At 38.8% G+C, this 72,089-nt stretch overlaps 1 protein-coding gene across 1 annotated transcript; it reads right to left on the bottom strand.

Annotated features, from left to right (window-relative positions):
- Nucleotides 1-28,556: 28,556 nt before the first annotated feature.
- CLDN1 (claudin 1) lies at nt 28,557-44,899 on the bottom strand. The gene is made up of 4 exons (XM_007083550.3): nt 44,458-44,899; nt 35,499-35,663; nt 32,920-33,004; nt 28,557-31,198 (listed from the first exon to the last, which is right to left on the bottom strand). The coding sequence occupies exons 1-4, from the start codon at nt 44,678-44,680 to the stop codon at nt 31,036-31,038; spliced, it is 636 nt and encodes a 211-aa protein (XP_007083612.1). The 5' UTR covers nt 44,681-44,899; the 3' UTR covers nt 28,557-31,035.
- Between the last annotated feature and the right edge of the window lie 27,190 nt (nt 44,900-72,089).

Here is a 72,089-nt window from a genome sequence, read left to right as displayed (position 1 = left end):
ATTCTTTGATACTTCCAACATCGGTGTTATGTCGGAGTCTGGTTCTAATACTTGTTTTGCCTCTTTAGCCTGTATCTTTTCTTGCCTTTTGGCATATCATATAATTTTTTACTTAAAGCTGGATATCATGAATCACATAACAGGAAGTGAGGTAAATAGCACTTTAGTATAAGGATTTATGTTAATCTGCCTAGGAAAGGACTCTTTAATGCTTGTTGCAGTTTTAAGTGCCAGAGGCTTCTGATTCCAGTCCAGTCTTTGTTTTATCCCCCGTCTTGACTTTGAGCTTCCCTAAGTACTCTTCCTCAGAGAAAGTATATGTCTTGTAGCTCTTTTAGCTGTAATCCATTGTTATTATGCTGGAGCTTATTGGTGGTAAAATATGGGGGAGGGAAATCATTCCATAATCCTGTGATTAGATCTCAGTCTTTTAATGGGTCTTTGTTTCTGGCCATGACCTTCAGGAGAGTTTCTTCAGTGATTTAGCTTCCTCTCCCTACCCCCTCAGGTGGTACAGGAAGGCTAGAGGGGACTGAAGTGGGAGGACTGTTCTCCCTCAAGTAGAATAAAGTTTTAGTAGTCCTTTTTTCTTGAGAGTAGGCCTTTGTTACTAGAGAATGCTTGTATATTTCACAATGATTATACTTCCCCTCCCCTGCCAGAAACAGAGCATCTTTCTTGGATCTTTGATTTAAGAACCCAATGGGGTATCTGGAAGTAAAACCTACAAAAATGTGGGAATTTACTGAAGACTGCAGCCCCTAGGAATTTCTCATTCTCATGATAGTCTACACTCAGACTCTAGCATTTCATTAAAATCATCATTTAAGTGTTCCTATTAGCTTCGTACCTTCCAAATCAGATAGGTGGGTCAACTGTGTCTCTCTGAATTTATGTGTTTTTCCAGGGTGGTAGTTTTCCCTGTGATCTCACTTTTCTGATGAGTCCAAGAAAAAAATAATTGATTTTTAATTTGTTCAGCTTGTTGTTGTTGTTGTAAGGACAGGAGTGATGACTTCTAAGATCTTTCCATTGTCAGAGCACAAGCCAGAATTTGTTGGATGTAAAAGGAATGTCTTCAGGAAAAAGACATGTATGTGCTATATGTTATTGAACGTTGCATTTAGCTTTATTCTCAGAGTAGAGTGGAATTCTGTTGAGTGGAAACTCAACAGATTGTAAAGTATTAGTGTTGAGTCAACAGAAAGGGACAAACTTTCCCACATGTTAAGAAACTGGTATAATTAAGTTAATCACCAGAATCAGTGAATATTTCTAACCATTATAATTGCATAAGTCATAGAAGTCACTTGCACAATGCAAAAGCATAATAATATTTTGTGGTGTTAGATGTACATTTTTGAATAAAATTACAACATTAATACCAAGTACATTATTATTCATGCTGCTTATAAGTCTGAAACTCAAAAGGGCAACCTATAAATTTTCACCAAACAATAGCACCCACATACTTCATTCACATGTCTGTTCATTCCCAAGCACCATATTTTACATAGCTGCCTGGAATTTTGGCAGAGAACTTCCCAGATGCTGCCAAGATCATGAGAGAGGAAATGGGTCTTAACCTAGCTGATTCCAAGTTTCAGGAAGCAAGAGATCATGCATTTCTGAGTATTCAGCAAATGTAGACTTGGGGATGAGAAAAATGGGTGAGCAGGAGAGAATCTCTTCATTACTGAGACAGAATTCCTAATAAGGCATGAAGTACTCATTAGAATATAGCTTTATGTTACAGTCCTGTGTTCAATAATAAAGGAAACAAATATTTGTATATGGGTTTCTTTGGGTAGCTCAGCTTTATATCCCTATGTATATCAGCCTCAGCTCTTCCCTTCCCTTCCCCATCTACTGGAAACGCTTTTCACGGTATGACTCTCCTCTTGCCACTTAATCCATGCAAAACCTGCGCAAGTCTTCAGCAGAGCTAAGGCTTTGGGACCTTTATGTTTTTGTTTTTATTAAAGAAAGAGTTCCTCTACCATCAAAACCTTACCATTTTAGATTAGAATGAATCTTATGGTGTTGAAATAGGATCAGAGATACCAGTATGGACTCTTGATGTTCATACACACACACACACACACACACACACACACACACACACGTACGTAAATATAGAGGCGTACATATGCTTAGTCAGTATATATACATATATTTCTAAGATGTTAACATTAGGAGATGCTTGGTGGGGATATGTGGGAAATCTTCACACTAGTTTTGCAACTTTCCTACAAGTCTAGAATGATTTCAAGATAAAAAGGAAAAAGGAAAGGAGGGGTGCTTGGGTGGCTCAGTCCGTTAAGCATCTGACTTCAGCTCAGGTCATGATCTCGCGGTTTGTGAGTTTGAGCCCCGTGACGGGCTCTGTGCTGACAGCTCTGCTTTGGATTCTGTGTCTCCCTCTCTCTCTCTGCCCCTTCCCCCTCTCTCATTCTGTCTGTCTCTCTCTTTTCTCTCTCTTTCTCAAAAATAAATAAACGTTAAAAAAAATTTTAAGGGAAAAGAAAAAGGTTAAAAAAGGTCATATGACATGTTAAAATGTTTAAACAAATGAAAGAACTTTCAACCTTGGCCAACACCCCACCAGGTGTCATCTGTCCTTCCCCCCATCAACCGTTATGGTGGAAATTATATAACAAAGTTTTGGAATTCTATTACATAATTTCAGAGATATTTTTCTAATCCCTAATGGGATGAGTTAAGAAGAAGCCTAGATAAGAAGGAGAAACCTGGTTACAGTCTAAAAAGTGACCCCTCACCCCTTCCCTGTCGCATACATGGGCTAGATTTCCATCAGGAATTCAGTTGAGTCCCAGAACAAGTTTGTTAAGTGGTCATTCTTTCCCAGCAGCTGTGGAGCAGAGAAGTCTGACTGTGGGAAACGCACAGATCTGGCTTGAGACAGGAATTTAGGAGTAGATTTTAAAAGGAGCTTGTGCTCCCAAAAAAGAATTTTTTTCTCAGAATAAAACAAAAATGGATCTCCTAGAAGTTGGAATGTCCCATACCTTTTGCACCCAAACTACAAGTTCAATAAATAATTGTGAATTTTATATTGGGAAGGAAATATATTCTAGCCAACAAGTCTGGATTGAAAATCAAGAATGTCTAATGAAATCCAGCCAGGTCAATAAATTCCAGATGCTGGTGTGCTGCAATCCCCCATATGTCCCTATCTAATAACCACAAGTACCTTTTTCCTGAAAGAAAGAGTTATCAGTGTTGCTCTCTATAGGTGTAGTGTCTTCATTTTTCATTATTGTAAGGTTTTCCAGTGTCTTTTATTTGTCTTTTACTGATGGACATTTGCCTATCATAACTACATCACAATGCATCTTGTACTTATAGCCTATTTGTACACATGCAATAATTTCTTAAATCCTACCTTTTATTAACTTTTGTGCAAATAAATACAGACTAAACAAGAAAAGCAAAACCTATTTACTGATAGTTTGCTATAGCAAGGGAGTCAGCCACTGTCACTTGCGTTCTGATAGAGACTCAAAGGCAGGCAGGGTGGGACAGCTTTGTAGTGGAGAAAATGGAAGGCTTCAGGTGTGCTAAGATTGTAGACTATTAACCTGCCGAAGCTGTAGGTGGGCCAACCAGAAGCGAGGTGGCTAATCATATGTGATTGGTGAGGGGTGCATATTTGACTTTCCCTGGTTGGTTGTAAGTTGGAAGTGGGGAAAATTAAGGAAACTATCAATTAATAATGAAGCCCTGGTCATTTGGAGTCAATTATTAGAGGAGTTATTGTTTAGCTTCCTGAATTATGACTAGAGATGGAAATCAGTCTTCCTACAAGTCTCCATTGTAATAGCAAGCTGGCTTTCTGGGCTGTTTATTATAGAGAGTAAATTGATTTCCTGGGCAAGTTGCTGCAGGTTGTGTATCAGTGCTCTATTTTTCTACATGGCCTGGCTATTGTCCATTTGTATATTCAGTCTCTAGCTTTTATGATTTAGGTTTGGTCATCTAATTTTCTTGAGCCTAAAGGCATAAAAATACAAATAAAAATAAAAATGTCATCATTTTTGTGAAAGTTGAATAATATAATACGTTGAATAACTATCTTACTCTGTGACACATAAATATTCTCTTCTTTATACGTCTTTCAATTTGGTAGATGCTTGGCCTATCAATGATCTTCAAGCAGTGTCGCGTCAAGTATAGATGTTATTTAAACGTATTCCGGCATCAAATATTGAAAGGTATCTTGTTGTTCCTTCCAATCCTGAGAGTCCATGGCCGTGTTCTCACTTGCAGCATCTTTGTGTTCCTTGCAAGTATAAAGGTCCTTGGGTAAATTAATACATTTACCCAAGGTCATAAAGCTAGTTAGGATAACTAAACTTAAATCTAGGGATATCTGATCCCAAAGTGTGTATGTGTGAATGTGGGTGTGGGTGTGTACTTTTTTTCTTTCTTTCCTGTATATAAACACCTCCCAACATTTTAGGTACATTCTTCCAACTTTCCAGACCACAGAAATACTTTTAATGTTATAATGTACTGATAGAAACCCAATAGAGAACCATGAGCTATAATACTTTGAATACAGTCAACACTAAAAATGATTTCACAACTGAATTGCTGCAATAACTGATTAAAAAAATTGTTTTCAAATGTGTTCCTTCCAAGCTTATAACAGATGAAAATGGAGAATTCAAATTATTTCATATTTTGTGAGTACTACTGAATATGAAAATCATATTTTATATATATCCATTAAAGTAAAGAGGAAAAAAATGAAGTGCTTAACAATAAGCTGATAGATTTGAATTAAGCTTTTTCAAACATCATCAGTACATACATCTTGGAAAGATTATCACTATTCTCACCATCTTTTTTTTTCCCCCAACATGATTTAAAATTTTTTTAACTTTATTTTTTGAGAGAGAGAGAGAGAGAGAGAAAGAGCACAAGTTGGGGAGGGGCACAGAGTGACAAGGAGACACAGAATCCAAAGCAGGCTCTAGGCTTTGAGCTGTCAGCACAGAGCCTGACACAGGGCTTGAATCCATGAGCTCTGAGACCATATCCTGAGCCCAAGTCAGATGCTTCACTGACTGAGCCACTCAGGCGCCTCTCCAACATGATTTAAAAAAAAAGTCTCTAGTTGTTTAATTTCAATTTGAGTAAATCTGATTTTTGCTTATTCCATTTAGTCACACGTTGAGAGACTCAAGATTTTTTTTTAATGTATTATCCTTTTAGCCACAGAATCTATATTTGTGTAACCTAGGTATTCAAGATAAACATAAAAGACATTGCATTTTTGGGGCGCCTGGGTGGCTCAGTCGGTTAAGTGTCTGACTTCGGCTCAGGTCATGATCTCCTGGTCCGTGGGTTGGAGCCCAGTGTCAGGCTCTGAGCTGACAGCTCAGAGCCTGGAGCCTGCTTCAGATTCTGTGTCTCCCCCTCTCTCTTACCCTCCCCCTCATGCTCTGTCTCTCTCTGTTTCAAAAATAAATAAACTTTAAAAAAATTTTTAAAAAAGACATTGCATTTTTTCAATAATAAAAGAATACAAAGTACCTTTGTTTTTTAATGTGGTATTAAACATAAATTATAAAAGGAAAATACTTCTCTCATCTTCGTTTTGTAAGAACACTTATTAGCATTTCCTCAAGAAGGATCTTTGAGAAAATACTATTAGAATAGAGCTACAGGCACCAAGCACTCAGCATTAACAACAATTAGGATGCATTGGAATTTTCCAACCCTGTCAACTCTTTTATAGCTAAGATTTCTCTCTCCCTGTATCTGACCAGTTGTCCCAGAGAACTTGAGTTTTTAAAATAGCACTAAACTAAAAAGGAAGAGGCTTTCAGCATATTGAAATATTCCAACTAAAACATCTGCTTGTTTACATGTTTAACATACAGAAGCACTAAAGTTAGCTGAAACTCATAGCACTGAGACATTTCTCTATCTCATCATTTTAGAAGAGGATTTTATGCATGTCTCACCCATAAAAATTATACCAAATGGAATTATGAAATCCTTTCCAAGGCTTAGTAAAGCTTGCCACCTTGTTACTGTCCTTTCAAAAAGCCCAGGCCAGCTCTCGTCCAAACCCTATGGAATAAGCTGGCTGATGCCAGTCACCTCCCTAAAAACCTGAGGAAGCCTGCAGCTCAGAAAGGTCTCTCTTTAAAAAAAAAATAATGTTTTATTTATTTTTAAGTCAGAGAGAGACAGAGCATGAGTGGCGATGGGGCAGAGAGAGAGGGAGACACAGAATCTGAAGCAGGCTGCAGGCTCTGAGCTGTCAGCACAGAGCCCGACGCGGGGCTTGAATTCACGAACTGTGAGAAGTTCGTGAGCCGAAGATACATACTGATATTTGCAACACAGATAATATACATTCTTTTTGAATAATCATACAACATTTATAAAACTTAATCATTTATAAAACTATTAAAGTAAAATACTGCAAAATTGAAATTGAACATCTGTGATATTTATTCATAATGTCCTAACGTGAAATATTAGTTTCTAAAGTTTAACTAGAAAAAAATTCAACCACTTAAAATTTGAAAGCAGAGATAGGGGTGCCTGGGTGTTTCAGTCGATTAAGGATCCCAGTCTTGATTTCAGCTCAGGTCTTGATCTCAGGGTCATAAATCAAGCCCCATGTTGGGCTCCATGATGGACATGAAGCCCATTTAGTAAAAAAAAAAGACAAAAAAAACAGAAATAAATATATTCAGTTATTTTAGAAAAAAAAAAAACAATATACAAACCTAATAAAAAAGCAGCCAGGAAAAGATAATCTCCACAGAAATTAACAGATAACTTTTTAATAGCAAGTATGAGATAACATATCCAGTTTTCTATATAAAAATATCTACCAATCTAGAATTCTATACTATTACTCATGAATATGATAAAAATAAGGACATCATAACAAAAAGAAAAATAGAGCCAGTAGATCTGTAGCTGGGGAAATATGAAAGGATGATCTTCTATGGAAAACAAAGTTATCCCAAATTGGAGGCTGTAGATACAGGTGGTAAGTCACAAATAAATTTGAAAAGGATGGGGGTCAATATAAATGAGTATTGTCCAATTAGTAGTAGTATTTTCTGAGTTTACAGCATAGACGGGATTGAAGTATATTACAACAGTGGTGTCTAAGTCAAAAGGATCTAATTGGAGTTAAAAATTTCTTTGCTACTTGTAGAACACAGATTAAAAAGCAAATGGGTATTAGACTTAATAAATTAAGGAATCATACTTGAATCTTTGAAAGAGTAATCTAGCATCCTTTTTTAAAATGTTTATTTATTTTTAGAAGAGACAGAGAGAGAGAGAGAGAGAGAAAACACATAAGGGGGAAGAGGGAGAGGGAGAATCCCAAGCAGGCTTTGGGCTGTCATTGCAGAGCCTAACAAGGGACTCAAACTCACAAACCATGAGATCATGACCTGAGCAGAAGTCAAGAGTCAGATGCTGAACAAACTGAGCCATCCAGGTGCCCCAGAATATCTAGTATCTTAAAGAAGAGTTAGAAAATACATAACTTTCCTGCTACTATAAACAGGAAAATGGAGTAAAACCTAAAAAAAAATTCAAAAGAAGGGGACAAAAATACAATAAAAAGATTGGGATGAATTAGAAGATATAGATTTAAACCAATTATACTAGTGACACAATTAAAACATAAGGATATAGAAAGAATGAAAGTGCAAGGATGGAAAATACATACCATGCAAATATTAACCAAAAGAAAGTCAGTGTAGCTATTGTGATATCAGACAAGTAGATTTTTAAGGCAAAAGAACAGTCACTTGATATGATATAAAAAGTCACTTGAAAATGATTGAAGATTTAATTCACAAAGAAGTTATAATAATTTTAAATGTGTATGCAAATAACATTTACTAAAAGTACAGACTCAAACTATATACGATACAATAAAAGCTGTTTAACAAAACACTAAAAATTCTCTATGAATATTTGAAAATGTAAAAACTTGACCTAATTAACGTGCATGAAATACTATACTCCAAACTTCAAAAGGTGCATTTTTTAATCCCTGAAAAAACACTTATAATAATTGATTATATTCTATATCATAGAGTAAATCTCAGTGAATTTCAATAGACTGACATCACAGTGTGTATCCTTTGGCCAAAAATGAAATTAACATAAAAATTAATAATTAGAAAAAGAGGTAGCTACAATAAAAATTGTCACAGTTTTTAAAATTTAAAAATGAACTTCATGGTGCAGCCATTATGGAAAACAGTACTTGAAAACATTAAAAATGGAAATACCTACCATATGATCCAGCAATTCTACTTTTGAATTTTTATTCAAAAAAATTAAGCAGGGGTCGCCTGGGTGGCTCAGTAAGTTCAGTGTCTGACTTTGGTTTAGGTCATAATCTTGCTGTTCCCGAGTTCAAGCTCCGCATCGGGCTCTGTGCTGACAGCTCAGAGCCTGGAGCCTGTTTCAGATTCTGTGTCTTCCTCTCTCTGTCTGTTCCCATCTCCCACTTGTGCTCTGTCTCTCTCTCTCTCTCTCTACCTCTCTCTCTCTCTCTCTAAAATAAACATTAAAAAATTAAAAAAAAAAAAGAATCAGGATCTCAAAGAGATACCTCAGTCCTGCAACAGCACTATTCATAATATCTAAGATATGGAAACAACCCGAGTGTCCACTGATGGATGAATGGATAAAGCAAATGTGGTATACACAGATGAGGAAATATTATTCCATCTAAAAAAGGAAGGAAATCTTGCTACTTGTGACAACGTGGATAGACCTGGAGGACATTGTGCTAAATAAGCCAGCCACGGAAAACCAATACTGTATGATCTCACTTATGTGTGGAATCTAAAAAGCCAACTCATAAAAAAGTGGGGTGCTGCTTACCAGGGACAGCACGAGGGAAGGGGGTGGAATGGGAGACACTGATCAAGGGCACAAAGTTTCTGTTATATAAGATGACTACCTTCTAGAGATCTCACACACAGCATGGTGACTATAGGTTACAATAGTGTACCATACACTTTTTTTTCTCAATTAAACTGTTTTAATGGGTTTCAAAAAAACAAGAGAGAGAGAGCTTCAAATTAACCCATTGAGCAATGAAATAAAAATGGAAGTTAGAACATATATTTAACTGAATGATAACAAAACTTCCATGTTTCAAAACCTAGATGATGCAGAGAAAGCTGTGCTTAGAGGAAAATTTTTATCTTTAAATTTATGTATTAAGAAGGAAGAGAGAAAATCAATGAACCCTAGCTCATTTATCTCAGGAGTTTTTTTTTTTCCCCTTAAAGAATAACAAGTTAGGGGCACCTGGGTGGCTTGGTCGGTTAAGCATACGATTTCGGCTCAGGTCATGATCTCACAGTTCGTGAGTTCCAGCTCCACATTGGGCTTTTTGCTGACAGCTGAGAGCCTGAAGCCTGCTTCGGATTCTGTGTCTCCCTCTCTCTCTGTCCCTCCCCCACTTGCACTCTGTTTCTATCTCAAAAATAAATAAACATTAAAATAATAATAATAATAAAATAAAGAGTAACAAGTTAAATCCAAATAAAGCAGAACAAAAGATATAGAGAATATAGATATCAATTAAATTTTAAAAAATTATACTGCAGAGAGTATCTGAAAAATCAAATGTTGGTTGTTGGAAAAGACTAATAAAATTGCTAATCCTTGGTGAGATTATCAAGGGAAAAGAAAGACAAGAAGGAAAGTGGATTTGTTTCACTTTAATGATTGGAAAGAAAGAGCCAAGTTAGAATGAAGGGAAGAATGCTATCATGGGCAGTGTCTTTTCAAATGAGGGTGGGTAAATGTTTTATATGTTTTTGCAAAGCAGTTTTTTTTTATAAATGATCCACTTTTTCCACAGAGATTTACTATAGCAACTAGATTTGACACTCCCCTTACAATTTTCAATTGCTGATTAAAAAAATAGCATTTATCCTCCCAGAACATTCTAACACATAATACAGAACATAATCTTCTCTTCTTCCTTGAAGTTCCATAAAAAGACAAGAATTCCCCAATTCTCTATCAAGTGAATTGAACTAAAACAGTTGAATTTCTCTTTATGCTCACAACAGGCAGGAGAATGTGACTTGAGTAACTCTGACATGTCTTATGGCTTGTAATGAAACTAAGCAAATTTGCAAACATATAGGTATGGATATATTTCCTTTTGTGCCCAAAGAATTTAAAGTATAAAAAACGCTGGTTGCTTAAATCTTTAAGCAATAATCCAGATGTTGATATTTTAAGCAGAAGCACTGGCTAGATCTTATTCTTGGATTTTGAGTGTTGTTATATTTCATGTCTAAGTATTCTAGAATTTGAACCTGACATCAAAGTAAATGGCAAGATATAAAAATATAATAATAAACACTGCTATCTTGCCTTAAAAATTTCTTTATTGGCTATCAGATCAGAGGCACATTGCCCATTCTAATGTTCTAAATTTTCACAAAATGGTCCCAGCCATTTTCTCATGTTTAGCTATTTACTACTTCTGGTCAGGAGAATCCGAAGGCAATAGACTATTCTGTGCCCCCCACAAATATCTCTGACAATCTTGGGATATCTTTGTTCCTGCTGTTCTTATATTTCCATGATGAAATCTTAATTGTCTTTCAAGGCTTCTCCATGAAGTCTTTTCTAAATTTTGTAACAAATGTGATCTCTTCCAATTATTTGCAACCACTTAACACATTTCTTTTATTTCTTGTGTAACTTAAAAAAATAATTCAGCTTCGTCATTTGTGAAATTTTCTAATTTTGAACTTCTTAAGGATTGGACTGTGTCTTCCAAATATTAATATCCTCATTTGTCTAAAAAACTTGGCTTGAACTAGGTTGCTGTATAGTCAGAGCCCCGATTAAAGGAGACCATGATGTTTTGCAATCATAATTATCAAATTGTAAACATTATGTTGCCCCTGATTGAATATAGTATCAGGCCTTTTTCCTTCTTTCCAATGTAGCTGCAATAAATTTATAAGAAATTAAGTCTGTGAGGAATGAGACTTAGCCAGGTTCAAAGTATGATTTCCATGGGCTATAAATACTAAAGGCTGTATATTTTAAAATTACGCAGTGGTCCAAAGAGTTTGAACAGTACAGGGTTTTTTGACCACCAGCGTTGCTGAGAAATTGCATGACTGCAGAAAGGGAATTGTATGCACTGCAGAGAAGTCTGGCAATTAAAGATGAAGCTCATACTGGTACTCTTTGCTCAGTGATTGTACAAACAACAGAACAAAGAAGACCCTGCTCACTAGAGACTTTTATCTCAACACCATTTGTATATTGCTGCAGCTGCACCTACACTCATGTAGTCTGTCTAGCCAGAGGCAGGTGCCCCCACCCATCATCATATTCAAAAAGAAAGACCTAAATGCCAGAGAGAATCCACATTATAAACAATCATTAGTGGTCTATGTTGGGGAGTACACAGTTCAAAGTCAGCTTTTGGTGTCTTTGTGTTTGTGTGTGTGTGTGTGTGTGTGTGTGTGTGTGTGTGTTGTTGATTATTTTTCCTTCTAAATGGTGTCTTTATTTGGTTTCAGTGGTGGGTTGGAGTCTTAGTTCTTGCAAAGAACATTCATCAACTAATCCATGATAATAGCTTTGTTATTTTGTGCCAGTGGAGATAGTCTTTGTCTTAAGAAGTAGGACAACAGTGTTAGACCTTAAATTCCTTGGTTATAGTAGTCCATTTCTCTCCCTGACAGTTTTACAGTCTGTAAAGAGTCTGCTGATAGTTGACAGTTGATGAAGTGAATTAAAAGTCAACCGGTAACCCAGGTCCCTTGTTACCAACAAGGTAACCCAGAGTTAGCAACAGCTGGAAGTCTCTAACATGCCATGGCTGGAGGGACCAAGGAAGGAGGTAGCAAACTGGGTGTCTAGGGTCCAGGGTCTCCTGGAAGAAGCTGGAACCATGGGAAATGGGAACTAGATCACAGAAAAGAGACAGAGTCAGAGAGGCTGACTATGGCTGGGAAGGAAGAGGGAAATAGCTGGGTTCTCCCTACATTCTCCAATCTCCTATCTCCCATTAGCAGAAACAGTAGGAAGCCAGCTGACATATAGCCTGGTTATCACGATCTGCAAAATTTAGCCTCCTACAATATCAAGCAGTACATGGGAAGAGGGAGGGACTGATCTAAGGGGATTGGCAAAGGAGGTAGGAATGGATGGGTGAGGGGTCGCATATTTGGAAGTATTTAAATAGTTCAGTGGCTTAGACTAAGGTAGCAGCAGAGAAATGGAAAAAAAATAGATGATTTGAGGCATATTTACAAGAAAAAAAGAGCATGACTTAGTGACAGATTAGATTGAAAAGTATGGGAAAAAATATATTGTGAACAATTTTAACCATTTTCACTGAAGGGGTTTATTTTGTATTTTCCGCAGAACTATAAAGCTGCCACTCAAAATAATCCCTGAGTGTTTAACCAAATTATTCCCCCAATTATTGACAAGCAAGAAAAAGTGGTCAGCGGTTGGTTGGACCTTAGAGAAAGAAGGAGATTGGTTGCTTCTGGGGTTACCACAGTTACTGTCATTGGTTATTGTTATCAGGAACCACAGGAGAAAGCAGCAAGTTATATAACCAAGGAACAGAGGATTTACAGAGTAATATATTTCCTGGATATCTCTTCAGGCTGAAGAGCAGTATTGTTTTACTGGTTACAGAGACCATCTCCCTAAAAAAATGAGAAGGATACCATAACAAGCAGTTTCGGTAATAATTGCCAGGAGTGTGTGTGTGTGTGTGTGTGTGTGTGTGTGTGTCTGTGTATTAAGAACTTTGAGAAGTTCTATAAAGAGCCAACTAGGCAGTCCAAAAATAAGCTTCTAAATTCAAGGTATCAGAAGAAAGGTGGAGTCTAAGGTGTGGCTAAAGTATTCACAGGTCAAAACACAAATGGCTCCAGACTTGTTTCATTCACTTGCCACTGCATCTAAGTGGAGTGGGGGAAGTGGAGTGAACAAGAGAGGTCAGGAGTCCCTAGACTCACCATCAGCAGCTATTGCCAGCTAAGTTCTTAGCAGAAAGCTGGAAACATGACATGAGATCCTTCCATTATTATTATTTTATAAATTTTTAACTTTAGTAACAGTGTGAGCAAAAGATAATTGAAGCAATTTTATTAATAATAATCCAAGTGTGTAATGACAAAGCATCTCTGTGGCCCAATAAGGAGACATTATTTAAGGGCTTACCACATCCAGGGCTTTTTACGCCAGCTCCTGAAAGGACGACAAAGAAATATAGGGCAAATTTCAGCACAGTTACAACAAAAGTCTTTCATTTTTAATTTTAGCAACATAATTTATTAGCTCTAGTAGCACTGAAGTCCAAGAAAATTCACCTTTCTCGTACATATTGATATCTCACATATACTGAAGCTTCCATGTACATTCATGGAAAAAATCTATGAATGTATGAATTTTTGAATCATAAAAACTTAATATGTATGTATAAAAGTTGTAGAACTTGAATAGATAATTGTAATGTGGATATTATCAAACTAGAATGAATGAGAAGTCTAAGATAGACAAAAGAGATATTAAACAGTCTTCTCAGAAAATCCCCCAAATGCTATTCTAACCTGCACAGGATCTCTGAAGACCAACAAGATAATTATAGGAGATACATTTTTGTACCAAGAATAAGGAAATAATTGGATTATCTACAAAGGAAAACAATTGAAAAACAGTTAGGAAATCAGGTGACTTCCTGAGTTGGGGGCCTGAAGAGCAGGGTGTAAGTGTCTGGATAAAAAATATATGAAAGGTAAATTGAGATTGAGGTCTTTGATTCTGTGGAGGATATTAACATCTAACTTGCATTCTATGTATACAAAAACAATTGAACTACATTGGAAGATAATGAAAAGATTTACAGGTACAACCAGGATTTTGTATAAGATACTTGATACTTACTATCAAGAGTCCAATGAGGAACTTTGACATTCTAAACAAGCAAGAAGCAGGTCCTCAAATTAAAAAGAATTTTTTGGACAGTCATTCAGGAAAGGAAATGAGGAAAGGGTGGGGTCCTCAGTAGATTCAGAATAATGTTCAATTCTCCTTCTCTGGAAAGTTCCCTGACTTTTGCCTTGGGTTTTCAGCTTTATTCAACTCCATAAAAGGCTAAGGGAAGTCATTTGTTCTGGAGCTTTGACAAACTAGTCAATGGGAGGAGGAAGATAACAGAAGGAAAGGTGTAGAATATATTTATGAGGTCAGGAGGAGACTTAAAATGTCCACACTCTTTAAAAACCATTTTCCAATTTGGAGCCCTCCACCTTGTGATATTTACGCCGAAGTCTGGCATTTGTGCATCATCCTGTAGATAGCAGTTTGGCAATGCATATGAAGGACTATAAAAGTATTCAGTAATCCCATTTATGTAAACGCAGCAAAGAAAATTTAAAAGTAGGGAAAGGGCCATATGCAAGAAGATGATTACCAAAGTGAAAATGAGAAACAATTGAAATGTACAGCTGTAAGAGAATACTAAAGTAATATGTCCCATTTTTAATGGACAGATATTAGGTGATAAAACAGTAACTATGGAGACTAAGCAGAAGCGTGTAAAGTATTAATACAATAAAATGTTGAATGAAATGAGAACACTAAATTAAAGGAATATTCTGGTTATAGCAATGAAAAAAATCATATGCCATGGACAGATACTGGACGATGGTAAGCATCTTTCTCTCTGTTTGCTTGCTTTTCTGCAGCAGCTCATAAAAGAACATCCATCATCTTGGAATCTGGGGGGCAGGGGGAAATCTGCCTTCTATTTCCTTCACCAATCCTTGCCTATGAGAGATGGGTGATTTATCTGATTGGTGATTTGGGGAAAAGAGGTCATCGCACATGTATAATCTAGCATTTTCTCTTTTTTGGGTCCTGGCCAAGGCTCAGCCTTCAGACATTCTTTCTTCCAGCATCCTCCAGTGGGTAAGGATCTTGGGACAGGCCCTGCCCCTGCAGAGAATTCTTGACATTTTCTAACTCCACTGCCTATGACTAGGTGCATAAATCAATTCTATGGGGTAGAAATAGGATGTTCTTTTGGGCCCAAGATGTTCTTGATTAAGTATTTTCTACTCAAGCTTTACAGAAAAAAGCTGATATTTTTATTTATATGAGAAGCATGGGATATTACTTTATTTTCTGATCTAGGTAGAATGAGGATATTATTATCACCTTCAAGAAAACCAGAAAAGACATAGATGCAAAAATAATAAAACACTAGCAAACTCAATTCAACAGAACATTAAAATGGTCATATGCTATGGGCAACTAAGATTTCTCTGTGGGATGCAAGGATAATTTAACATATACAAATCAATAAATGTGACCATCACATTAACAAAATGAAGGCTAAAAATGATATGATAATCTCAATAGACGCAGAAAAAGCATTTGACAAAATTCAATATCCTTTCACGATAAAAAATTCTCAACAAATTATGTATATAAGGAATGTACCTCAACATAGTAAAAACCATAAATGACAAGCCCAGAGTAGACATCATACTCAATAGTGAAACGTTGAAAACCTTTTCTCTAAAATCAGGAACAAGTCATGGATATCCATTCTTGCCACTTATATTTAACATATTACTGGAAGTCCTAGTACAAGCAATTAGGCAAGAAACATGGACAAGAGGGAAACTTTTTTGTTGGGAATGTTGGCGGGAATGTAAATTGGCATAGCCAACATGGAAAATACTATGGTTATGTTGATAACTAAGATCGCTAAGTTATGTAGATCTTCCAAAGGGATGGCTCATTTCATTCTACAACATTGACAAATTATCTTTGTTAATACTACCAATCTCATCAGGAAAGTCTAAGTATTGGTGAGCTGTCAAGCTCATGGTGGCAGATACATATTTTACAAATTGCGAATGGCTGTACAGTTTTATTTGAAAGTGCAAATGGTATCATTGGCAACAAATACTCTCAGTTGTTTTCCATGAAGTGAGGCTGTCGCTTATTTTTTCAAGAAAATGTTTGCCTAATACCCAAGTTCGAATAACCATAGTTTGTCTTTTAATCATTCTTTCAGGTAAAAATGGTGTCCCATGAAACAAGCAGCTGGTTCAGTTTTCAACTCAAATAACCATAAAATTGCTTTTCCTTCAGACAGCTTTCACACTTTGGTATGGAGCAGAGTGCTTTATGCAAACTTCTCATTTCATCACGCAGAATGTGTACTAGGCTTTTAGCTAAAGGTTGAGGTTTAACAAAATCAATAATTCTTAGCACTTCATGAAGGATATTCTTCGATGAATGAATGGAACTGATGTGGCAGAGAAGAATACAGTGACTACAAATAAAGTTTGATGTCAAAGCATTGGTTCATGCTCATACACCGAAAGTTTTGTACCATCAGTGGAAAAGGCACACTAGTTTTGACTTCAGAAGACTGCTGAACAAGTCCCAGGGTCCTCCAGAAGACTGAACACCAAACTCTGAAAACCTATGAATTTAGGTGATTGTGCTATAGAACTGGAAAAGATTTTAATTTTATGATTTCCTTTAACACATTGATAGGACCATCCTATTTGTGCAAAGATCCAATCTCATTATATCGGAGAGACCCAGTCTTACCATGGAGAGTAAATGTTGATAACAATACCAAAAGAAGATAAATGTAAATGGAAGTTACCAAGTTGTCTAAATAATTGAATAAAATGGTTTTTTTTGTAATTATGATACTATTTGTTAAGAAGAATGTCTTCAAATACTTGATTACATTTCACTAGAACAATACATTTGCAAAATATTTTATAAAAATTCAATTTGAATGATCAATAATTCAATTTTTTTTTTACAAATTCTGGTAAGTTTTCTTTTCAGTTTTTATTTATTTATTTTGGGAGAGAGAGAGAGTAAAAGCTGGGGAGGGAGAGAGATTGAGAGTGAGAAAGAGAGACAGAGAGAGAGAGAGAGAGAGAGAGAGAGAGAGAGGATCCCAAGCAGGCTTTACAATGTCAATGCAGATCCAACATAGGGCTGAACTTACAAAATGTGATGTCACAACCTAAGCCGAAATCAAGAGCCAGATGCTTACCCAACTGAGCCACCCAGGCATCCCACATTCTGATAAGTCTTACCTTTCAGTTACATATAAGTGAGAACTTTTGCTGAACCAGTCGCAAAGAATATGAGAAGATAAACTAAAATATATGTTTTCCCCATGCCATTATAAAGAAAAGAATAACTAATAGTAGGTAAATTTCCTGAGTGACTATTATGGACAAGAAATATAACTATTTAATACTAACATCAACTCAAAAAAAATTTGGTACTCATAATTCCCAGTTGAAGCTGAGGCAATTGAAGCTTTGAGAGGATTAATGACCTCACCAAGGTCACAGAGTAGTAAATGGAAAAGACTTAATCATTAAGCTATATTTAAGTGTCATTGTGGACTCCAAAACTGGTTAGGGAGAGGTAAGAAGGCTCATGTCTAAGTGGGTGCTCCTCATTCTTAGAACTGTAGCTGGCATTACTATTCATTGGCACTGACAAGCCTCACAAAATCTAACGCTTGAGTATGTTCCCAGCAAGAGTCTCTCCTGAGAGGTTCTCAGGCACCAGTGTGTCTTTGATGTGATCTATGAGATGAGTCACAGTTACAGAAAGCCTGATGATGTAGCCATAAGGCCTTGAGGCTGGGCAGAGAGAGAAGGGCCTGATGTGAGCTTTAGAAATGATGACAGCTTTTACACTTGGTTAAGGATCAAGACTGACAGGGGATCTGGAAGGTAGTTTTCTGGGGACTTGGCAGGAAAAAGAAATCTCTAGTGACAAATGGAATATAACCTCATAATGTACTGAAAGATAATTCAGAGAACAGAGCTTACTGGGGAGAAGTTTCTGACTTATGACATCCATGGCCCTGCATTTCAGTGAGCTTCTTGCCTTTGGAGGTAAAAGGGTTGATCACTCGTGCAGGATGCTGGAAGAAGGATTCAACATAGTCTAGATTGCACCATTGACCTCTAGGATCTCATTCAGGCCTACATGGAAGAAAATTTTGAGCAAAGAGAAAATACTGCTTTCCTACTCATCATTTTCATTTCCACAAGCTCCCCTCCTGGTGGTCAGTTAATCCCTGGAATTCTACAAGCATGTAACTAAGCAGGGCATTTCATCTTCTCTCCCATGCCTCTACCATCTCACAATGAGTATCTTAAAACAGAAATATAATACTATATCTTATACAAAGGATGTGGGAAAAATCAGACATAAAAAATTATTACCGCTCTTCTTTGTTAAGAATCCATGGAACAAGGTATAGGACAATGTTAAAGGAAAAGAAGAAAAGTTAATTACTAATCAATTAAGAAGTCATTGAATACCTGCTCTGACACAGTTGTAGCAGCTGGAAATATAGCAGTGAACAAAACAGAAAAATTCTCAGGGTGACTGGGTGGCTCAGTTGGTTAAACAACCAACTTCAGCCCAAGTCATGATCTCATGGGTTCAGGCCCTACGTCAGCTCTGTGCTGACAGCTCAGAGCCTGGTGAATGCTTTGGATTCTGTGTCTCCCACTCTCTATACCCTTCCCTGGCTTGTGGTCTCTCTCTCTCTCTCTCTCTCTCTCTCTCTCTCAAAAATAAATAAATGCTAAAAAAAATAAAAACAAAAAACAGAAAAGTTCTCCATTTCTATGAAGTGTGCATTCTGACGGAGACAAATGATATGCACATGAACAAATAAGCATATACTGTATCTATTGTAGATAAGAATTATGGATAAAAAGCAGATAAGATGTTAGACAGTGATGAGGGTCTGGGTTACATGTTGTTGTGTTTAGATTGGTCAAGAAGCGTTTTTGAACAAGGTGACATTTGAGCAAAAACCTGGATGCAATGAGAGATGAATTAACCATGTGGATAGCTGAGGGAAGAGCTATGTCGTCAAATGGTATGGCAAATGCAAATGTCCTAGGTTGGTAATATGGATTTTGTAGGGGAGAAATATTTGTGGTTAACAAAGAATGAGTCAGGGAAAGGAGATGACATCAGAGAGGGAAACAAGGGTCATATAATACAGGGGTCCTTACAGACAATGGGCCAAGGTATGGGATTGGAATTTTATTCCAAGTAAAATGCAAAAACTGTGGAGGGTTTTAAGCAGAAGAAAGACACTTATGATTTGGGTTTTAAGATAATCATGCTGTTGCCTAGAAATTGAACTCCAAGTAGATGAGGATTAAAGCCCAGTGAACAATGAAAAGGTCTAATAAAACATCAGTAGTCTAAATGAGAGACTGTGGGGCTTGGAGTTAGGCGGTGAGAATTAGATTTGAGAGTTAGATTTGAGATCGATTTTGAACTGCAGCTCACAGGATTCAATGATGGATTGGATATAGTGTGTAAACCAAAAAATGCAGTGAAGGATATAGCTAAGACTTTGGCTCATAACACTGAAGAGGCAGTCACACTTAGACTGAGAATGGAGAGACCTTCTTAATTTGTTTTGCTTTGGTATCAGGAATTTGGTTTTGCCCATGTTTTGTTTTGAGATTCCTATTCGACTTATGGTGGAGATGTTGAGTAAAGGCTATATGTCAAGTTTGGGGTTTTGGGGGTGGTGCCTGAATGGCTCAGTGGGCTGAGAATCCGACTCTTGGTTTTGGCTCAGGTCATGATCTCATGGTTTGTTCGTAAGTTGGAGCCCCGTGTCAAATGCCTACTATGTGCCAGTTACTGAGCTCCACACTTTGTTACATACTCTGACAGTCCTAAGGTTGAACTTGGGGTTGGCAGGTCCACAGCATTGCACAGAAACTATGATTCAGTTACATTCATCCGGATGCAGGGAATTAAAAGATTTGTGAGGTGCAATAAACCCAGGGGAAGAAAAAAAAAGCATGAATGTTACAAGTTTCTGAGGAAAAACAAGTCTTTATAAAAGTGATTTTCCTTTCTTCAGGGAACCTATAGCTTAAGTTTCACTGAGAGGATTAATCCTCATATTTTCTTTAAAGGAATTTTTTTTTCTTTTTCCTGAGCTAGACTCCCCCACGGTGAAGTAGCAGTTTAAATTTTAAAAGATTAAATAATACAAGGAACTTCATCTCAATCTACTTAATTTCCTAGGATTCTTGGCCCAAATACTAGGCTGTTTTGTTAATGCCCAACAACCTAAGATCATGGGGCGGTTGAATCTATTTGTGCAGCCAGCTAAGCGATAGAGTAAAAAAAGACCAGGATTTGGATTCAGATGTTCTAAGCGTAAATCTTGGCTCCATCATTAATTTTGTGAATTTGGTGAAAACTCTCCCCCACCCACCATCTTCCCAGATCTCACTTGATCTATTTTTATATGAGGAGATTGGTAATTATATTAGTCAGGACTCTTTCAGAAGCAAATGACAGAAATCTAAGTCAAAGGCATTAAGAAAATAAAAGGGGCACCTGGGTGGCTCAGTTGGTTAAGCATCCGACTTCAGCTCAGGTCATGATCTCTCAGTTTGTGAGTTCGAGCCCCATGCCGGGCTCTGTGCTGACAGCTCAGGGTTTGGAGCCTATTTCAGATTCCGTGTCTCCTTCTCCCTCTGCCCCTCCCTTACTCTCCTTCTTTCAAAAATAAATAAACATTAAAGTTTTTTAAAGAAAGGAAATAAGTAGTGTACTGGCACCCAAAAGTCCAGAGTTACAGCTCTTTTCGGTGTGGCTGCATCTACGGGTTGGCATTACGTTATTAGGCACTGTTCCTTTCCATCCTGCAGTGCTGCTTTTCTTATAGAGATGACCTTATTTATTATTTATTTTTTGGCTTTATGTTTTCCTTCTTTCATCTAACAAATTCTAGAAAAGGAGAGTTTTCCTCTCCAATAATTATAATAAAGAATGAACAAAAAGAATGAAATCTCTTTGGCCCAACCTGGTTCATATGTTCTGCCTTAAAATAGTCATTCACTTGATTAATGAATTTATTTACTAGCCACTACTTGAGTTATACTACAGGGTAAGCTCTATGGTCCTAGACTCTATGATCTAGTGGTGAACAAACATAAAACTTACATAAATATATAAATCTCCTGCCTTCTTTGGGTATTTAATCAGAGGAACAGTCAGGCAATACACTAACACATGAATAAATATACAGTATAACATTCTGCCCTTGCTGTCGTGTTAGGAAAAATGAAGCAGGACAAAGGAATAGAGTGATGGGGCACCATTTCAAATAGGGTGATTAGACAAGACTTTTCTGGTATGGTGAAATCTTGCAATTCTGAGAAAAGTGAAGCTCACAGAAAACCAATAAATTAAAGATGCTTGCTTGTTGCGTTACAAGGATGGCAATGAGACAAGAGGCTGGGGCAGAATGATTTAGGAGGATAGCGGTAAGTTACAAGGATGGGAAGACACCTCGGGTCAGATTTTATTTTAAATTGTTTGGAAATTCTGGAGGATTGTGAAGAGCAAAGATAGGAGAATTATCTAACTTACGTTTTCAAAAGATCAATCTTTTTACTATTTGGAGAATAGACTGTAGGGCACAGGACTGGAAGCAGGGAATCATTTGGGAGGTTCTTCTACTGGTCTTGGTAGGAGATGACTATGGTTTGGACTGCAGTAACAGATGGAGAGAAACAACCTGATTCAGGATGAAATTTGAAGGTAGAGTTGACAGGGTTCATTGATGGATTAAATCTCTTTCTTCAAGAGAAAGATTAAGAACCATAATGTAGGAAGAATCCATCAGACACGCCAATCTTCCTAGTGATGAAATGCAGATGGAAAATTGGATATGCACGTCTAAGGGAGTCTTGGTTATTTTTCCTCTATATTCTATAATAATATTCATAACAATTATTACAGGTTTGCCAGAAATATGGAAGATACTGATGTTCAAAAACATTGTAGATATTTATACACATATGTTTCTATCCTGTTGGGTGGTAGGATAGACCATCTGAACAATACTTAAAGAGAGTAATATAGGATATTTATCTAAACAAACCATAGTGCCATTACTAGAAGGAGGAGTGAATACTGGACATTAAAAAAAAAAATCACAAGAGATGTCCAGTATCAAAAGATGTCTAGTGCCAAATTTTCTTAAACTCTAGAGCTTGTATCAGATCTTCCCTTTAATTCTCAGAGAAAAAGTTATTGAATCTTTGTAGATAGGGAAGCACCTACTCAAATTTCTTAATCTGAAACTTGAATCTTTGCATATGCCTTACCTTTATTACACTTTCTTTTCACTTTTGCTTTAAGTATGCTGAGTCGCTTGGAATAACTTATGTGTTTTGTTCACCACATTGCTTGCCCTTTCACCTGTGCACATCTTGCCCTCCACTGGGAATGCCTTTCTTTGTTTTGTCCTGACCATGCCTCGGTGCTTCTCTCTCTACCAGCTTTCTCAACTCTCTAAAGTTATTAACTGCTCCCTGCTTCTGGGCTTCCCTTAGCACTCAACACCAACAGTTTCACCTCTCATATACATGCAATCATGGTATGCCCAGATATTTGCTAGTCAAGGATTTCTATCTCAAGTTAAAATTGCCAGATCACAGTGAAAGGAGCAATTCTCCTAGGTGTTTTCAAATTGGCTTTCTATAGTTAGTGGTTTACCAGTTCACACTTGTAAATGAGATTGAGAACCCATTTCCTCATATCCTAGCCAACACTTGGCGTTTTTAGGTTTTAAGACTTTTACCACTCTGAAGAATAGGAAATAAATGGTTTTTCTCTGGTCATTAGTGGTCATTCAAGGTTTCTCTCACAACCTGAATTTGTATCCTAGTTGATTAATTTTTTATTTCTCTCATAATTTCTGTTTTTGAAGCCTCTGTGTATGGCCTTCTGGGCTATCCACTGCGCAACCTCTATGGTACATCATTCATGTAGACCACAGTGGCGATGGTATCATTCTGGGTTTTTGCAAAATGGTGGCTCTGAGGCAAAGGCTATGTTTTCCTCATCTCTATACTTTCTGTTTGGATCAGAATTTGGCACAGAGTAAGCACTAACGTACAGAGAGGACAGTTTCACTGATAACATTTCAACAAAATTGCTTTGCTTCCAACATCTCATGAGGATGTAAAAAAGTAAAGTTGCTGCATCTAGACATTTTTATTGTTATGTGCATTTTATGTTTTATCATTTTTTTTAAGTCACATCATCAGGAAATGTGCTTGTCTATATGATGTATAGTGCTAACCTGACTTTTTGATTCGTAATATTTATGGGTCTCTCAATTCTGAGTAGATATATTATTGTGAAAGACAGACGTGGAGGTTGGTTAATATATGAAATCAGAGAAAAGACCCTACCCAATCAACTGTGCACTTGAAATTGTAAAGATAATGGCTCAGTCAGTTAAGAGTCTGACCTGGGCCCAGGTCATGATATCTCAGTCCGTGAGTCCAAGCCCCAAGTCGGGCTCTGTGTTGACAGGTCAGATCCTGGAGCCTGCTTCGGATTGTGTCTCCCTCTCTTTCTGCGCTCCCTCACTCGCGCTCTCTGTCTCTCACTCTTTCTCTCTCTCCCTCTCTTAAAAATAAATAAACATTAAACATTTTTTAAAAATAAATAAAAAACATAACGGTTTTCCTTTTTCCAAGAGAATTATGCCTGAAAAGCATAATCCCTTATATTTGTTCAGTGTTTTTGGTTTACAAAGGACATTCACATTATGTAATGTCATTTGATTTCTACTAAAACTCTGTGGGTTAAGTCACACACATGTTATTGCTGAGGTTGAGAGACATTCGTAAATTGGTTGAGGTGATCTAGCTAATGAGACAAGCAAAATCTGATACTCAGGGGCAACAATGTGCTCATCTGTGTAACTAAACTTCCCAACTTGCTGTGGAATGTGACCACAGGAACACCATTTTAGCTAATGGGACATAAAAGTGGAAGCCTGTTGACATTTCTTTGTTTTATAACACATTTCTTTATTGTCTTTTCCAATACACTATTTGATACAAACAAAAGAATATATATATGTAAGTTTTAAAGAATAATAATTATATATAATGAATACCTGTGAACCCTCTACCAAACCCAGGACTAGAACATAGCCAACAACATCCGTGTCTGTAAGCTCTTCACTGATCTCACCACAGGCCTTCTTCCAGATGTAACACTGTATTGAATTTTGTGTCTATCATTCCCAGGATTTTCTTTCTCAATAGGTTGTCTCTTATGTATATATGCCTTAACAATATATTACTTAGTTTTGAGTTTTATAAAAATGGTATTATACTCAGTGTGTCCCTGTGGGACTTTTTTTTTTAATCACTCAAAATCACATTTCTAAATAACATAATCCTTGAATACATAAAATACTTTATTTTATGTATGGCTGTACTTTTTTTCATTTTCACTGCTACAAGATATTCTATTGTATGAATACACCACAATTTATCACACTCTCACCAGTGAACATTTGAAAGAATTCCAGTTTTCTTTCTATTAAAATTACTACATTGGTCAATTGTATTCATGTATACTGTTATATATATTGATTTTTTCTAGGAGTTCATTGTTACAGGAGTTTGGATGTTTAAATTTATAATATAACAGTATTTCAAACTTGGTTGGACCAATTGAGAGACTCACCACCATTGATCAACACTTGTATTATTAGACTTGTAAATTTTGCCAATCTATGGAGTATGCCTATGGCCTAAATTTGCATTTCACTAATTTTATATATAAGGTTTTTTGTTAAGGTTATTAATAAAGTTGGGTGTATTTTCATATCTTTAATGACCTTATATCATTCATCTTTTGTGAAATACCTTTGCATGAGTTTTGGCTATTTTTCTATTGAGTTATATATTTTAAATTCATTTATTGGTGTTCTTTTTATATTCTGTATATAAAATTTTTGTTTATTATATGTTATGCCGTGGTTTCTCCTCCCAATTATGGATTATCTTTTTATGTTCCTATCATGTTTTTGATGAACAGAAATTCTTCATTTTAATGTAGTTGTATATCTCCTTTAAAAATGGTTTCCATTTGTGTTTTATTTAATAAAAAAATTCTGTAATTAATGGTAAAGAATCTGTTCAATTTTTTTTCTTCTGGAATTTTTTAAGTTTTTGTTTTCATATTCAAGTCCTTAACCCATATGGAATTCATTTTTGTGCTAGATTAAAAGAAAAACATCCATTTTGGGAGAATAAAGGACTTTAATTCAGGTCAACTTAGTTAAGAAATACTTGTCCAGTTTTCAAAATTTACCTTTTCCAAATTATGTGTGTGTGTGTGTGTGTGTGTGTGTGTGTGTATGTTTACTTTTTCTTTTTGTGGGGAAAGAGAATCAAGACAAAAAGTCATAGAGATGATGAAAAAACTGAAATAAAATAATTAATCAATTAAAAACAAATGAAGTAAAATTATGATTTAGCTAAGGACTTTCTGAAAATTTCCTGTAGCAAAGGAAAATAACTCAGGCTCTGTTTTATAATCATTTATCCTCTTGAGAGAATGTTATTTTTAAGTAGAAGGCTGTTCTTTAATAAATAATTTCTTTTGCATTAATGGCTATTTTGGAGGGTTACTTAAAAATAATAGAAAATGACAAGAAAAGAAGTTATTTTTCTAAAGAAATATGAGAAAAACCTCTTAAAACTGCCTCCCTTTAACTCCTTCTCTCCCCTCAGCAAACAAACACACACCACCAACAACAAAAACCCTAAAACTGGAAAATAAAACCACAATATTAGAGAAAGGGTAATTATACAACAATGTAATCTATGAAGTAGTTGGGTGTGTGTTTAGCCAGAAAAAGATTTTGAGCATTATTGCTGAAGGATGACATTGTCCAGTAGTTTACAACCCAGTTCATGCATTGGAGTCTCCTGGAAAGCCACTACCTGGGACTTCCTCTCAGAGGTTCTGATTCCCCTGATCTGGGGTAAGACCTTAAAAATGGGACATTTCAAAACCATAGGTGAATCTGATTTTGTTATGGATAAGAACCATTGATTGCATGGGGCCAAGCTCCTCATTTTACAGATTAAAAAAAAATCGATGGAGCTCTCCATAGCTCACTGTGGCTGATCAATGGTGGAACCAGTGCTAGATTCCAAGTTTAGTTCTCTTCCCACGTAATAATTGTTCACCCTGCTCATTATCTGGATAGGGTCTTTTTTTCTTTATTTTATTTTATTTTATTTTATCTTATTTTATTAATGTTACTTAGTTAACATGCAGTGCAATATTGATTATAGGAACAGAATTCAGCAATTAATCAACCACACTCAACACCCAGTGCTCGTCACAACAAGCACCCTCCCTGATATACATCATCCATCTAGCCCATCTCCGACATCCCCTTATCCTCCCTCAAGTTTTTCTCTATCATTAAGAGTCTCCTGTGATTTGTTTCCCTTTCTTCTTTTCCCCTGCCCTTTTCTATATGTTCATCTACTTTGTTTCTTAAATTCCATATATGAGTGAAATCATAAGATATTTGTCTTTCTCTGGTTGACGTATTTTTCACAAAAAACGGGCACATAGATCAATGGAACACAATAGAAAACCCAGAAATGGACCCACAACTATATGGTCACCTCATCTTTGGCAAAGCAGGAAAGAATATCCAATGGAAAAAAAGACAGTCTCTTCAACAAATGGTAATGGGAGAACTGGACAGCAACATGCAGAAGAATGAAACTGTACCACTTCCTTACACCATATACAAAAATAAATTCAAAATGGATGAAAGACCTAAATATGAGATAGGAAACCATCAATATCCTAGAGGAGAACACAGGCAGCAACCTCTTTGACCTCTACCAGAGCTACTTACTAGACACATCGCTGAAGGCAAAGGAAACAAAAGCAAACATGAACTATTGGGACTTCATCAAGATAAAAAGCTTCTGTACAGCAAAGGAAACAATCAACAGAACTAAAAGGCAGTCTTCAGAATGGGAGAAGATATTTACAAATGACTTATCTGATAAAGGGTTCGTATCCAAAGTCATAAAGAATTTATCAAACTCAACAGCCAAAAAACAAACAACCAAATTAAGAAATGAGCAGAAGACAGGAATAGACATTTTTCCAAATAAGACATTCAGATGGCTGACACATGAAGAAATACTCAACATCACTCATCATTAGGAAAATACAAATCAAAATCATGATGAGATACCACCAGGACAGGGTCTGTTGGTACCCTACATCACTTAGCCTTGTCTGCATTCACTGACACTGGACTTATCATTGGTGTTCAGTAAGTATTAGTTGAGTAAATTTATATCTCAAGTTCAATTGCCAATACTGGCCATATTGGAAAAACCTGTCAATGGAAGTCTAATATACAAAATGCCATGAGGTTTGCAGAAGTTCAGAACATTGAGAATGTTTTTGATTATTTTTGGACTCAACAAGCTATTTCCCATAACCCTAGAATCTACGCTAACTTCTGTCAGTTTCCATGGTACCAGCTAACTGTAGAGATTTTAGGGCAGGCTGGGGACACATGGAATATGTCTAGGCTGGGAGAGGAGGGTACTGCAGAAATCTTACACTTCTGCCACATGCAGAGAGAAAGGAAAGTATCCACTACTGGATTTTATTAGGATATTAGCAACAGGTTTACAAATGGGGAATATAAAAATGGCATGGAGTTTTCCCTGAACCGGACACACATCTACATAGGAAGTGCTACAACATAGGGGAAATGGCATGGTTTGCAGAAAAATGGCATCCAACAAGGATGAGCTCACACAGAAGTGGGTGTCTACTCGGTATGATTTACTTCAGAGTTCTTGTCAGGAGCACGTACGCATTTTATCTCCTCTCAAACTGCATGGGCCTGGACCCTACCCACAGAAATTTAAATTCTACAGAAAGAGTTGGGATTCTGTTGCATCTGCTCAATTAGTTGAGATCAAACTGACTGACAGCCTTAGTCTCTCACCCATCCTGTTGATGTCTGAAATTCCACACAGAGCTGCAATCATTTGTTTACAAGCCTATATCTTTAATATGAAAATTGCCCAGGGAGGGGTTGCAATTAAGGCTTTATCAATTATTGATATTTTCAGGTAATTAGTGAATGTGTTTCATCACTTGCTTTCCTCAGAGGTAGTTTTGATAATAATCATCACAAAAACGATAATGAATTTCTAGCCTACCGTCTGTCACTCTTCCACCTTCTGAGGTGGTTGTGTACGCTTGCACAATACTGTACAATGGCTATTTTACCATTTAGTCATCTTTTGTAGCATGTCCCCTATTTGTGGATGAGGAAAATAAAGCACCTTCTCTTGGAATTCTCTTCTATCACCAGCCTTGATGAGGTAGAAACTCAGTTTGAGAGAAATAGGCCATTACAGTGGGTAGAGTTACTCAACTACTTGATAGATGGCCCAGAGGCACAATGGCACTTTCCCAGGAACGTACAGTGAGTCAGATCCTATCCTCAACCATAATTTCTTCCAACCATGACGATCTTGAAATTAGAAAAACAAGCTATTTTTTATTAAAAAAAACACAGTTTATTGAAAAAGAGTAATGCTTTATACAAATTCCCATTACAAAACTCCAAAATATCTATTTGTCTGTTTCCAGGCACAGAAGAGGAGTACAAAAATAGCAGAATTGGATAAATTCTGGTGTACCAATTCTGTTGGCCATTTTAGACTATCAATTTCTCTGTAGAGTTTAGCAACCAGTAGCCACATACATTTACACTCAGACATCATTAGGACGTATGTAAGTAGAAAGTCTCTTTGATTTATACCTTCTAAGAACATAGAGTTTTAGATTTGGAAGACACACTAAAATTTTCTGGTTCATATCCTCATATGATGCAGCCCTTTGGATAACTTCCCCATGTGGTTTCACCATGAATTACCATTTCCAAACTACCTATTCAAGTAGTGCTAGCTGCCAGCTAATAGCAACACCTTGTATATGCTGGCCAGTTACTATAATTCAAAACATCTTCCATATTTTGCCTTTGCTAATGCTTACACTCCTGTTTTACCCATTACATCTGCAAACTTGTGCTAAGTCAGGTCTGCATTACTGAAAGAAGAGCTTAGCCACAAAAAGCATCAGGCCATACCAACTGAAGAAACTAAGACTTCCTCAGAATCTTTTCCATTTAGTAAGCTGAATTCCACTTTAGTGTCCCATCATGTGAGAGATTAAGGCAAGAAAGCCATTTCTTAAAATTTCTCTCTTTTCAGTGATTTGAAAAGCAACCCAAAACCTATGCACTCAAATCCTTAATTCTTTTTTCATAGAGTATTTTTCTTTTTACCTTATCAAACCATATTTACATGTATCCCATATTACTGGATCCCCACAACAGCCCTGTGAGGTAGGCAGGTCAGGAGTCACAATCCCCTTTTTACAGATGAGGCAATAAATCTAGGGCAGCAAAGTGCCTTGCCCAAACTCACGTAGTAATTGATAGCACCAAGATTCAGATCAGGTCTCCAGACACCAAAGCCAACACCCTTCCATTACATCATCTTGCTCAAGTGAAGTAGTAATTTCTCAGACAGGAACACGAAGAGCAATTGTTAAAATGGAACAGGGAACCAATAGCATGGCATACACAGCTGATAGAAAGGAAATGGACCAATAGAGAAAGGAAGGTGCTGGGCGATGTAAAGGCATTGTAGAGGTTGGGTTCAGTGACTTCTTAACAGCCAATTGAGCAAATAAAAACACTACTTAGGCATAGTTCATGTTCAAAGCATGAGAATAATATCAACTAATTGATACTCACACTGCCTCTACCAGCTGGTTAAGTATCATTATCTCAATTTGACAGATGGGAAAAAAGGAGAAAGATTAAGTGACTCGCTTACAGCTAGAGAGGGAATATTCGTCATCAGCTTATCACTACAGGAAGTTTATCACTTCATTCAGACATGTGAGACATTTTTTTCTAGAAAGAAGTAAACTATATGATAATTACATATGAGAAAACAATATGGTTGAGGGGGTGCGGGGAGAAAAAGATAGTTTGGGGGGGATATACAACTGTGAATAAGTAGCTTAAAAACTCAATCAATAAAATTGTGTTACAACACCCGGGAAAGTAGCACACAGCAACTCAATCAGACAAATATTTTCAAAGCAAACAAGAGTGTTGTAAGGCAGAGTACAGAAATCGTGTGGGAAGGTCAACAGGAATATATCATCTGGTCATACAGAAAGATATTCTCCTAACGTTCTGATTTGTAAGAGATTCTTACTGACTCTAGGCATTAAATTGTAGGCATATAAAATGTGTTATCAGATTCAATATTAAGCTCAGCCTAATGAAGAAAAACAATAAAGACATGAAAAATGACTGATGACAAAGCACATAGTGTAAGACTATAATAAAAATAATATAAAAGAAGCACATGAAAAGGGCACATGTGAAGAAGTGAAAAAAGTCATACTTGATAAAATAGATTAGGGCTTCTGTCAAAGACACTAATAACTCATGAAAGAGAGAAAATGATATTTGACCTATTATATATGTGTCCATACAGAAGAATAGAAATATACCAAATAAACTGCTTTTTTCAATCAATATAGAATTAAATATATTTTTCTTTTTTTAGATATACTTTAAGTATAATGGTACCAATATAATGATAAGAGCTTTTGTTATCGAACTTTTTATAGAAAAACATGTATATATACATATCTATATATATTTATGGAGCGCCCCCTCCCTACATTTGAGGTGATTACTCAGTGGGAAGCAGTAATAAAAATGGAAAAGGCTTCCCTCCTGTATTGAAGGAAAGGAGATAAAATAAGACTGAGCCATTTTTAGCAACGGGTATTTTTTTTTTAAATATCGGGTTTTTTGTTTTCGTTTTTTTTTTTTTTTTTGGTTTTGTTTGGTTTGGTTTGGTAATACCACAGTTCAGACTACAATAGTCAAAAGTCTAAGGTCAATGACAGTATTACAATGTCCATTTTCTACTTCTTTCGATAGTGCTGTCTCCTTTTGCTTCTGTGTCACACGTAGTCTTTCCCACTGGAAGGTGCAGGTTTTGGATAAGGCCGTGGCGTTGGGTAAGATGTTGTTTTCCGGGGACAGGAACAGCAAAGTAGGGCACCTCCCAGAAGGCAGAGAGAAGCAGCAGCCCAGCCAGTGAAGAGAGCCTGACCGAATTCATACCTAAAAAGAAAAGACAATGCATTTGTTTAATCAATGAACCATTGAAAATTTTTATAATTAAGGATGGAAATCAGTATCATATCCATTTAATATTTTTCCAATTAAAAACAAATCCCCCATGATCCCTTGGGGGAGGTACTCTAAGGTTTATGAATACATACATATAAGAATGTTTACATTACAGTTGTAGACACTTTGCAATAGTAGCTCAGGCAATATGGCATGCAACACCAGGTTAATCACACAAATATTTCCAAAGACTTTACCACATGTAGGAGACCTGTAAAGCATGTTTATGACTTGGACCATGATTCTCAGGCTAAAACTGAACAATTATGCTCTTGCCAAGTAGCAACCGTATCCTGTAAAGAAACTGCTAGAGAGCGATGGAGACTATTAAAATTTCAATAGTTGATCCTAGATACCTACATACGCTGAAGTCAGAAATGTATGGTTTTCTTAAAAAAAAAAAAAAAAAAAAAAAAAAAAAAAAAAAAAAAAGACTTCTGAGCAATCCACAGACCATTCAGATTAGCTGATTCAGGTGGATGTATGAAGCCAGACTCCTGAGGAGAGGATCTGTGAATGATGGTGGACCACAGAGTAGAGGAGGGATGGATCTAGAGTGATGAGGCCTGGATTCTCCACTGTTGCAGTTTTGGCTAGTAAGTACCTTCACATCCCAGCCTTAAGTTTCTGCTTCTCTTAAAGCAGGATAATCTCGTCTGCCTCAGTGGATGGTTTTCAGGATCATGGAACACCATGTAAATAACAAGTATACAGTGCCAAGCAATTTATGAAGTGCTTTCACATGCATTACTGATACAATTTTAGCCTATTGAGACTGCAATTTCCGTCCCTATATTGTAAGTCTTAGGGGATGGGCTCCAACAGGATCATGATCACCGCAGTATGTGTTCTCCTAGATGTGGGTGATTACAAGAAGAGAAGCACACCTTATCTCTCCAATCACTGTGATTCTTCATCCATTCATCCTAGCTCTAAACAAACAATAATTATACCTTAACATCCTGACTTTGAATGCAGTTATTAGGCCTTAATGATGTGAACACAGCGAGACAAAGAGCCTTGTCGCTGATCAAAGAGTGTTGTTACATGAGAGCTAAGACTCAGCTCTGTTATTTCTACAACTTGCAATTTTAAGAAAAACGACCTTAGCAAAGCCAATTTTATAGCTGTTATGGAACAGAAAATTTCAAAGTAGTATCTCAACTTATTTTTTTCATAAATAAGTTATATTTTTTTTTCTTAAATAAAATTAAACTGTTGGGATTGAAGTACTATTCATTAACCTCTACAGTATTACTATTTTTTCAACCAATCATAAACAGTGTGTTAACTTACAAATAATCAATCAATCAAGTGCGGTAAGTATTGGGATATACTTCAAAAAGCAAATGTTAAATATGTTAACATCTTTATTGATATTAAAAGAATAAACAAGAAATAAAGGTCCAGTATATACTTGAAAAGTATAAAGCTTGGAAATGTTCTACTTTTAAGCGAATTTTGTCATCAATATAGGCTGTTAAAACTCATTTTAACATCAGTTAGAGGCCTTTTAGATTATTTTCAAGTTTGACTAAAATTTCATAAACCTCCCAGCAAATCTGGGAAGTTACAGCACTAGTTGGACTTTGCAGAACATAAAAAGGGTATTTTCTCAGAGAACAAACTATTTTATGCATGAATAGCATTACCTGGCATTGACCGGGGTCATGGGATCATAAAATTCTTGAACAATTCTATTGCCATACCATGCTGTGGCAACTAAAACAGCCAGACCTACAGAAATTCAAAACAAAAGACTGTTAATCATTGTGGAACAATGAACATAAAATATACACCCATTACATTTATAAGCATTTTACAAGAATTGAACCTCATCAATAGTGCTGACATTTTTAATTTAGTCAATTTTAATTTAGACAAGTTTAACTGAGGGAGCCTGGAGATTCAGACATGATTTATTCCAAGTATTCTGTTAAGAGAGGCAAAAATATTAAGTTGAAGTTGGGCATGGTTTACCCTCTTCATATCATCTTATTCACTTACAGTCCAAGGTCACAGGTACAAATAACACTTCCTTGGGAAATAACTCAACAGCTTGGTGTCAGCTAAGATCTCCTTCAAAGATATTGTTACACATTAGTGTACTAAACTTTTTGATAAAACCAATGTCCGTTTTAGTATAGACAGTCACTTGCAAAAGAGATGAAAACCCTTCTCCATTTTTCTTGACCCAAATTCGAAATTTACATTTCTACAGGACCAAAAGGAAAGTAAACAACTAGATAGCAGGGAAGAGCAGGACCTGTCTCAGTATGGACCAAATCCTACTGCCCCACTGGCCAGACATGCCAGATATTGCCTTGAGAACTGGTGAGGTGCCATATGCTAGATCGATTTACGTAGCATGCCCTCAATTTCTCACACACTTCCTATTTCAGTAATACCAGGGAAACTACTTACTCAACATAATTACTCCTATCATTTATAAGAAGTATAAAATATCTCAGTATTTCTTATCCAAAGAGATTAAGTAGCTTCTTTTTACAGTAATTCTATAAAACTATCACTATAAACAGATTAAATATGTCCATGCTACTCCCTCCTTCCCTTTCCCCTCCCTACTCCCCGCCAAAATTGGCCCAATCTAATTGTCTCTAATACTTGACAGAAAACACTATTGCTTTTGGCTACCAAGACAAAGGCTACCGATGACAAGGCTCCGGAACCTGCTACCCTCACTACCGTAAAACAGAAGCAGGGGTGTTGCACTTACAGAAGTTATAAGAAGGTAAGCGAAGAAGGGGCACTATGCAGTTTATTCATAGCCTTTGGGACCAAACTGTTGGGAATAAAATGCCATCCATCCTTTTTCTGACAGGAGCTAATTTGAATAAATTCAAAGACTGATCCCTTTAGCCAAATCTTTAGTAAAGCCACAGACACTCTTCCTTCACTATTGGTAAAATCCACATATGATGCTGGGCTAAAGGCCCTACAAAGTCTTTTGTCAAAGAGAAAATGAGAAAAGAAAGTCTAATTCTAGCTCTTCCTAATGATAGATTATATCACTAGCGTCATTTTAAAAAACTATAATAGACTACTACATATACTATATAAGGTACATACACTGTTTATAATTTATATAGTAGTCTATTATTTTATATACACACATATATACATATGTGTATATATGTGTATACATACATATAAACAATCTTATTTAATATAATTCTTATTATAGGCTTAAAAGTTTTTTTTAATGTTTATTTTTGAGAGAGAGAGAGAGAGACAGACAGAGTATGAGCTGGGGAGGAGCAGAGAGAGGGAGACACAGAGTCCAAAGCAGGCTCCAGGCTCTGAGCTGTCAGCACAGAGCCTGACGTGAGGCTTGAACTCACAAACTGTGAGATCATGACCTGAGCTGAAGTTGGACAATTAATGGACTGAGCCACCCAGGCACCCCTCATTATAGAATTTTATAATGGAACTGTCCACGTCTTCTTCTGGTACTCATTTTCTCAAAGGTCACACATGTAACACATCAATCAACACTTGAATGAAGCAACAAATACATGTATGTTGTCTATGGAAAACAAAACTTCATTACTTTATCAAGGCTCTCTCTTTCTTATCTCATCTAACCTAATTTCCTGCCATTCCAACGTTCCACCTCTACTCCATTTGGCCTTTCTCTTCACTTCTCTATAGTACATCCTATTTATTCTGGAATCACATCTGTCTGCCTGGAATGTTGTCCTCATTTTTCTCCAAAAAACCTCAATCCCATCCATTGCTCACAGACCTTTACAATTCACGCAATCTTCACGTACTCTCTCTGTCATTACTCCCCATCTCTGCTACACAGTGTCTGTGGAGACACTACAGAAAATTTCTGAATCATATAGAATTGTTCCTTAGTGTTTGCCAAATAGAAAATACCTCTCTTCACCTGGAAGACAGGTTGTAGCAAAACAGCCGGCACCTGGGACCTCAATGAACAGACCTGCCCGCCCCCCCCCCACTCTCCGCCGCCATAGAGCACAGATCTCAAATTTTCATTTGGATCCTATTTGAGAGAGTGAAAGTCGACTCAAGGTTTCTGTGTCTTCAAGATTTTAAAGGAACCGAAATACATCCTTCAAGATCTGAAAGGAGCTTAAATAAATCAGTTTAAGTGCAACCAATCCAATAAACTCTCAGGAAACCGAAACCGAGGTCTTCAACTGTGCCAGAGACATGGGGGGCGGGGGGACGGGGCCACTCTTACCTGCAATGAGAAATGTCACACCCCCAATGACAGCCATCCGCATCTTCTGCACCTCATCGTCCTCCATGCACTTCATACACTTCATGCCAACAGTGGCCACAAAGATGGCTATAAGTCCCAGAAGGATGCCAATCACCATCAAAGCGCGGGTTGCTTGCAAAGTGCCTGGAAGGAAACATTTTACAACATGGAAAAAGGACGCCCAGGCCAACAAGAGGAGAATGAATGAAGGCCAAGTATATTCCAATGTTGTAGGGAAGAGATAACAATGAACTAGGAGTCAGGACAGCCCAGTTCCAGCAATGTTTCTGCAGGTAACCAACAAAGTTTCCTCTCCAGAAAAAGAAACTCCTGGCTGGATGATGAGTAAGAAGTCCTCCAGCTCTCACATTTTATGTTTTCAATATGAACTTCAAATTCTCTAGAAAAATAATTAATGACCTGGTTGAATAGGTTTAGCAGAACTAATACATCTCTAATCCTCACTAGCAGAGTATTTTAATTCTGAAATAACAATCCTATGTTATTATCCTTAATGTTAAACCATTTATAATTAACATGGCTTACAATATACTTTGGTAATAGTCAATGGCTTTATACTCCAGTCATCAAGCTTCAGAAAAAAACAGGTGAATTTAGAAGACGAGTAACGAATTTCTCAAAGATTATCATGGCTGGATAAGTAACATTTGTATCTCCAGTGATTGGGCTGGGGGTGGGGGATATCAATGGCATTTTCTTAGAACAAAACCAAATAAACTTTGAGATGTTAGTTTGGAACATAGTAGTTTTATATTTTCAGAGGTATCACCAGTGTCCAAAACGATTAAACTGTCAGGTTGTAAAATAGCAGACAATAATTTAATGTAGCATTTCTCAAGATTCCACTAATTTTCTCATATCCTGTTATTGTCCTTGGCGTACTAAATCATGATCATATAGATACAGTCGGCTTTGGGAGGTTATACCAGTATGTTACCTAAAGAGTAAAAACCATGATACCATCACTGTGGAATGAAGGCACAGATTGAAAATAAAAGTTTCTCCCCTTCAACTTTTTCACTCACTTATGGGGAAATGACTTTGATTAATTGTAGATTTTTTTCCTCCTTCAGATAAAGATCTTTATCTTATTGACAGTGTTAATATGTGACAATTATTTTTGCAGATATAAATATTATTTACATTGTAACATACTGTGCCATCTTGGGTAAGCTGCTTATTATTCTTTGGGACCATGCTTCTATTATGGAAAGTGTGAATGACCATATCTCTAGCCAAGAAGTTGGAACACCTTACTTCTTGATGGTCTGCAAAAGTGGCTGACATGATGGAAAGGTTTTGTATCTCATTATCAGACCGATACTTAAGCTCAGTCTTATTATGTTCAAAACTTACATTCCCAGTCGCAGTTAACTCTAAAGATTTCTAAAACATCATTCAATTTTAATGTTTTAATATTTACATCCAATCTCTGATAAAATCACAAGAATCAAAGGTATTTTATTTTACTGTATCTGACAGATATTTTGGAAGCCAAGATAAATTTTTATTTGATTAAAAAATTTTAATGTTTATTTATTTATTTGAGAGAGACAGAGAGAGACAGAGAGAGAGTAGGAGCAGGGGAGGGGCAGAGAGAGGGAGACACAGAATCTGAAGCAGGTCCCAGGTTCCAAGCTGTCAGTACAGAGCCTGAGGCGGGGCTCGAACTTGTGAACCACGAGATCATAATCTGAGCTGAAGTCAGATGCTCAACCGACTGAGCCACACAGGCACCCCATGATTTAATTACATGCCAAAATGGAAACACCTTCCCCGCTTACATATCCACGTCCTTATAAGCATGTGTGGGCACATGTGTACCCTACCCACACACTTCGCTTAAGATTCCAGGGTAGTATAAGAACTGCTGAATGAAAACACATGTTCCCTATGCATTTCCCAGGAACTGAAGCTGCTTACAAGATTAATGTAAACCTTCTTCCTTGGAATCACAAACAATCCTGAGGTAAGAGGAGGAAAGTACCAAGGAATCCACTGTTACAGTGTGTCCTTCCTTCTCATTTCCCAACAGTTTTTGCAAGGACAATCATTATGCAATAGGGAAATGAAAAGCAAAATAACTAAGTTCTTATACATAACACAAATTTCAGATTTGGTTCCAAATGCCACTGAGAGCAAAAGAATACCGGAAGAGGAAATACTGAAACTCACAAAGATAATCCATATGCCAGGAGGATAGATGACTCCTGTCTGTTTGCCTGGAACTGTCTTTTTTTTTTTTCCAAGTTTATTTATTTATTTTGAGAGAGAGAGAGAGAGAGAGAGAGAGAGAGAGAGAATCCCAAGCAGGCTCCATGCTGCCAGCGCAGAGCCTGATGTGGGGCCTCGAACCCACGAACTGTGAGATCACGACCTGAGCCAAAATCAAGAGTTGGACACTTAGCCTACTGAGCCTACTCAGGCACCCTACTGTCTTGGTGTTAAAACTACAAGTCCTAGCTCCTGAGAAGGACCTGAATCCTGGGCAAATGGGGACAGGGGGTCATTCTACTGGAGGATGACAGAATGTGACAAATAAAATGAGGTGGGTTTAGCATGGTGGTCAGAAGGCATAGATCATGCAGGGCTTTGCAATCTGGAGTACGGGGTTCGGTGTTTATTCTAAGTGTAATCAGAAGTCATTGTAGGGGCTAAAAGAAGGGGTGGCAGGATTTTTACCTTCAATATAGAGAGCACAGTTAGCAAATATTCTTACCATGACGACCCTTAAATTACATGCAGCCTTCCACATCTCTCAGCCTCTTCTGCCTTTTTCTCTCATAAACAGTTTTCCAACCTTTATTAACCACTTTTATTGTTAAACTATGATGTCTCTCCAAGTTTTCCACTTTGTTTGTCTTGTAGGGCCCCCAACCTGACTCAGAGACTGTAATAATCATCCTGATCTGCACTTCATGTAAAAACACCAGGCCACCAGCCCAGCAGGTCTGAGCACTTGAATCACAAGGTATTCTTCACGGGAAGTCTACTGTGCCTCAGTCTCATGAGTCACACTTGTATAAAACCACCCAGACAGGGAGCACACATAGATAAACTACTCCACGTCTCCATCTGTACTCACCTGGAATGATCGAATATTCACAGTTTTCATCTCTAAGTTTTCCCCCTTCAGGTCCTCCGGGAAAGCACAGTTGGTTCATGCCATACCCATTTTATTCTTTCCCCTTATTTCACAAAGCTTCTAAGGGGGAGGAAACATTTTCTTCTGTTCATTACAAACCTCCTCTGTTTTATTTCTTCACAGAATAATGAATTATTTGTACAATGCACAAAAAATAATGGCAAAAATAGAAAAAAATTGCTTGGGAATCATATAAGCTGAATGGAACAGAGATCATGTTTCATTTTTAAAGATCTGATAAAGCAATAGTGTTATTTTGCAAAGCAGTATTTTTCTCCTTCTCTCTTTTCATTTATGTCTCGGCATCCACTGACTTGCACAATTTCTATGTTACAATACTGGATGCACATCAAACACAAAATCTCATCTTGCTTCGTTGGAGACATTTGGATGAATTCTTAACTATATTGATACGTGTGGGGTGGGGGGAGTTGTTAAAAAAAAGGCTGAGAATCATAACAACATGAAAACTCACTAGTTAGGTGTATGTAACAATGGATTACAAAGTCAAAGTGAGCAAGTGTTGTGTTACAAGTTATGAGAATTTTATGTGGAGATAGAATCTAAATTGCACAATTTTAAGCTGGAACCAGATGAATCCTTCAAATTAAGGTCTTATGGAAGCCTTTTAAGTCAGAGGTCTAAAATATGTAATTGTGAGCTCCTTGAGGTCTTGGGGCAGATATTTGTTCCATCCAAAACACTACAAACAGTACCTGGCAAGCTACATGGGTTATTCAACCTGTGTTCAACGAATTCAAATTAGAGCATGTTTTTATTTTTTCAAATTTGCACTAATACAATAGAGAAAATGCTCTGGTGTTTAGCTTAGTCTTTGATATACTCATGAGCAACGCCTCCCTAGTGAGCCTGGGTAGAGTAAAAATTTCCTATATAAAGCTAGACTTAGTTTCAATCATTAAAAGCCAGAAACTTATACAAGGAGGGAACAAATCATATTTTGTGCTTAACTTCTTTATTTTTTTAGCTTTCAAAATTTTAGAATTCTGCATTGAATGAGCTTCTGAGCTCATTCTTTCTTTCTTTTTTTTTTCCTAGTAGAATAATGATGAGAAGGATAAAGAAGTTGAGAAATCTTTGAGAGCCACAAAACAGCATTTTAGACCAGATAGATACAGTATAGCCTTGAACTATTAACTCTGAGCTGGCCTAATTGGATCAACTCTGGAAGCAATCTGTTCCTTTCCTGGCCCTTTAAGTTTAGAGACACCTCTACAATATTCTTATCACTGACTAAAGTTGTCTGTGGGGAAAATGGTTAGCAAACATTCAGAAAGTTACACTATTGTTTCTCATCATTATTCAGCAGTAAATAGAGGAGGCAGTCTTTTAATTACACTTACCTAGACCGATAATCTTGAGATTAAAGACCCCCTAAGGGGTTCTCACCACTTTCGACCCGAAAGTATAATTTGAAAAAGTACTTACAAAGACCTCTACTTACAAGACAAGAAATGAGTGAGAAGTTACTGATCGACTACAGTTGGGTTAATCAACATGAGTGTAGAAAGACAAGTATAGACAAGTATGTCCATTTTGTTTTCTAAGGGTTTCTTTTTTTTTTTTTTTTTTTTTTTTTAAGTCTTACTATACAAGCAGCAAAGTCTCCTGTAGATACCTGGCATTGTATAATTGTGTATGCTATTTACTGGCCATATTGCTATATCACTACCTTACACAGTATGTATAAAACAAAATCGATTTTCATTAATTCCACACCCTCACGTGGTCCCCCTTTGCATGAGTAGTTGCTTAATAAGTGTTAGGCAAGTAAATGAACCGACCATTGGGTGACTGAAACAAAAACGCTCTCTTCCCTGCAATTAAATGAGCTCATCACAGACTCACAGAACTATATACTCCCATGGCTTTTTCACTTTTACTCAAGTTCAAAGTTTCTCAAGAGTTCTCATTGTTATGATTTCCATTTTATTGACGCCTAAGCTGGTGGCCACTGCGTATGACCTCAGAACACTGCCACAGTCACTGAAGTGGTCTGGGAGGAGTCAGGACTTAGCACTTCTCAGGATGTCCTGAGTAGTCTCGCTATCTTTTTTGTTTGTTTCTTAGAGAAATTGCCTCATGATTGAATGTAAGCTTCCATATTACCACTTACCCATCGCTCCCATCAGGGAAACCTAAACTATGCACTTGCTTCTTTGCCTTCAATCATGGCAGTCAGTAACAAAGAATGTTGGCACAGGCAGGAATCAACACTGGCACCTTCTAAGTCATTTCAGCTGTATCCCTGGGAGCAAAAATAGGGCCTGGCTTACATTTGTTGAGTTGATGAATGAATCATGGATTCATCTCCCCATCCCCCTCGCTCTGCCCTATTTTATAAGTGGGAAAACTACAGCCCAGAGAGATGGAGTGGCTTACCATAATATACATAGCTACTTAGCACAAAACTAGGGTAAGCATTGAGAACTTCTGATTTCAAGCTTAGATTTTTAATTTTTTTTTTTTACTTTCATCATTCCAAGAGTCAAAACTAATTCATGAAACAGAGTCGAACACCAGTGGCCCCTTGAACACCCCTTGGTTGCAGCATGAATTATGTAGACTGGGGAAATGTGAGTACCTTCCTCTCTGCCTATGCTTTAAAGACTTAAAATCCAAGTCAGTGATTTTGTCTCTTTGATTGAGCCTGACATCATGGGGAGAGTGCTGGGAAACCTTACTGACAACCCATACTCATTAAGCACACCTACACACATGTGGGTTCATGCAAAGCAAGTGGAACAGGCTAGAGGAGCTTATAAACAAATTACAGAATCCCAAAGTTACATGAGACTTAGGAAAGTCTAGCCTAACCTTCCATTTGTCTGGTGCTTGGATTTTCCCTACAACATTCCTACAAAATGCTTACTTCTTTACTTGCACACCTCCCACACTGCAGCCTACTTGGACAGCCCAATCCTTTGGACCATTCTCGCCACTAAAATCAAGCAAGAAGAAACAATGAACTAACTACATAAAATAGACACAAGCTTGCCAAAAGCTTGAGAACTGGATCAACACAAGATGTACAGTTTAATCAGGAAAAGTCTACTGCAGCTGTATCTGGCACTCCTCATTGTATATGCCAATTCTCAGCTGCAGGAGTCATCTTGTCAATAAGCATCTCATACCTGGGATGGAACTGAAATGGTTTCGGCCATAGTAAAACCACAATACACAGTGTAACATCCCCCCCCCCATCGCCCCAGGAAGTTTCTCAGTTACATTTTAATAAACTACTTTGCAAGAACCACATAAAAAAAAAAAAAAAAAGCCCCGTTGTATCCCATTTCCTATACTGGTTTCAATACCCTATATTCCTTTAGATATTTTATGAATGCCACATGCTTTTTATAGCTGACACTAGCTAGAGCAGGGGATCAAGGGCTTTTAACATGTCTGTTGTTACAAACCTTGATAAATTTCTCTATCTCCACCCTAAGATGCCAAGTGGGCTCTACTGGCAAAGAGAACAAGGTACAATTTCAGGAAACTTCTAGTTAAGCTATAAGCTAAAAGCACTTCCTGGAATGCAACCCTTTACAAGGGACACTACTTACGTATAAGATAATCATTCTCTTCTAGATGTTACAAAACTGTATCCAATCCAGCCAATGAATCACCACTACCCCAGGTCTCTACATTAGGTGAGGGTGAGGACCACAGCTCAGGCAGAGAAACAGAGACAGGTTCACTAGGCTTCATTCAGAGGCATCTGGTCAGTCATTGGCAGCTTGGGAAAGTACCTGTGAGTCAAGGCTCCCTCTTCTGGGAATCAGTTTTGAGAGAAAGGCCTCACCTCCACTTTGGATAAACCCTGGTTTTGACCAAAACAAAAAGAGGAATCTGATCTGGACTTAAATCATCAGGAAGCAATCTCTAAAATGTGCAGGGGAGTGTATTTAGTTCTTCCACAATAGCTTCAAAAAACTGCAACTGCTATATTAGCAGGGAATAAATGGAAGTAAAACATTTTGACACTTTATCAGGTACAGCAATGACCTACCTGTTGGAGTATTTACAACATGGATCAATTTGGTCATGGATTCTATTTGGTGGCTTAAGGAAGTAAAAGGAAACCTAGTTAAATGTGTTGAGAATGAACTGTTTTGATCAGAAGAATCAGAGAGCTCTCTGGAATTGCCCTTAAAACCTTCTCCATCTGCCAAGTCCTTAGCATGACATGCAAAATGCCTGACATCATTTCCTTACACGCATTCGTCTTTTCATGGGGAGATTCAATGATTACATAAGGGAGCGTACTTAATATACTTCTTATATTTGGTATAAAGGGATCCTAACAATATGGGAACTTTGAAAAGTTGAAACGAGAACACTCAAAACCACCATGCACATTGACGGACCAGGTGCTCAAGCTGTTTGAACAGATTCAGAACAGATTTAATAACTCTAAACTGTATGGTTTCTGACAAAACCACACACAGCAGGTGGGCAGGTCAACAGAAGTAAGTTTGCATGATGACAGCGAGGTTTACCCTCAGAACACAAAGGGGGCTGACGGGCAGGCTCATTTGTCCAGGTAAAGACAGAGGAAACTTTTCTTCAAGTTAGTCCAAGGGCATACGAGGCACACAGGTGCAGGACAACTAGTGGAGTACCTCAAGGAAGGTACTCCAGCCATGAATTGTTATGACCTAGGTAAGTGGCAATTTAATGCATTTCTGAAAAGGCACTCAAAAGCTTTTACCTAGAAAAATAAAAGTAAAAATGCCATTCTATCATCCTTCTCCCCATCATCCTTAGAAATACATCTCTCGAAATAGTTCTCTCTGCATAACCCTCTCCCACTTGACAGAAGAACGGACGTGCGTTACACAGACATTCCTTTGAGGAAGACGGAAGCTCAGAGAAGACCTAATGTGTCTCTCACTACCTTCCTCCCCGGCTGAGTTCTGCCTTCCTCAACTGCGTCTCCTCTGCCACATTTTCTCTATGCCCTCACTCTTCCCTCCCTGTTATGATGGGAGCTTATTTAGAACTTTTCCTTCTTGTCACCCTTTTCCACCTGCCACCAGCTACACTTTCCAAAATAACATGACAATCTGCCTCCTCTGCAGAGTCCAGCTTGAATGCGAACCCCGAGTCAAGGAAGAGAATGCGATGGAGCCTCCCCACACTTAGTGGATCTCAAAACTCAAAAGGATCAGAGTCTTCAAGCTCAAGTGTGGGTAGTACACACTAGGTTGGGACAGTCCATATAGGAATGTGACTTTTACTATGAAAACTCATAGTAAAGATAGATTTTAAAACCCTCACAATTCATCTAAAACTTTGGGATTGTCTAGTAATTGTAGAATCTGGAAAAACTACCAGCCTCTGAACTTTTTAAAGCACAGGGTTTTCTTGCCCAAACCCAACCATTCTTCAATTTACACTGAATCTTACAATGTCCAGGAAAGGCCTTCGATCTGAAGTTGGAGGTTGGCCTTCACCCACTCAATCTCCACTTCACTCTCAAGGGAATTTAAGATAAAAACACACCTACAGGAGAAAAGTGTCACCCAGGGAGTTCGAGGGAAAATCAGAGCTGAGCCCAGGGCGTCTCTTTTCCCAAACCACAGTTCTTTTGCTTCCTCACCACAAAGCACATGAACAGAAGACCTGATCAACTTAAGTTTCATCATGTAATTACATCACGGAATCAACTGGTAGCCTCTACCCAAAAAAGGAGCCCCTGGGGGCCTGGGGTCTCAGGTTCACGGCCGTGGGGGTGGGGAAGGCACTCACTGTTCAGATTCAGCAAGGAGTCGAAGACTTTGCACTGTATCTGCCCGGTGCTCTGTGACACGCAGGACATCCACAGCCCCTCGTAGATGGCCTGGGCAGTCACGATGTTGTCGCCGGCGTAGGAGTAAATCTTCCATTGGGGCAGTGCCGTGCTGACGATGGAGCCGATCCAGCCCAGGAAGGCCAGGATGAAGCCTAACAGCTGCAGCCCCGCGTTGGCCATGGCTCGCTCCGGTGCCCGCGCCGGCTCGCCGGTGGCAGGTGCAGAAGGCGGAGCTGGCAGGTGCGCACCTGGGACTCCCTGGGGTGATGGAGCCGCGCAGAGAAAGTGATTGCGGGGAGCCTTGCTCCTGGTGCTGCCCCTGGCGAAACTGTGGGTCAGGGTCAGCGCTGGGTCCGGTCCGGGTCGGCGCTGGAGTTGGGACGCGAAAAGCTGCGCGGCTCCCGGCTCGGGACTGAGACGCCAACCTGCTGGGCGCCGCGATTTAAAGCGGCTCCGCCCCCGGCCCGCCGGCCGCCGCGCAGCGCCCCCTGGCGGTTTCAGGGCGGCTCACTAGGAAAGCTTCGGGGAGCGCAGGAACCCTCCTCGCTGGCCCCTGCGCCCTGGGCAGGAACGGTGTGGGGACTTACTGGGCAGGCTCAGGGTCCGGTGTGCTCCTGACTCCTTCTCTCTCATTTCTCGCCTCCCCTTTCTCCTCTTGTGAGACTTCTCAGGCTTTCCATTCATTCGATCTACATTTACCCCAAAATGACTCTATATGTGGAAATGCTAAAAATGCATAAAAGATGAAAAGCAGAGGCCTCAAGAGACCCCCGTTTTCATTTTCAACTTTATTTTACTATCTCATTAAAAGGCATTTTCTGTTTATTCCCACAACAGTTCCCCTCCCTCACACACACTTGTCTCTCTTTTGTCCGTCTTCCTCCGCCTTCTTTCCTCCCTCCGTCCCCTTTTTCCCTTCGTGGTCTCCCCTAGAATCACGTATTTCTGCGTGAGTTGTAGGACATCTTTATAGTTTATAGGTTGGGAAACTGGGACCCAGAGAGGAAACAAGATTTTCCTACGATCACACAGCAAGTTAGTAGCACTTCCGGTACTTTCCACTACAGAGTGGTCTGATAGCGACCTGAATATATACCCTTTAATCTACTATCACCGTTATGAAAGTGCTGCCTACCCTCCCCCACCCCTACACACACACACACACACCAGTCTCTTTCCCACAGCAGTTTGTCTTAAAGCAGTGATTATTTCTTAGAGGGACCTGGCCAATGGGCACCCCCATCATGGCCCAAAGAGTGTTTCATCAATGAGTTATCAGACAACTGTTCATCAAAGATGAGAGCATATAAAAGCCTTCCCCCAGGGGCACCTGGGTGGCCTGGTTGGTTAAGCGCCTTGGTTTGACTGGGGTGGTGGCCTCAGGGTTCCGTGGGTTCAAGCCCTGTGTGGCTCTCTGCTTCGGACCCTCTGTCCCTTCTCTCTCTGCCTCTCTCCTGCGTATGCATTCTCTCTCTCTCTCTCTCTCTCTCTCTCTCTCTCTCTCAAAAATAAATAAACATGAAAAATAAAGTCTTTCCCCAGAGGAAAAAGAACTGGGCTAGCATTCAGGAAGTCAAGGTCCTGGTTCCATTTTAGAACCCCCCTCAGGTTTCATTCTAGCTGAGACTTCAGTTTCCCTCCACAGGTCTCTAAAGCTTCCTTCTTTGTAGTTACTCAGAAGTGACCTTGTGGTTTGGAATAATTTAAATGTTTTCCCAACTGATTTCTGTATGTGGTTTGAGTGTGGTAGGAGGAGAAGCTTCTATGATTTTAGTAAAACCAGAAGCACATCGGAGGCAGAAGTAAACATAGAAAACAAGGATAAAGCAAGAGGAGAAAACAAGATAGACTTCTGTATTTACCATGGGAGCTGCCAGTTTGTCACAAGGAATGAAGAGTAAAAAAGAAAAGATAGGTTCAGAGTGTGAATGAGAGGGATGAAAATGACTCTAACACTTGGGAGGTGCTGATATGGGGCTGTGCATGTGTGGGGGCAGGTGGTACCTGAGAATCTCTGTACCTTTGCTCAATTTTTCTGTGAACATAAAACTACCCTTAAAAAAGTCTATACAGGGTCGCCTGTGTGGGTCAGTCAGTTAATCAACCGACTTGGGCTCAGGTCATGATCTCATGGTTCTCGTGGGTTTGAGCCCTGCATCAGGCTCTGTGCTAACAGCTCAGAGCCTGGAGCCTGCTTCAGATTCTTTTGTCTCCCTCTCTCTCTGCCCTTCCCCCTCGCTCTCTGTCTCTCTCTCAAAAATAAACATCAAAAAAATATTTTAAATCTATATGAAAGTGAAACAACAACAACAACAACAAACCAAAACCCCATCACCCTCACTTCTACCTGGCTATCTCCAGACACCTTTTGAAGGTTTAAGTCTAAAGGACAGGTCTGCCCAGAAATTTGGGGACTAGCCATGAAGAGGGTACCACATGAGCTGGATAAAGGATTTCATTTGGAATAAGCCTGATTAACAAGTGAGTGTGAAAGTCTTCCAGACCCCAGGAAGGCTCTCAGTCAGCTCTGAAGGGCGGGACCACATCCATGTTGAGTCCCCAGAGTCTGGGCCTGCAGGTAGTAATTCTTTCTAGGTCCAGGTGGATGTTCTGCGGGCACGTGTGGGTGTAGCTGCAAAAGTATCAATCACACGTGATTTGTCTATCCTCCAGGAGTATTCAGCTCAAAGGAGGTTCTCAGAATTTGCTGTAAGTCTAGACCACTACCATGTGAATCATGATCTTTTTTGTTGTCGTTCCAGTCGATTCAGAATTAAAACTGTTCTTGGAAATGTTTTTTTCTTTGTTGCTCAGATTGGATTAATAAAGACAAGATATGTATTCAATGAATACACTCATGCTTGGGTCCTTTTAACCTGCAGGAGGGCCTGTTTCTATCAACCTACAGTTCGCAGGCAACCTGAGGTTTGAATTCTGTGGTCAGTATGGCCCCGTGTTTTTGTTTTCATTTTGTTTCGGGGCTGTGTGAGGCTGATTACTTCACTGACCGCAGCCTTATTTGTGAGGTTGTGGTAAATGCTGTTTACTGCAGTGTGTCCCATGCCCATCTCTGGTATCCCTAATCCTGTCTAGTTTTCTGTCCTTCCCTCAGTGCACAGAGGTGAGATCATGGCTCAGCATAAATCCACCCACTTAAGAGGAAAAACAACTCACAAACATGGACCTCTAATATATGAAGCATAAGCAAAAGAGGCATCACGGTGACCAAGAAGTTTCTAGAAAGGTTGGCGATGACATGGCAAATGTCTTGGCCTGTTGAACAGGAAGATCTCCTCTGTACCCTTAGACAAATTACTTCTTTTCTCCTCTCAATTTCCCTACCAATAATAATTAGGAATTGACTTCCAAAAGGTCACCCAAGTATAAAGCTCAATGAGCCTAAGTAATAAAAGCTGACCTTTGTGGGTAACACGCTATCATTACTAGACTTTTATATGCTCTGTCCTCTATTACCCAAGATCGTATTTGGTAAATGGAAGCTCTGGGATCCCAAACTACACACCATGGTCTGGAGCACAAGCCTTTAAGCATGCTTCTACAGTAGTTCCCTGTGTAAATGAAATCCGTTGAGGACCATTGGCTTTCAGGGCTTAGCCATCCTTACCCTGTATTTCTCCTCCAGTGAGGTGTTCCACACTGTGGCTACCCTCTGACTCCTTCGTGTCCTTTCTCCATCTCTTCTTCTGTCCACTAAGACCCACACCTGGGGGATCAGATCCTGTGGAAGCGATGTTGCTGCTGAAGACAGAGGTCTGGACGAAAAGACCAAATAGCCTGCTGGTTTACTCCATCCATGTCCGTCTGTACTGATGCTTAGGCTCAGCTATAATCCTGAGGACTGGAAACAAGTTCAAGAGATACACCAAGAGTGGAGAGTAAAAGTGAGACGAAGGGTCATAGAGTGCAGGCGAAGAAACACAGTCTCAAAGGGCGGCATGAGAGGCTCTCAGAAACTAGTGATAAGAGTAAGAAAGCCTTCAGAACGGACATTTTCCCCTTAGTGGCACTGCATGGTAACACTGACTTTTTGCGCTTCTCGGGTTGTGAAAGCAGAATGGATGGATACATTTCTAAGCAAACAATCTGCTGTGTAATTATTAGGGGCTTGAGAGAGGAACCAGAGTACAAATGTGAAAATTTAGCATGAATTTTAGTGTTAGAACATGAAGGTTCTAAAAACCATTGGTTCATGCCTGTCATAACTGCTGAAAACAGTCCTTTGAATCTTCTTTCAGTTTTTAGAGGGTAGCGAGGTGTAAGTGTTTAAAAACAAAAACTTTTAGAGCACCTGGGTGGCTCAGTTGGTTAACAGTCCCACTTCAGCTCGGGTCATGATCTCACCGTTCATGGGTTCGAGCCCCGCGTCGGGCTCTGTGCTGACAGTTCTGAGCCTAGAGCCTGCTTAGGATTCTGTGTCTCCCTCTCTCTCTCTGCCCCTGCCCCACTCTCGCTCTATCTATCTGTCTCTCTCTCTCTCAAAAATGTTAAAACATGTTTTTTTAAAGCACAAATTTTTGAACCCTGGTTCTATTGCTTACTAATTGAGGAATCTTGGAACATTTGTATAACACACTTGGGCCTTAGATTTTTTTCTCTTTCAACGAGTAAAACGTTACTTTATCATATTATGATCACTAAGCAAGTTTATATGTGTGCATGACTTGGAACAGTAGTTAGTACAGAGCAAGCACTTGAAATAATAGTTGTTATTTCACACGGAACAGACATATCTAATTTGCTGATGCTGCCAATTACAAACGATCCTCACATTTGTTCAGAAACTCTCTTTTCCTTGCCTGGATTCTATTAGAATCCCATTTAATGTCACAGTTAAATCATGGTGACAGGATACGCAGGGTTTCTAGCAGCCAGATGCAATTTTGTATTTAGAAATGGACAAGGCAGCAATGAGAGGGATGGGGGCTTTGAATGAGATGTTCACGCCCCTTCTCCTGGCCCTGGACAGGTTCCCCTTCTGGTAGTTTCTGTGGCAGGGACCAAAGGCTGAGGGGCTCTTTCTGAGAAGGGGTGGGCCAAGAGCAGAGGGAGGACGGAGGCCTGGTACCAAGTAAGTGTCTTGCAGCTCAGTGTGGCTTATCAGATGTTTGGCAGCGACGGGCGTGGGGGGAGTGGGGGTGAATCCTTGGTTTAAGATTGTTATTAGCTCTCTGCTGCATCATGTGGAGATGAGCTCCCCCTTACGCCTTCCCCTTGCTCACAGCCTGACAGTTCTGTCTCTTCAGAAAAGGGAAAAAAAGATGGTGGAATTTCAGCCATAAAATCTACACTTTGAATTATAAAAAATTTACTTTGAAGCAAGTTAGTGAAGGACTATTTCCTTATTTTATCCCTTTGCTTGAATTTTTTTGGGGAAAGGTTTACTTTTACCCATTAGAGACACTAGAAACCCTCCACCAATTTCATCTTCAAGAATCAAGGTCAAATTACTAATGATATTTTACTTTTAATCTGCATAATGTAATTCTAACTATGTTAATTAGGGTTCTCCATAGAAAGAGAATCAATAGAAGGTATGTATATATCTATATCTATATCTATATCTATATCTATATCTATATCTGTCTCATCTATGTCTCTATCTGTCTCTCTCTTTATCTCCCTTGATATACATCCCTGCATTAGACAAGATATTAGACATGTTACAGAGAGACAGAGACAGAGAGGTACAGAAAGAGACAAAGAGGTAAAGAGATTAATTTTAAAGAATTGGCACATACTATTATGTGAAGTGCAAAGTCTGAAATTGGTAGAGCAGACCAGCAGGCTGGAGACACAGGTAAGAGTTGATATGGTAGTCTTGCATCAGACATCTTGCAGTCTTGAGAAAAATTCCTTTCTCCCCAGAAACATTAGTCTTTTTTTTTTTCTTTTTAAAGTTGATTTCATTATTTGTTTTGAGAGAGAGATAATATGAGAGAGCAAGACAGAGAGAGAACATGCACAGGAGGGGCAGAGAGAGGGGGAGAAAGGGAGTTTCCCAAGCAGGCTCCACGCTATCAGCACAGAGCTCGATGTGGGGTTCAACTTCATGAACCATGAGATCATGACCTGAGCCAAGACCAAGTGTTGGATACTTAACCAGACTGAGCCACCCAGGTGCCCTATTAGTCTTTGTTCTTAAGGCCTTCAACTGATTGGATGAGGCCCACCCACACTAGGGAAGGTAATTTGCTTTACTCAAAGTCTAGTGATTTAAATGTTAATTATATAGTAAAATATCTTTACAGCAGCATCTAGACAGGTGCTTGACTAAACAACTGGCCACTACAGCCTAGTCGTATGGAGACGTAAAATTAATCATCACAGTCAGTAATGCTGACTGATTATTTAGATTCTAAGGGCTTTATTTCTATGACCTCACTTAATGATCACAAAAGCCAATGAGCTGGGTAAAGCTACAGATGAGGAAACTGAGGGCTAGATAAGTAAAGTAGTTTACCCAAGTAACACAGCTGGACTAGGACAGAATTGACATCCAAATTCAATAGGTCTGGCTCCTGAGGCAAATACTTTATGCAGTGCACTCTACCCACCTGAAGCACATGCTTCTCTTCCACCACCTTTGCGACTTCCCACACCACCCAGCAAGTGCAATGACAGCCACAAGTTGAGCTCTCTGCAAGTCCCCAAATCAGAGTCATATCAGAGGGAATAGCAGGTATTTAGTAAGAGTCAGTAATGAAGTGAATGAGTGAACAGATGGATGAAGTCTCCAATCTTTATACTGAGGTATCTGAGGCACTACAACCCGACAGGAAGTAAAAACAGTTTGGGCTCTTCAGGAGATGATGGTTCTTACGGTGGTGATGGTGGTGGGGGGAGATCAAACAAAAAGAAATGGCAATGTGATAAAGATGATAATTTGTAATACCTTGGCCTTTAGGATAAGACAGAATTGAAGGTAAGTCACTGCTTTCTCCCTGCCGTAGACATGATGCTAAACAAGGTCGTTAATCTCTCTGTGTCTCTTTTCCCCCATCTGTAACATAAAATAAATATACATAACTCTGATTGTTATAAAAAGTAAACAAAATCAGTTGGGGCAATGCCTACGAAGGGCTGAGCTCTGCACCCAGCACATGAGAAGGGTGTGAGAAAGGGTAGCTGCACTGGAAGAACCTAGGTGAGTGTCCTGTGGTCAAATGTAGGCAAGCTGTGATTTCATCATGCAGAACTAAATATTTGAACTAAACTCCCAGCTGCATGAGGGACATTTTGGGTAGAGGGAAGGATTCACACTACAAATATAGAACAAATGTACGAACATAGGAGCTGCAGCTCATATTTGGCCTCAACATGCATTTTTGTTTGAACTTCGCAGTAATTTTTCAAAAACTTAATTAGCTTTGACTTTGAAAAATTGTGAGATTTTGCTGAAAATTTTCTAGATTCTGATCGGAAAGAGATGGAAGTATCTTGCAGCTCTAGATGGGCTCTCTGGTTTCCCATTTCTCCACAGGGTCCGCTCTTCCTATTCATTTATGTTATTTCTCTGGATCCTGTAGGCTTTTGGGGTCAACGTACACATAGGACGCACATGTAGTAAGTGATTGAATTGACAAGACTTGCGTGCCATGCTCAGGAGTGTGGGCTTTATCATGTATGAGGCAATGAGAAGCGATCACTGGATTTTAAGCAAGGACTTGAGTTTTGAGAATTTCAAGCAAGGATTTGAGTATTGAGAATTTCAAACAAGAATTTCAAGCCCAGATTTTTCTGGGCTCAGGAGGCAGAGACAGAAGTCAGTTAATGCAAAGGCTGTATTAACAGTATAAGAATAGGTTGGTGAGAGGGTTTGAACAATGTCAAAGGTAGCAACGTTGGAGGCAGAGAGCAAGACCTGCCAGAGATGGGTGGGGACGAAGCTTGTATGCCTTTATGAGATTTTACACATTTATACTGAATCAAGATGATAATAACTTTTGGAAATGCTGGATGGTTTTGTCCACCAGCACAGGGCAGAGTCATGTGTGCCCTTGAAAGAGAACATTGGGTGAGAAATAGAACTCTCCCTCTCTGTTTTGACCATTTCAGAGATGGAGGAGGAGCTGGGCTTTTGGATTTACACATTTACACATGAGCCACATAATGTGGCTCCTTCCTATGAGCTGTTTAAGGACAATTACATTATGCATGATTGTAGTCTGTGAAATGCAACACTACTATATGGAAGGGAGGAATAATAAGACTTAGGACAAGAAGGGTTGGTGAGGAAGAATGGGCATTAGAGATTATTTCCAACTAATAGGCAGGTGTGAAGGATGAGTTCTACCTAGGGATATTCGGATTTTTTTCTTCAGGGCAGTAGGGAGGCACGAAAAAATTTTTGGTAAGAACAAGAGCTAATAAGGTTGATTTGATAATGTTTTTAACAATATTGCTCTGAGGAGTGAAGAATAGATTGTGGAGGGGATTGGGCATGGGTACAACACTGTACTCTGGTTAGAAGGATGTGACTATAATCCGGGGGGAGCTGGAGGCCAGGAAAGAGGTGGGGTTCAAATTGAAAGGAAAATGGGAAAAGCCAGTTGAAAACATATGATGGGATAAGATCAGCATACTGCTGGAGACCAATTAACTACCTAATTAAGGGATTATTAACAGAGATCTCAATCTTTACCCCCTCAATCATGTATATATATATGTGTATACACACACACACACACACACACACACACACATATATATATATATATATATATATATATATATATATATATATAAACACATATGTTGCAGAATGCAAGGTTATGTGTAATTCTAGTTTCTTGGCCTATAAATGTTCCCCAATTCAAGAATATGATACCTAACATTTATTGATTCTTAATTATATGTTCACCATTCTAGGTCCTCTGCCTGAGACTTTTAGAAACATAAACTTGATTTCCTTCTATCTTCTGAAAAACTATTCTCTTACTGACAAATCATAGCTCTAAAGAATAAACTACTGGGGCGCCTGGGTGGCTCAGTAGGTTAAGCGTCTGACTTTGGCTCAGGTCATGATCTCGCAGTCTGTGAGTTCGAGCCCTGCGTCAGGCTCTGTGTTGACAGCTCAGAGCCTGGAGCCTGCTTTGAATTCTGTGTCTCCCTCTCTCTCTGCCTCTCCCTGCTCACTCTGTTTCTGTCTCTGTCTCTCTCTCTCTCTCTCAAGAATAAATAAACATTAAAAAAATAAAAAAGAATAAACTATCTATTAACTTATTATAGTAACTACACTATTTTATGATACTAAAAAATTAATTGTCATCCATCTTCTAACTGATGCCCACTGGCTGTGTATCATAATCAAGTTGTTGAAGGCAATGTGGCAAAAATGACAAAGAGCAGGGACTGTATCACCAGATTGCCTCCATTCCAATCCTGGCTTCCTTGGTTGCTAGCTGTATAGCATAAGGCAAATTACTTACTATCTTTTGGATCCTGTCTTTGTCTGCAAAATAAGGATACTAATATTACTGCCATCGTTGGGTGGTAGTAAGGAGAGAGATACTACATGAAACACATGTAGAAAATGTCCTGGCATGTATTAACTATCCAACAAGTCTTATCTCTTATAATAATGGTGTGGGAGGAAAGTGATGAGGATCTGAACTAGAACCTAACAGCAAGGACGGAGAATGGGGTGGAGGTGAGAGATTTCACAATGGGAGAAGCTGCCTTACTCTGCTATAAAATGAAGTATAAATAAATAATTAAGATCCCATAACCCATATAAAAAATGAACACTAACTGAAATTAGTTTGCAAAGGCACGTGTATACGTAGGTATTGTTACGTTCAAGTTAGAAACTAGACTCTCAAAAGGAAATCTACCATTGTTTCAGCCCTCTCTCCCATCCCATCTTTCCCCCACCTGAGAAAGGCTTTGAAAAGATTACTTATTTTAGGAAAGTTGCACAAGGTAGAGGTGGAAGCAGAATCAGGGAGTAAACATGAGAAATTGGAAAAGGACAAAAAATGTGGTATTGCAAAAGTCCCACAGTTAGGAGTGAATTTGAAACTGCTTTCCTGTAACTTTGACCCATAGTAACACACACTTGTGGGGTCAGGACCACTAGATGTGAGCAGTTTACAGTTTGCATAGCCCTTGTCTTACCGTTGCATGGGCCTACCCAGATGGACTGTGGCTGCAGATTTGTCTGAATTTTGTCTTCTCTACCTCCTTAATGTTAATGGTGGTTGCCACCACATTCCCACAAGCTTTGTTAAATATTTACTGAGCACGTTGTCTGATAAACAGGGCTCCAGTACTTAGAACAGGCAAAGACTTGTTTCCGATTCGCTCCATTATTATTCTGTGAGAATTGCCTTTCAATCCCTTGGCAGGATATAGGGGAGAAGCATTTAATTATAATTCAGATAATAGCCGTGCTGGCCAGTTTGATAGCCACTAGTTCCATGTGGTTCTTTAAATTTTAATTAATTAAAACGAAAATTAAAAATGCATTCTCTCTCTTGGTCTTGCCACATTCTGAGAGCTCAGAATTGTGAACGGCCTCACACTGGACACTTGCACATGTAGAACATCCCATCATCTCAGATTCTTCGACTGTTTAGCACTGTGCTAGAGTGTTCTGGTCACAGTTCTGCAATCCAGTTGGCCAAAAACAGAGGTTCTACCTTTTTTTTAAATGTTTCTGTATCCCTCTAACAATGAATTATTTTTCTATGGACACTGTAACAAATTACCACTAAATTAATGGCTCAAAACAAGAAATTTATTATCCTTTTTAAAACATCTATTTATTTTTGAGAGCACGCAAGTGGGGCATTGGCAGAGAGAGGGGGACAGAGGGTCCGACAGGAGCAGGGAGTCTGATGTGGGGCTCTAACTCACGAACCTCAAGATCATGACCTGAGCAGAAGTCGGAAGCTCAACCGACTGAACCACCCAGGTGCCCCCAAAAACTTATTATCTTAACAGTTCTGTAGTTCAGAAGACTTAAATGGGTCTCACTGGGCTAAAATTAGGTTGTCAGCAGGGCTTGGTACCTTTCTGGAAGTTCTGTTCCTTTCCTTTGCAGATTCTAGAGGCTACCTACACCTTTAGGTTCTTGCCTCTCTTCCTCCCTCTTCAGAGTCAGCAGCTTCGGGCTAAGTTCTTTTCTCACTGCCAACTCTCTGCTTCCCTCTCTTTTGCTCCCTCTGCCACATATAAGGACCCTAGTGATAACGTTGGTCCCACTGGGACAATGCAAGTTCATCTCTACATCTGCAGGTCAGCTGATTAGCAACCTTAATTCCATCTGCACCCTTAATCCTCCTTTTGCCAGGTAATGTGACATACTCCTAGGTTTGGGGAATTAAGGTCCAGACATCTTTGGAAAAGGCTATTTTTCTACCTACCTGGATAAGTAAATGTTTTTAAAAAGTAACAGTGACTTTCCTTAAAGAGACAGCTGTGTAAATATGTTACAGATATTTATTTATATGTTTCTGGTTTAACAAAAATTATCATTACGTATAATGAAATAATGTAATGAAGCGATGGTCACAAGAAAAATAAGATATTGATAAATATTATGGGCACCATAAGATTCTAAGAGCTTACAGGTATGAACTCATGAATGAATGAGTGAGGAAAGACATGAATAGCACCTTGAGAAGTAGTGTGGACTTCATGAAGAAGACTTGGGGAATATCAGTCAAGAAACCAGGGTTCTCTTCCTAGCATAGCCACCTGACCCGCATGTGCAATTTCTCTGGATTTAAGTTTTTCAGGTAGATAGAAGAAGGATACCAGATAAAACTCTCTCTGAGGTCCCTTCCAACTCTTAACATTTTCCCTTAGGAGTTAAGATAGAAGGAAAGATAAGACTGTAAGAAAGCACAGCATTGAGCAATGTAGAATTGCTTCATGTTACTTCAAAATAAAATAAAACAGTAGGTACAGAAAAAATTAAACACAGGTGATTTATTCGGAGATAGCAGAACATGTTTTTGTTTTTGTTACTGGTAAGATATATTAGAACTAGGAGGGAAGGAAATGGGGTAAAAATAGTCAACCTGAGACTGGGAACTGTGATTGCATACACTTTGCTTTATTAAGAACCAAGGTTAGGAGAGGGGACACCAAGGGAACAGTTGTATTTCCAGTTGTGTTGGACTGACATTAATTATTAGTCTGAAACATGTTGAAACATGGTTTCATTTTCTTGCTTTCTTTTCATCAGGTGTTTAGAAAAGCAGATGGATGTTGTTGCCATTAGAAGAGCTCCAATTCTGTCAAAGGCTGTCAGACTTTACACAAACTTTTGTACTCATCAGAGTTCATAAATGAGACTGTGCTGGAGGCATTAACATGTATGTTATGCATGTGTTCATGAAAGATCACCCCAAAGAATGATTTGCAAAGGCAATTTTTCCATAAAATTCTGCAAAGAGAAGCTTTTTGAATGAAATTTTGGGTTTGAGAACTCTAAGGAGCCACAACGTTCAGATCAAGGTATTTTCAAACCATTCTGTCTAAAGGGTATTTATTCTAGAGATCAATCAGGTTCTTAGAAATTTTTGAGCCAGTGACACTCTAAATATACTAACAAATTCACAGTGCTGAGTACCTTAAAACACTCTTAACTGAAATGCATCCTTACTCAAAGACTATAGATAAAATTACATATACTATCATTTGGAAAATTTCCCTTATAAGCATTGAAAACTAATTAGATAAAACTACCTCTATCTCTATCTCTCTTTCTACCTAATGCATCATCTGTCTATGACATTCAGTCAAATATTGTGCAGCCTGCTGAACATGCCACACTCATTAAAATCCCACTATAATTTGTAATTCTTCCTCCGATTCTGAAAAAGAAAAATAAGAGGAGCCTCACCAGGAGCCTGTATGGTTCCTCACTGTCTGTTATACTCATTCAATCATTTATTCATCTTTTGTATTTTTCAAGGACCTGTTATTTGTCAGGCACTAGAATTATACTGATGAAAGGCCCATATTCCAGTGTGGGTGACAGGCACCTGAACAAACCATTGTAATGCCATAATGTAAATTCTATAAAAGATCTAAGCAAAGGGTGATGGAAATAGAGTGGAGGGGTATCTAAAATTCAATACAGGAGGGAGAGGAAAGAGTCATTAAAAAGAGGTTCGTTAAAACTGAATATTGAGGGCTATGAATAAATAATCATTATTTATTCCATTCATTCACTCATTGCTACTCTGTCCCAAAACAATGGAAAAACAAAGTCATCCTTTTCTTCAAGTAATTTAAAATCTACCTGAGAAATGGATTTATAAAGAAGTATTTTATAAAATGGTTGTTGTTAGGATAAGGTTATGTATGTGTGTGGGGGGGGGCACAGTAGTGGTAGCGTGGCAGGGAGGTGTACGGAGATTGGGAAGGGGACTATCAGGCAAGAATAAAATTATTTCAGAAATAGAAGTCACAGAAATTTTGGGGTGTCAGTTGATTAATCACTCGACTTCAGCTCAGGTCCCGATCTCACAGTTCATGGGTTCGAGCCCCACATCGGGCTCTGTGCTGACAGCTCAGAGCCTAGATCCTGCTTCAGATTCTGTGTCTCCCTCTCCCTCTGCCCCTCCCCCGCTCACACTCTGTCTCTCTCTCTCTCAGAAATAAATAAATATTTTTTAAAAAGTCAGAGAAATTTTGGCCAGAGCATACATTATATTAGGTAGGGAACCATGAAATATAAAGCCTCAAGGCAGGTGAGAAGGAGACAGGTGAAGATCCCGCCAGGCCGAGGACTTTGGGCTTTATCTGTCAGATTATGTGGACATCCGGAATGATTTTATGGATACGCACCTTTTCTGTGCACTCCTCTACATCCATTCTGCAGTCATCTCCACCTGGCTCTGTGTACCAGGAAATGCATCTTTATAGGTGCATCAATGGTCTCTCTTGCCCTCTGGCTTTGATGGTGAGAAGCAGCTTTAGGAAATCAGAGAGCTGGAGGAGAGTGGGGCTGCTATGGCAGATGCAATTGGTGCCCTGCTTCTTCTTCTTTGTCACCATGGTGACACTCATCCCCCCAGATCCTGCAGGTGTTGGCCGCCAACAACATATTTTAGCAGCCGTGAAGAGAGTCCTAGGCTTGTGAGGGCTCTTTTACTAAGAGATGTCTAGGAAATCATGCAGCCCTCCACTTTAGCAGTGGCCAGTAACCCGTGGTTGGCTAATGTCAGAATATTATACAGCTCAGCACCCTTGGATCTAGGTAGTACAACCTCTGTAAACAACTGACACTCCAGAGCTCTTTGTGGGTTCAGGCTGAGGATGAATTTCTCCTGAAACGATGCCTTTGTCCAGCTTCTTCCCTTACCCTGACCCATTTCCACTGCCCCTTTACAGTTTATCCTGACAGCATTTCCAAAAAAAAAAAAAAAAAATCATTTGCATAAGACTCTCTGCCTCAGATTCTGCTTCCAGGGCACATGAATTAAGAGAATTAGTACCAGAAATTGTCTTGGAAAGGAAATTCTAAACTTTTAAATTTGGAGTTGGATCATACACTAGCTGGATGGCAGTGACGACCCTGCCCCTAGTGAGAAGTGAAGTGTTGATAGTTCCTTGGACGTTGTAGCAGTACAGTTACTAAGATGACAGAGATACATTAGCTTTTACAGTGTCTCTGGCATTTGAGAGATGCGGGCAAAATAATAAAATTAAGGAATGTGGAATTAAGTGGCAATTGGTAGTTGCCCGCTGGCACATTCAGAAGAGAAAACAACGAATCATCGATTTAAAACGAACTGCGAAGGTCACAGGTGCTCTGGCAGTTTTTAAAGAGATTCTTATCATCTGCAGCTGGAAGATATACTGAGCTGGTGGACAGAAGCAGGACTTAACTGTGAGAATAACAGAACTTCAGAGAAGGCTGAATTCACAGCCAAAGTAGACTCTGGAAGCCATGATAAAACACGTGTGCTTCAGAGAGGGGGAGAGACGAGCCATACAAAAATTGAGTGGCTTGTCACATCTGTGACACTTTTAGGGATCCAGTGGTCTAGGGCACAGTGGAACATCCCCTCGAAGGTAAAGGGGAAATCATTACACCTTATCCATCTGCCCCTTAAAAAGAAGCAAAGTGTGTGTGTTTGGGGGGGGGGGTGCCTGGGTGGCTCAGACTCTTGATTTTGGCTCATGTCATGATCTCATGACTCCAGAGTTTGAGCCCTGTGTGTGCCAGGCTCTGTGATGACAGTGCAGAGCCTGCTTAAGCTTCTCTCTTTCCTTCTCTCTCTGCTTCTTCTCCACTTGTGTTCTCTCTCTCTCACTTGCTCTCGCTCTCTCTCTCAAAAATAAATAAACATTAAAAAAGAAGCAAAGTGCAGCAAATACAACACTTGGGAATACATCATTGAATGATGCATCAACTGATATGGAAAGCTGCCAGTTTTCAGTGAGAGCCCTGGACAAGAAAGGGCACATCCATGGTATAAAGCAAGCAGTCCTACCACTTGGATCATGTGATCCAGAAGATCCTACAGTGGTGCAAGAGTTGTCTGTAGGATACAAAATGTATGTGGAGTCTCTGGCAAGACCCAACGGAAGAATTTCAAAGCAGGAGACTGAGATTCTGGAGCAAGATTATGTCATCTGCAGTAGAGAACACCATTCAAAACACAGCTGTTGGAATGTTACTGGGCATGGTGTATTAGTCAGGGTTCTTCAGAGAAACAGACCAATACTATATAAAACTTATTTATTTGTAAAATATATTAATTTTATTTATATTTATCATAGGACTTGGATCACACGATTACGGAGGCAGAGAAGTCTTATGATCTGCCAACGGTAAGCTGGAGACCCAGGAAATCTGGTACTATACTTCAGTCTAAGTCCAGTGACCAGAGAATCATAAGGACCAGTGTCCTAGGTATAAAGAGGAAACTCACCCTTTCTTTGCTTTTTTGTTCTATTTAGGCCCTCAGTGTATTGGATGGTGCCCACCTGCACTGGTGAGGGAGATCTTCGTTTCTCAGTTTACCAATCAAAATCTAATTTCTTCCAGAGACATCCTCGCAGACGTACCTATAAATAGTGTTTTATCAGCTATCTGGGCATCCCTTAGCCCAGTCAAGTTGACACAAGCACCCTCTAAGCACCCCACCACATATTAAACCCCAATGATATTTCTTATTTGCATACGCAATCCTTCAATCCATTCCTAATAAATTAGGAGGGTTGACCAAGCTCGGCTCGGATTAGGAGACTAAGAGCAGTCCCTTCCATACCAGCTCAGGCAAAGAATAGGAGATAAAGAGTGCCGATATCTTTGTGGTTTGTTGAAAATAGCGGTTTATGAACATGGGTAAAATGGCTAAGTTAAACATTAGACTGTAAATCTAAAGACAGAGGTTCAAGCCCTCTTTTTGCCAAGCTCTGTAGTGACTAACATATTGAATTGCAAATTCAAAGAAGCAGCTTCAAGGTTGCCAGGGTTTCTCGCACTTTTTTTTTCTAGACGGTGGGAGAAGTAGATTGAAGCCAGTTGATAAACCATCACAAGTCCACTCCTTGTCAACTTGGCGTTTGTATGCATCTTCTTCAACTATACTTAATCTCCAGATAAAGACATTAACATGGTCATACCTCCAATCTTGCATGATATAACTAACTATTCTGCATACAACCAAAAATGTCTAATCCCCTCTCCAGAACAGGTGGGAAAGTCCTTGAGCGGTATATACTTTTCTTCTGATATCTCATAACTTAAATACTGTAAAATAAAATTAACAATACTTAAATACTAATATAAAGTTAATAAATCTATGTTTTGTGACACAGAAATATGAGAGGAAAGAAAACAAAGATATTTTGCTTTATCTATCTATCTATTATCTATTTCTCTCCCTCTCTCTCTCTCTCTATATATATATATATATATTCATAACAAAATTAGGAGGAAATTCGCATGACAGTTCTACTCCTTGTTTCTGACTACCTTCTTCTACTACACATTCTGTATTCCCTTTCTTTCAGCAAACACTTCAGGTGGTCATGGTTCTTTACCTGACAGGGTGACACAAACCTTCATTCCTCAGGTGTCTGGGCTATTAATAGTTCTACCTGGAATGGCTTGTAATTTTCCATTGACCTTATTCACGAGGCATGTTAATACTAAGAGATGCCATAAAGAATCTCCTATATTCTGGGCATACTTCTCCTTACCCCATTGTGGAGTAGTCCAATTTCCATTTGGTGGTAGGGATCACAGTGGTAAAATACCTGCCCAAAGGACATCAAAGAACCATGGCATCAGAGATGCTCATTGTGACCTGGTAGCTGTCGGCCTCACCAAGACACACATTTTAGCAGCTCCAGAAAAAAATTACTTTTAAAATGGAAGGATTACATCTTGGATGAGCCTTCAGCAGTTCCAAAGGGCATAAGTAAGCTGGATAAACAAATGTCCCACACTTTCATGTCACCTAGCATAGTCTCAACAGACACTAGTCATGCAGCTCAGAATTTTGACCTCTTGGGGGAATGCTTAGAATAAAACTGCTCAGACTTGTTCCCTAGATGGTTCAGCTTTGTATTTTAGTGTGGACCCCACATCAGCTGCTGTTACAATACAGCCCTACTCAGGGGTAGCCTTGACAAAGAGTAGTGATGAAAAAAAGTAGATGGAGCTTTGTTCAGTATTACTCATCATCCAATTTTGTTGAGCGACACATCCTTCAAAGTAAACATATACCCAGATGCATGGACAGTGGTGAATGGCTTGGCTCATTGGTTGGAGAGATGTAAGGAATGAAACTGGCATAGTTGGGACATGGAGGCCCAGGGAAAAGGAAAGCAGATGAACATATGGGAACAAACACAAAGTAAGAGGAATTTACCCCCTTATAGTAACACTCATCAGAAAGCATCCACTTTTGAAGAGAAACAAAACCACCAGCTATGGAGGATGGCTGGTCTGATACATTATAAATCAACCTCTTGTTGTTCAAGGGACTCATAAATAGAGTACCCATGTTGGACAGAGAGAGACTATTTATGAACTCAAAAGCATGGACTCCATTTTCTCACTGAAGCTGATCCAGTTAGTGTCACAGTCAAATGCTGAACCTATCCAGAAACAAATTCTGATTCTGAGCCCCTGATATGATATCATCCTTTGAGACAATCAAGCAGACACTCGATGGCAAATTGATAATATTGGATCCTTCTCACCATGACAGAGGCAATAATTTTTCATGAACAGAGTGACACATATTCTAAGCATGTATTTAACTTTACCTATCAGCAATATCTCAGTCAGTATCACATGCACAAGCTCATGCAGTGATCTATTGGTTGGGGTTCTGCATAATATCACCTCAGACCAAGATATCCCCTTTACTGCAAAAGAGGTGTGGAGGTAGAGGAACATGGCAAAGGAATCCTCTGGTACTATCATATATTCAATCAGTTAGAGGCTGCTGACCTGAAAGAGCATGGAAATGCCAATTTTAGGGCACAGTTTTCAGTACCAGAGATGATACCCTGTAATAAGGACATGAGTCTTCAGAAAGCACTCTATTTATCCTAACCCAATGGCTGTTACACCATATTCCAAATAACTAGAATACATGAGTTCAGAAATCAAAAGAAGGAGGAAAGCATGACCCTACTTCATGGGCTTACCTGGAAGAATTTGTACTTCCTGTCTCCTTTACTTTACATGCTATGGATCTAGAGATTTTTTTCCACAAGGAGGGATGCTTCCACTCAGAGATATGCAGAAGTTCCACTAAACTTAAGCCATGGCCGATACCTGATCACTCCGAGTTCCTCAAGTAAACCAACAAGTAAAGAAAGGAGTTACTAAAGTGGCACAATTGTATTCGTTGGGATATTTTATAAATTTTTTTTTTAACTTTTATTTATTTTTGAGACAGAGAGAGACAGAGCATAAACGGGGGAGGGTCACAGAGAGAAGGAGACACAGAATCTGAAACAGGCTCCAGGCTCTGAGCTGTCAGCACAGAGCCCATCGTGGGGCTCGAACCCACGAACAGTGAGATCATGACCCGAGCCGAAGTCGGACGCTTAACCGACTGAGCCACCCAGGCGCCCCTCGTTGGGATATTTTAATACACACTAGGGTCTTGTAGCCTGATAATCCTATGGAGATAGGGTTGCTGCAATTAATAAGAGGAATATGTTTGGTACTCAGGTGGACAACAGGGTATCTCTTAGTACTTCCATGACCAACTTGAATTATAAATGAAAGAATAGCAACCACGGTAAAGGAATGGTAACCAGGGCATCAACTCTCTGGGATAAGAGTCTGAGTCATCTCACCAAACAAGCTACCTTAGGCCATCTGAAGCTCTAGGTGAGAATAAGAGGAATTTAGAAGGGTAGGAGAAGGAGTCATATTTTTGACTAATTCTGTTCTTAGCCTTCTCTGGCTCCCTTTACTACCTTGCAGATTTCAGTTGAGTACTCCCTCATCAATAACTTGCACAAGACTACCTGTCTTACCTCTCCTTCTAGGCTGCCAGATCTAAATCAGTTGGGTGTGCTGATGGCTGAGTTTCCTCAGTTTCCTCTGGCAGTTTCCTGTGGCTGTCTTTTCCTATAGAGGCAGCCTCTTGGTGGGTTTTACTAAAGGCTCTTTCCCCCTTTCCTTTAGGATGCCTCATGATAATGGCTTTCTGTTGCTGATAATCCTGAGGTCTTTCCTTTAATCTTCCTCACCAATTTGAAAACAGTCCCTTCATTTAATTCTTCTCAACACCCTCCCCCCCTTTTTTTTGACATTGATTTCTTGTCACAATCCTGACTAATAAAGTAAGGACAAGCAGGAAGTGTGATCTGATTAAATTTACATTTGAAAGATCAATCTGGCAGCAGTGTAGGAGAGAGATTGTAAGAAAGGCAAGTTAAAGGTTATTGTAATAATCCAGAAAATAATGGAAACGGTTTTAACTTCAATATTTATGGACATAGCATTTTGGGGGGAAATTTGAGAGATAGGCAGGCCATAAAATTGGGTTAAGGATAAAAATGTCCTAGCTTACTGAAACACCATATATGTTGTCTTATGAATTCATTAACAATAATTGTGTTCCTATATATAAATTTATTCTTACCTCTAGGAGCTTATGGTCTTAATGGAAAATCATGCCTATTTTGAGAGTTATTATAAAAACAAATTAAATACTATACTAGAGTTATAAGTAAATGACTATGAAAGCCCATAACAAGGAGTAACCATCGCTCTAATGTTATAAAGTGCAGAATTGCCTAATTTCTTTTTCTTATTAAAAATTTTTTTAATGTTTTATTTATTTTTGAGACAGAGAGAGACAGAGCATGAGCAGGGGAGGGGCAGAGAGAGAGCGAGACACAGAATCTGAAGCAGGCTCCAGGCTCTGAGCTGTCAGCACAGAGTCCGACGCGAGGCTCCAACTCACGAACCATGAGATCACGACCTGAGCCGAAGTCGGATGCTTAACCCACTGAGCCACCCAGGCGCCCCCAGAATTGCCTAATTTCTGTAACTAAATACATGTTTGCAAAGAAATTGTTACATTACCCAAACAGCTCTAAGTAACTTCTTAAAGTTTCCCGAATATGTGGATTTTTAGGCATTCATCTCCCCGGGGGCTCTGTTTAATTATCTTAATCATCGTCACTATTACTGTTAAAAGAATTACAAAGAAGTTGCTATTAAATATTATTTAAACAGTCATTGGCATTTGATGAGTTTAATGTGCATATAATTGCTAACTCTAAATTTTCATGTAAGTATAGCCGAGTAATGAATACATGTTATGTATATAAACTTCATAATTATACATGCTATACACTTAGAACATAACATATATTCTCTATATGTGAAAATATATTAAAATTGTATAATATATTGAAATTCTTCATGAGTATATAATTTTAGCTCAAATATTTATTTTGGAAAGACATTCAGAATTGAATGACAAAGTTATCCCTTGCTCCTCTAGAAATGAGTAACAAGTAAAAGTGTGAAAATGTGAAAATTACCTAAAGATTTCAGAGAACAGTGTGGCTAAGGTATAGTGTGTATGAGGATAAAGTTCTGCAGAGAGGGTAGTGAGTTAGCTAACCCAAATTATAAAAGGTCTTCTTGTCCATGCCAGAAATTTGGTTGGGATTTAGGGACTGATTGAATGTAGCAGAGGAGAATCAGGAAAGGAAGTTTTCCAGATTGGTTTACTGATTGGATATAATTCTATTTACCCAGAATTGTAAATAGAGGGCATAGGAAGATCAGCTTTTGCTCAGAGAAGAATATAGGAAAAATAGGCAGAGTTCTGGGACAGAGGAAAAGTTACCCTGACACCATTGCTGACCCAGGACTTTGTGGATTTAGTGGGTAAAGGAATCTGACTAAAGATGTCCCTCCTTACCCTGGCACACACAATGCTGTTATCTGTGTGAAACTGCTTTGTTAGTTCCTGGCTCTTGTTCTCCTACAGACTCTGAGGGCAACCAGGATGGATACTGCTAGATAATAGGTCTTTCATAAATTCTCTGTTCCTTCTGTGGTGCATCTCAATTTAGGGAATTTCTCTCCTCCTCCTCCCCAGATTACATACTCACTGCACTGCAGGAATTTAATTTCTCCTCCCTTAGTTACACATTCTCTCACTGCACTTAAGGAATTTGAGTTACTTCCTATCATTTTTTAATCACCCTATTTGGCAATCCTGGAGTCTTTTGAACATACTCTCATATCATCACTATTCCTGTCCTCTGTAAACAAGTCTAGTGTTTTCCCCAGATCCATTCCTTCAGTTGTGTTAACTCTCATTCATTTATTTTTCAGTTGTCCTGGCCCCATCTTTCTTTAGTGAAAGCACCATAATGCTATGGAAGAACTCTTTGGAGAAGAAACAGAATTTCGGTTCTAGTTTTGTCATTGGTGTCTGTTGGGCAAATGCTTCACCTCTCTGGGCTTCTGGTTATTCATTTATGAAATATAGGAAGAGACTGAAATAAGCACACTTTAGCAACTTCCCTATCCATAATTTTCTGTGACTCTTAGTTTGTTCTAGGTGATCTGATAGCTAACCTGTCTGTTCTCCCTTTATGGGTCACTATTGTGTATTTATTATTGTATTTGTGACATTGTATAAAAATAAGATAAAAACACAGAGAGAGGCAAACCATAAGAGACTCTTAAATACAGAGAACAGACTGGGGGTTGCCAGAGGGGAGGTGAGGGGGGGATGGGCTAAATGGGTGATGGGCATTAAGGAGGATGCTTATTGGGATGAGCACTGGGTCTTATATGTAAGTGATGAATCACTGGGTTCTACTCTTGAAGCCAATACTACACTGTATGTTAACTAACTTAAACTAAAAAAAATAAATTTAGGGGCGCCTCGGTGGCTTAGTAGGTTAAGCGTCTGACTTCAGCTCAGGTCATGACCTCACACTCTGTGAGTTCGAGCCCCAGCTCAAAGCCTGGAGCCCACTTCAGATTCTGGGTCTCCCCCTCTCTCTGCCCCTCCTCTGCTCATACTCTGTCTCTCTGTGTCTCAAAAAATAAATAAAAACATTAAAAAATTTAAAAAAGATAAATTTAATGGCAAATAGGTAAATTAATAAATAAATAACCTTATTTATGTAACATATATTTATTAAGGTAGTGCTGACTGTACATCAGGTATTGGCTAAGCACAAGGAATAAGACAATTGTAGCCAGTCCTTTCAGAGCTTACTGTATAACTAGGAATACAAATGAACATTCACAAGTGTGATGAAAGTAGCAGAAGATAGAAGTAGAGTGTACTCAGGGATGCAAGACAGAGGAGTGTCTCCTAATCAGGAAAGCCTCCCTTAAAGGACTTCAGACAGAGACCCAAAGGAGAGTGTCCTGGGAAGGGAAAGGAAGAGTACTCCAGAAGGGAATAGCATCTTAGAAAGCCTGCAGACGGGAGAGAACAAGGATTTGGAAGAAAGTGTGTATAGCTGGAGAAGAAAGAATATAGGAGAAAGAAGTAAACAGAGGTGGGTACATGGTTAGATTTTTGATCAGGGCATTTTGAATGATCTTAAGGTTGTGGACTCTTTCCTGTAGGCAGTGAAAAGCCTCTGAAAAGTTTTAAGTAGGCAGGTTCCTTGCTTATATCTACATTTTAGGAGTTCCAATCTAGATTCATAATGATGATGAAAATAAAATAACTTTTACTGCCTGCTTACTATGGGCATAGCTATAAATGATCCTACTTAATCTTCAGAACAACCATATTAGTTTCCTACAGCTGCTGCAACAAATTGTCACAAAAGGAATGGCTTTGAAGAACAGAAATTTATTCCCTTACAGTTCTGAAATTTATTCTCTTATAGGCTCAAAGTCTGAAAGGAAGATGTTGACATGGTCATGCTCTCTCTGCAGGCTCCAGGGGAGAATCTTTCCCTGCTTCTTCCTGGCTTTTGGTGGTTGTTGACAGTCGTTGGTGCTCCTTGGCTTGGAAATTCACCAATTCAATATCTGCCTTCTTCTTCACATGGCCTTGTCTCATGGGTCTTCAATATTCTTCCCTCTGTCTATCTCTGTGTCTAGATTTCCCTCTTGTTATCAGGCCCACCCTGATGCAGTGTGACCTGATCTTAACTTGATTGCATTTGCAAAGACTATTTCCCAAAGATTGTATTCTGAGGATCAATATGAATTTTTCAGAGAGGGGGGATACTATTTAACCTGCCACAATAGCTGTAAGAGATTAACCCAATTTGAGAAATGAGGAAACTGAGTCACTGTGAAGTTAAGAAATGTGTACAAGATTACACAGCTAATATGCGACCCAGGTTTGTGGACAGAGATCAGTGAGAAAACCATTGCAGAGTGATGGCGGTGGCAGTGAGACTAGAAACATGGATGGTTCTGATAAATATTTTTAAATCAGAATAAATAACATTTGTTAACAATTGAGATGTGAAGAGTAACTGAGAGGAAGGAGTCAAGAAAAACTATCTGACTTTCTGACATAAGCAACTGGGTGGAGGTTCTACCATTTACCAGCATAGAGAGCACTGGCCAAAGCCTGGGTTTGGAGACAAAATGGGTAGATTCAGCACTGTCAATGTTGAGTGTGGTACCCATGGAACATCTGATTAGAGACAGATATAATAGACTAGCACCTAAGAGAAAGGTTTGGGCTAGATCATCAGAAATTTGAATCATTCATTCATCATTTACCAAATATTTGTGAGTGCCTACCGTGTGTAGTAACCATCAAGGACACAGCTAGGAACAAGACAGGGAAAGTTCCTGCTCTCATGGAAATGCCATTCTTAAAAAGGGGGGGTCAGACAATAAACAACAAAAATAAATAAGACTATTTCAAAGAGAGAAGTGATATGTAGACAATAAAAACAGGTAATGTGAAAATGAATGATTGTTACAGATTACCTTCTTCAGTTTAGATGGTAAGAGTAGGTTTCCCTGAGGAGGTGATGTTTGAACTAGGACCTGCATAGCATAGTAGCTAACTTCGTTGGTCTAAGTGTACAAAAACCCGGAGTTTTTTGTAGTTGGTGAGGAACAGAAAAAAGGCCAGCATGGCCAGGTTCCATAGGGAGTGGGGGTGGTTGGGGATAGTAGGGGATGAGACCAGTATGTCAAGGTCCTTAGGAAGACTTAAAAGTGTGTGTGTGTGTGTGTGTGTGTGTGTGTGTTTGGAAGTAATGAAGTTTTTCTTTTGTTTTTGTTTGTTTGTTTGTTTGTTTGTTTTGTTTTAAGCCATGAGAATGGAAGATACCACCTTGGGAGAGAGGGGGAGAGAACAGAGTGAGGCAAAAGAAAGGCCTACCATTACATAAGTCTCGTGAAGATGTGGTGGCCAGACCATAGAGCAGAAAATAATATGCTTTTGTGTCTACTTCCCCTATTAAATTGAAATATGTCCACTCAATTGCCAGAAAAAGGCATCTTGCACAAAGCTGTATCAGTAAATATTCAACACATTAATTTCAAATAGGACAACAGTAGAACAAAGACAAGGTAGGATTCCCTATTTGTGGTATTGTTCACCAATGGCACCAAGTTCTTATTTTTTTTTTCCTGAGTCCACATCCTTGGCTATGTGACTTTACTGTTTTGTTTCCATGAAAATAATATGGTATGATTTTCCAACCCTTGACTTTCATAGGGCTTGTTTGGGTGACTAGCTTTGGCCAGTGGCATGAGGTAAAGCGGTAGTGTGCCAGTCTTCTTAGACTCTTGCACATCTGCCATCATGAGGAAGACATGTCCCAGCTAGACCCAGGAAGAAGAGAAAGATGCATAGAGAGCAGCTGCCCTGTTCCCCTGCCCCATCGAGCCCACCGTAGAGCAGAGGCCCCTGGCTAAGCTGCAGGTGTATAAAGGAGTCCAGCCCAGATTAGCCTAAATCAGCCCCGTCAACCTCACAACCATAGAGGTTAGAAAATGAAGGTTTGCTGTCAAAACTGTTGAGTTTTGGCATGGTTTGATTCACCACGATTCCCAATTCACCAATATTTAAAGGGGGTGACCTTCAAGCCATAGGATAATGGTTGAACGAGCCATAGCATAATGAGGTACTGATGGGTGCATCAAGGAAGGGAATGGAAAAAGCAGTTAGTCATCTCCCACATCTACATCCCAATATTTCACAAAGGTTCTAGGAGTCTGATAGAAATATCTGCAGATTTGGTTTAGAAAGGAATATGTTTGTGAGACATGATTCATTTTATTCCCTGTATAAAGCCTGCTAAATTGACCCAAAACCCAGGGTAAAATTATAAAGGTTTTCTACATGAGAGCAGGGTTTGGGGTTTAAGAATCACAATTTATGGTAACAAACTACATTCTAGATATTGGATTACATTATCAAATTACTTATCATCTTAAAGATATTGAAAATGATTTACTCAATGTTAAAAAAGAAAAATGGCAAAGCATATTTTTAAAAGCAGCCAAAAATTGTTAATTCCAGTTGTAAAATATTGAATAGTACCAAAATTGAGAGAATATGCAAAGGTCATGAAGAAAATAATAAACCTAACAGCAAAGGGGATGGTGTCTGTAGTCATGGATATACTGGGTTGAATTTCCGCTTCACTACTTATTTAGCTGTGGCTGCCATGAGAACCCATCTCCCAGAACTATAGGGAGTGTAACTGACTGATGTCTCTGGCTGCTGGATTTGAAAACATTTCCTGTGTTTCGCTTGAAGCCATCCTTTCCATGGGCTGCTCAGGCTAATGACTGAGAGTGGCAAACATATGTGGCTGACCCATTCTCTTTTGTCAATGACTTTCGCTCAAGGGCTCCCAACAATTTTGCCAAAACTTCCTTAGACTTCAGGCAGTCTAGGATGCTTACACCCAACCCCCCACACCCTCACCTCCTTCATTTTGGGTCCCAATTGTATTGTGGTCTGTCTCCTTCACCTCTATCCATATTTTCTTCCACACAGTTGTTTCCTCTAATACATTTTTTTTTTGCACATTTAATACCATCTTGGCAGCTGCTTCTTTTTTTTTTAATGTTTATTTTTGAGAAAGGGAGAGAGAGAGAGAGAGAGAGAGAGAACAGGAGGGGGAAGGGCAGAGAGAGAGGGAGACAGAGGATCCAAAGCAGTCTCTAAGCTGACAGCAGAAAGCCCTATATGGTGCTTGAACTTGCGAACTTCAAGATCATGACCTGAGCTGAAGTTGGACTCTTAACCAACTGAGCAACCCAGGTGCCCCAGCAGCTGCTTCTTGAGTACTTAGAATAATATCCTAGTCTCCCTGAATCTTCAGTTTCCTCATGTGAAAAAGACAACCTATTCCGTAGGATTATAATGAACCAATGAACTTAAAGCCAAATTGTACAGTGACTGGCATTTATGAAGTTTGAATTAATTAATGGAACCTTTCATAATTGTTCTTGTTATTATTACTCCTTAATAGGTTGTTGTTGTTGTTGTTGTTGTTGTTGTTTGAGTCAAAAACATGCAACACATTAGCAGATTCTGAGCTGAAGACTGTTAGGAAGAAATAGATGTAGAATCAACGAAAAATGAAATAATAACTAAGAAATAAACTATATACACAAGTAATGCAAATATGAACCAAAAAAAATTACTGAGAGTCCAGGTCATTTTATCTATTAGCCATCTAAAGTGAAAGATGGTATTTGATCCCCCAGTGAAGTAAGCTGGCCTTGGTGTTATAGAGCTACTGGGGACACAGTTCTCTTTGATTATGGAAAAATTCAAGAGCATTCAGGTTAAACTGGGCCATCTTTTCCCAAACATAAATCAGAGTGTCAGGGAGAGGTCTCACAAATGCAGCAAAATGTTTTCCTTGGCTTGAATTATCCCAGTAATTACATACATTCTATATTTTGCTTAGGTTGAGAGCACACAGGTAATTAATGATCTTCATTTGATAGTGATTATAATTTGGGATCATGATTTACTTAACATTATTTGTCTGAAACTGAAAATGGAGGGCAACTGGAGGAGTAAGGGTTTTTTTTTGTTTTTTTTTTTTAAGAAAAATAATAAAACTTAATAAAAGAGTTCAGGATCACTTCTTTCTAAAGTCAAACATAATTAAATATTTTTAAAGAAAA

Source organism: Panthera tigris, chromosome C2 (genome assembly GCF_018350195.1).
Source record: "Panthera tigris isolate Pti1 chromosome C2, P.tigris_Pti1_mat1.1, whole genome shotgun sequence".
Taxonomy (NCBI): domain Eukaryota; kingdom Metazoa; phylum Chordata; class Mammalia; order Carnivora; family Felidae; genus Panthera; species Panthera tigris.
This window is presented reverse-complemented; position numbering and strand designations above follow the sequence as displayed.

What these genes read in the sequence shown, in the direction of transcription:
- CLDN1 (XM_007083550.3), bottom strand. Translation starts at nt 44,680, where the DNA reads ATGGCCAACGCGGGGCTGCAGCTGTTAGGCTTCATCCTGGCCTTCCTG. An exon ending in TGTGACATTTCTCATTGCAG is followed by an intron (nt 33,005 to 35,498) that starts GTAAGAGTGGCC and finishes GAATTTCTGTAG; the next exon opens with GTCTGGCTGTTTTAGTTGCC. An exon ending in ATGACCCCGGTCAATGCCAG is followed by an intron (nt 31,199 to 32,919) that starts GTAATGCTATTC and finishes TTTTCTTTTTAG; the next exon opens with GTATGAATTCGGTCAGGCTC.